The following is a 72,089-nucleotide window of genomic DNA, read 5'->3' as shown; positions in this document are numbered from 1 at the left end:
GTGTAACCTAAAAACAAAGACGGCTACTACTGCGACAATGTATGAACAGCTGAGGTATATGTAGTGGAGTCCAGTCCGCTAAACTGTATGGAACAACCGAACCCTTCAGCGGCATTCAGGGTCGGCACCTTTGGAAACGACGGTGATACATTGTTGCAATATTGCGGCATTGATTGTTGATCTAAATTTAAAGGTCGATAAAGACTGCGATCACAAGAACTAGGCCTATAATTGCGACAAAGAGCTTGTTACCAAGCTGCAATTTATAATAGCAGACAACTTATTTATTGATCAGGTAGTTACGTGTACTCAAATATAATGTTGCTGCTATTTTATCTAAGAACTGTAATGTCGTCCGTGTGTACAGGGGTGTTGTGCTGCCGGAGCACGGAGGAGCTGCGCTCCTAAACCTTTTTCAATTTGACTCGAGAATACATGGAGCTGGTCAAACAATTTCTGGAACAATAATTCCGATACATTCTAAATAAATGATATTTAATTACCACTCCAATTCAATGAAACTATAGAATGACAAACCAAATACATATGTATAGCAGCCTAGAGGGAGGTGGATAAGCGGTGGTTCCTTCTCTCTGGTAGTGGCAGGAATGATGAATGACAGTTAGGCTGGCTGTGTGCACTGCAGAGACCCTTCAGAGGCCTGACCACTGTGGCCAATCACAACGCTAGAGAAACAAACCGTCTGCCTTGAGGATGTTCATAAAACTCCACAGACCCCTTCTTGAGCAGTGGAACCCAGATCTATATGTCACCACTTGGTTAAGGTGACACCGTTTTGCCCAGGACACCCAAAAACAAAGCCCAAGGATCCTGACCCCCTCTGGAAGTTGCTGTAGCCCTGCTTGGGATATTTAGTCAACATTTGGCTGTTGGTTGAGACACAGGGCCCGTTCTAGCTGGGTATGTCAGGGTGGGCAATTGGAAATGTGAATTGGGCCAAGATGGAGGTAATGCATTTAGGTTATAGTTTATTGAGATGCATGAATACACCACACCAAAAACGTGATTTTTATGGCTGTTTTAAAACGAATTTCCTGCAATTCTTCATAGTAATGATTTATGTTCACTACTTGCTCAGTTGATTTAATAGCCTTTTTTATCTATGCAAATAAATTCTATGAATTGATAGTTAACTTCTGTTATTTAATTCTCTAGTAGGATATATTGTAACCATGTGTTCAAGCTAATCAAATCAAAGCTTATTTATGATACAGCATGTAAACTATAGAATGAAATGCCTGCTCGCAATAAAGCTCTCCTCTCAGACAGTGGCATGATATTAAGCTATGTGTATTTACATTAGTCTATAGCCTACAAACAGCTACAGCGCCTTCGGAAAGTATTCAGACCCCTTGACTTTTTCCACATTTTGTTACGTTACAGCTTTATTCTAAAATTGATGAAATTGTTTTTTTCCCTCATCAATCTACACACAATACCCCATAACAGATCCTCTCAAGCTCTGTCAGGTTGGATGGGGAGCGTCGCTGCACAGCTATTTTCAGGTCTCTCCAGAGATGCTTGATCGGGTTAAAGTCCCGGCTCTGGCTGGGCCACTCAAGGACATTTAGAGACTTGTCCCGAAGCCACTCCTGCGTTGTCTTGGCTGTGTGCTTAGGGTCGTTGTCCTGTTGGAAGGTGAACCTTCAGCCCAGTCTGAGGTCCTGAGCACTCTGGAGTAGGTTTTCATCAAGGATTTCTCTGTACTTTGCTCCGTTAAACTTTGCCTCGATCCTGACCAGTCTCCCAGTCCCTGCCACTGAAAAACATCCCCACAGCATGATGCTGCCACCACCATGCTTCACCGTAGGGATGATGCCAGGTTTCCTCCAGACGTGACACTTGGCATTCAGGCCAAAGAGTTCAATCTTGGTTTCATCAGACCAGATAATCTTATTTCTTCTGGTCTGAGAGTCCTTTAGGTGCCTTTTGGCAAACTCCAAGCGGGCTGTCATGTGCCTTTTACTGAGGAGTGGCTTCCATCTGGCCACTCTACCATAAAGGCCTGATTGGTGGAGTGCTGCAGAGATGGTTGTCCTTCTGGAAGGTTCTCCCATCTCCACAGAGGAGCTCTGTCAGAGTGACCATCGGGTGCTTGGTCACCTCCCTGACCAAGGCCCTTCTCCCCAATTCTTCAGTTTGGCCGGACGGACAGCTCTAGGAAGAGTCTTGGTGGTTCCAAACTTCTTCCATTTAAGAATGATGGAGGCCACTGTGTTATTGGGGACCTTCAATGCTGCAGAAATGTTATGGTACCCTTCCCCAGATCTGTGCCTCGACACAATCCTGTCTCGGAGCTCTACGGACAATTCCTTTGACCTCATGGCTTGGTTTTTGCTCTGACATGCACTGTCAACTGTGGGACCTTATATAGACAGGTGTGTGCCTTTCCAAATCATGTCCAATCAATAGAATTTACCACAGGTGGACTTCAATCAAGTTGTAGAAACATCTCAAGGGTGATCAATGGAAACAGGATGCACCTGAGCTCAATTTCGAGTCTCATAGCAAAGGGTCTGAGAATTTCTGTTGATTATTTTGAATACATTTGCAAACATTTCTAAAAAACTGTTTTTGCTTTGTCATTATGGGGTATTGTGTGTAGATTGCTGAGGATAAAAAAAAAAATCAATTTTAGAATAAGGCTGTAACGTGACAAAGTGGAAAAAGTCAAGTGGTCTGAACACTTTCTGAATGCACTTTACACTACGTAGTCACAGGCCTATTAGACTATAGCCTACTGCAAACTATTGTTGTTTGTTCCTGAACAGGCCAAATGGCAGAGCTATCCTTCAGCTATCCTTCAGCTATCCTTCAGCTATCCTTCAGCTATCCTTCAGCACCACAAGTTGGTTGAACTTCTTTCATTAACATCATTGTGTGATTCTGTCCTTCCTCTTAATGTCCTTAAGTCCTTTTGCTTAAAATAACCCTCGTCAAGTTCTGTCTAATAGTCCCCCTCATCAAGTTCTGTCTAATAGTCCCCCTCATCAAGTTCTGTCTAATAGTCCCCCTCGTCAAGTTCTGTCTAATAGTCCCCCTCGTCAAGTTCTGTCTAATAGTCCCCCTCGTCAAGTTCTGTCTAATAGTCCCCCTCATCAAGTTCTGTCTAATAGTCCCCCCTCGTCAAGTTCTGTCTAATAGTCCCCCTCATCAAGTTCTGTCTAATAGTCCCCCTCATCAAGTTCTGTCTAATAGTCCCCCTCATCAAGTTCTGTCTAATAGTCCCCCTTCATCAAGTTCTGTCTAATAGAAGATGATCACTTCTCACAATGGTGCTGGTTTAGTAAAGTTAGATCAAAGCTGAATCAATGTCTTGCAAGATCACAATAATGAATTTGCATTTTACATAACAGAACTGAATATAATATAATATAATGGCATAGCATAGTTAGCATATAACGTTCCTGTTACACCAAAAACACCGAACTTCTAATGCCATTTTAGGGTGGTTAGCTGAAGCTGAATAGTCAGTATAATGGGTCAGGGTTAATGCGCCAAAACCCAACAGCAAAATACAAGGCTAATAGTTTACATTTCAGTCATTTACACTCTCATCCATTTTATTTTCATACTGGCCCCCCGTGGGAAACGAACCCACAACCCTGGCGTTGCGAAAGCCACGCTCTACCAACTGGGCTACAGGGGACTAGCTGCTCTGATTCACCAAACAGTAATTCAAGAAGATCTAAATGCATATTCCCATGAAACTGATTGAGATCACGTGATTGGCCTAGAGCAACACAAGGAGATGCAGTATGGACAGTAAAACATGACAGATTATCATTCACCACTGAAAGTGACGATGGCCCATTTTAAATGAGGGGTGCCTAACTTGGTGTTTGAGGGTAAAAATATACATAGTTCTTTAGACTATGGCCTATGTGTGGGCAAATAGGCAGATGTTGCAATTGGAGGACGCATTTTTCAATGCATATTTCATAATGGTAATAGGTTATTAAATTGGATACGTCTGTCGGTCCAAACTTTGAGGAAATTATGTCATTTACTTTTTGTTGTTGTTGCACTCCCTCACCTAAAAACATGGCGCTCCACCGTTGGCTAGATCAGATGAAACATGGCGCTCCACCGTTGGCTAGATCAGATGAAACATGGCGCTCCACCGCTGGCTAGATCAGATGAAACATGGCGCTCCACCGTTGGCTAGATGAGATGAAACATGGCGCTCCACCGTTGGCTAGATCAGATGAAACATGGCGCTACACCCCTGGCTAGATCAGATGAAACATGGCGCTCCACCCCTGGCTAGATCAGATGAAACATGGCGCTCCACCCTGGCTAGATCAGATGAAACATGGCGCTCCACCCCTGGCTAGATCAGATGAAACATAGCGCTCCACCGCTGGCTAGATCAGATGAAACATAGCGCTCCACCCCTGGCTAGATCAGATGAAACATGGCGCTCCACCCCTGGCTAGATCAGATGAAACATGGCGCTACACCGCTGGCTAGATCAGATGAAACATGGCGCTCCACCCTGGCTAGATCAGATGAAACATGGCGCTCCACCGCTGGCTAGATCAGATGAAACATGGCGCTCCACCCCTGGCTAGATCAGATGAAACATGGCGCTACACCGCTGGCTAGATCAGATGAAACATGGCGCTCCACCCCTGGCTAGATCAGATGAAACATAGCGCTCCACCGCTGGCTAGATCAGATGAAACATGGCGCTCCACCCCTGGCTAGATCAGATGAAACATAGCGCTCCACCCCTGGCTAGATCAGATGAAACATGGCGCTCCACCGCTGGCTAGATCAGATGAAACATAGCGCTCCACCCCTGGCTAGATCAGATGAAATATAGCGCTCCACCGCTGGCTAGATCAGATGAAACATAGCGCTCCACCCCTGGCTAGATCAGATGAAACATGGCGCTCCACCCCTGGCTAGATCAGATGAAACATAGCGCTCCACCGCTGGCTAGATCAGATGAAACATGGCGCTCCACCCCTGGCTAGATCAGATGAAACATGGCGCTACACCGCTGGCTAGATCAGATGAAACATGGCGCTCCACCCCTGGCTAGATCAGATGAAACATAGCGCTCCACCCCTGGCTAGATCAGATGAAACATAGCGCTCCACCCCTGGCTAGATCAGATGAAACATGGCGCTCCACCCCTGGCTAGATCAGATGAAACATGGCGCTCCACCCCTGGCTAGATCAGATGAAACATGGCGCTCCACCCCTGGCTAGATCAGATGAAACATGGCGCTCCACCCCTGGCTAGATCAGATGAAACATGGCGCTCCACCCCTGGCTAGATCAGATGAAACATAGCGCTCCACCCCTGGCTAGATCAGATGAAACATGGCGCTCCACCCCTGGCTAGATCAGATGAAACATGGCGCTCCACCCCTGGCTAGATCAGATGAAACATGGCGCTCCACCGCTGGCTAGATCAGATGAAACATGGCGCTCCACCGCTGGCTAGATCAGATGAAACATGGCGCTCCACCCCTGGCTAGATCAGATGAAACATAGCGCTCCACCCCTGGCTAGATCAGATGAAACATGGCGCTCCACCCCTGGCTAGATCAGATGAAACATGGCGCTCCACCCTGGCTAGATCAGATGAAACATAGCGCTCCACCCCTGGCTAGATCAGATGAAACATGGCGCTCCACCCCTGGCTAGATCAGATGAAACATGGCGCTCCACCCCTGGCTAGATCAGATGAAACATAGCGCTCCACCGCTGGCTAGATCAGATGAAACATGGCGCTCCACCGCTGGCTAGATCAGATGAAACATGGCGCTCCACCGCTGGCTAGATCAGATGAAACATGGCGCTCCACCCCTGGCTAGATCAGATGTCTCAAAGACTGCATACTGATGTACAACTAATGGAATATTCTCAATCTCAAACCAGTGGTAACACAATTTGAAGGTGCATTTGTTTGCTATCTGTATGTCAGATAGGCCTAACATTCTGAAACGTTATCAAATATATTTAAATTGATGTTTTGGTGACTGTATGCTTCAAGATGGGGCGGCAGGTAGCTTAGTGGTTAAGAGCGTTGTGCCAGTAACCGAAAGGTTGCTGGTTCTAATCCCCAAGCCGACTAGGTGAAAAATCTGTCGATGTGCCCTTGAGCAAGGCACTTAACCCTAATTGCTCCTGTAAATCGCTCTGGATAAGAGTGTCTGCTAAATGACTAAAATGTAAAATGTAAGATGAATAAGCTGTGTTCTTCAATTGTTTTCATACAGAACAGCCATAAAGACCCAGACCAGCACCACAGCACAGAGGAGACAGAGGATGAGCCCTTGCTTCGAAACAACCCCAGGCGTTTTGTCATCTTCCCAATCCAGTACCCTGACATCTGGAGGATGTACAAACAGGCCCAGGCCTCCTTCTGGACCGTGGAAGAGGTGGGGGCTTATTAACTTGAATTCCAAATGCCTCCTATGCCCTGGAAAGACTCAGGCAATCCCCAGATTACATGAAATAATACTCCCTCATTTTGAAGGGGAAAAAACTGAATGATGGTGGTTGCTTCCTAGATGTATTTGTGGTTTGTAACAGCCTACTGTCAGGAAATAGGCTACATGCAACACAGTCTCACTCACTTAAAAAAAACAAAGCACCGTTTAATGGAGGTGGTTGATGTGTGGTTTAACTGTTTATAACTGTCTGTGCTGCAGGTGGATCTATCTAAGGATCTGGCACACTGGGACAACCTGAAGCCTGATGAGAAACACTTCATCTCTCACATCTTAGCATTCTTCGCTGCCAGCGACGGCATCGTCAGCGAGAACCTTGTGAGTCCCTCTCTTCCTCCTCTTCTCTCCTCTTCCTCTTCTCTCCTCTTCCTTCTCTCCTCTTCTCTTCTCTCCTCTCCTCTCCTCTCCTCTTCCTCCTCTCCTCTTCCTCTTCTCCTCTTCATCCGCTTCTCTCCTCTTCCTCCTCTCCTCTTCATCATCTTCCTCCTCTTCCTCCTCTCCTCTCCTCTTCCTCCTCTTTCTCCTCTCCTCTTCCTCCTCTTTCTCCTCTCCTCTTCATCCCCTTCATCATCTTCCTCCTTTTCTCTCCTCTCCTCTGAAGCCAAATCAAAAGGGTCTATAGGGTGTTGGAAAGGTGTTGGACACCCTGGTCTATAGGGTGTTGGAAAGGTGTTGGACACCCTGGTCTATAGTAATGGTAGTATTGTATTACACTGTATTTTCACACCAGCCTATTCATCCCTAATATAACCATGTATATGTTCTCCATCCCTCAGGTCCAGAGGTTTAGTCAGGAGGTGCAGCTTCCAGAGGCCCGCTCCTTCTATGGCTTCCAGATCCTCATAGAGAACGTCCACTCTGAGATGTATGGCATGCTTATCAATACTTACATCAGGGACTCTAAGGAGAGGTACGTGACTAGAGTCTAATGAGATGTATGGCATGCTAATCAATACTTACATCAGGGACTCCAAGGAGAGGTACGGGACTAGAGTCTAATGAGATGTATGGCATGCTAATCAATACTTACATCAGGGACTCCAAGGAGAGGTACGGGACTAGAGTCTAATGAGATGTATGGCATGCTAATCAATACTTACATCAGGGACTCCAAGGAGAGGTACGGGACTAGAGTCTAATGAGATGTATGGCATGCTAATCAATACTTACATCAGGGACTCCAAGGAGAGGTACGGGACTAGAGTCTAATGAGATGTATGGCATGCTAATCAATACTTACATCAGGGACTCCAAGGAGAGGTACGGGACTAGAGTCTAATGAGATGTATGGCATGCTAATCAATACTTACATCAGGGACTCCAAGGAGAGGTACGTGACTAGAGTCTAATGAGATGTATGGCATGCTAATCAATACTTACATCAGGGACTCCAAGGAGAGGTACGGGACTAGAGTCTAATGAGATGTATGGCATGCTAATCAATACTTACATCAGGGACTCCAAGGAGAGGTACGGGACTAGAGTCTAATGAGATGTATGGCATGCTAATCAATACTTACATCAGGGACTCCAAGGAGAGGTACGGGACTAGAGTCTAATGAGATGTAGTGGCATGCTAATCAATACTTACATCAGGGACTCCAAGGAGAGGTACGGGACTAGAGTCTAATGAGATGTATGGCATGCTAATCAATACTTACATCAGGGACTCTAAGGAGAGGTACGTGACTAGAGTCTAATGAGATGTATGGCATGCTAATCAATACTTACATCAGGGACTCCAAGGAGAGGTACGGGACTAGAGTCTAATGAGATGTATGGCATGCTAATCAATGCCCACATCAGGGACTCCAAGGAGAGGTACGGGACTAGAGTCTAATGAGATGTATGGCATGCTAATCAATACTTACATCAGGGACTCCAAGGAGAGGTACGGGACTAGAGTCTAATGAGATGTATGGCATGCTAATCAATACTTACATCAGGGACTCTAAGGAGAGGTACGGGACTAGAGTCTAATGAGATGTATGGCATGCTAATCAATACTTACATCAGGGACTCCAAGGAGAGGTACGGGACTAGAGTCTAATGAGATGTATGGCATGCTAATCAATACTTACATCAGGGACTCCAAGGAGAGGTACGGGACTAGAGTCTAATGAGATGTATGGCATGCTAATCAATACTTACATCAGGGACTCCAAGGAGAGGTACGGGACGTGTGGAATGAAGCATCTCAGAGTAGGAGTGGGGATCTAGGATCAGGTCCATATAACCGTATTCATCAGGGACTCCAAGGAGAGGTACGGGACGTGTGGAATGAAGCATCTCAGAGTAGGAGTGGGGATCTAGGATCAGGTCCATATAACCGTATTCATTATGATCCAAAAAGGCAGAACTGATCCTAGATCAGAACACCTACTCTAAGATGCTTTATGAACACAGGCCCTGATCTCCTCACCAGGTGGGATATGAAGCTCATTTTGTCAGTTGAGATCATTGTGGTGAAAAGGACTTTGATGAGGGTTTGGTTGGTGCAGGTTTTGATCAGTAATTAAACCCAGTTCTGCCTGTGTCTTGTCTGTACAGGGAACATTTGTTCAATGCCATTCAGACTATGCCGTGTGTGAGAAGGAAAGCAGACTGGGCGATCCAGTGGATCACTGACACCAAATCCACTTTTGGTGAGTTGATTTAAAAAAAGAAGAATATCACAGCGGTAACGTCAACATTACTGTAGTGGTAGTGTTGACCCTGTGTAATGCATGGCCAGGAAATAGATCCTCAGGCGGAAATGGAAAATGTTTGATATGTGTTGTTGGATTATTATTGTGTGTGTTTATGAAATTGTAAATAATTCCGCCTTCGCTGCTATTGATACCAAATGTTGCCTTTTTATTTTTTTAAATAAACCGTTCTGTTCATGTTTGTATTCATCCACAGGGGAACGGATCGTAGCATTCGCTGCAGTGGAGGGCATCTTCTTCTCAGGGTCGTTTGCTGCTATTTACTGGTTGAAGAAGAGAGGCCTGATGCCGGGGCTCACCTACTCCAATGAGCTCATCAGCAGAGACGAGGTTAGATGTTCTATATCCCTCAAACTCACTCTGGACCCCGGGGAGTGTCATGAATTAACTAGCAGGTAGAAACATCAACCAGAAGTGTTGGGGCCCTCCAGGACCGGGATTGAACAATCCTTTTATTAAGTCTCTTTTCAAAGGACAATATACTTGTTTACACGTCTGAGCTACATCTTGATGCATCATGAACATTTTCTAGTGAAGTCTCTTCAACGTTTTGGTGTTATTTGATTAGAAATGTAGCAACCGCTAAAACGTATTGACCTCTCTGCCAATGCAACTGTCACCATAGTGTTGATCTTTAACTTCTGTCTGTATCTTCAGGGCCTGCACTGTAACTTGGCCTGTCTGTTTGTATCTTCAGGGCCTGCACTGTAACTTGGCCTGTCTGTTTGTATCTTCAGGGCCTGCACTGTAACTCCGCCTGTCTGTTTGTATCTTCAGGGCCTGCACTGTAACTTGGCCTGTCTGTCTGTATCTTCAGGGCCTGCACTGTAACTTCGCCTGTCTGTCTGTATCTTCAGGGCCTGCACTGTAACTTGGCCTGTCTGTCTGTATCTTCAGGGCCTGCACTGTAACTCCGCCTGTCTGTTTGTATCTTCAGGGCCTGCACTGTAACTCCGCCTGTCTGTTTGTATCTTCAGGGCCTGCACTGTAACTTGGCCTGTCTGTTTGTATCTTCAGGGCCTGCACTGTAACTTGGCCTGTCTGTCTGTATCTTCAGGGCCTGCACTGTAACTTGGCCTGTCTGTCTGTATCTTCAGGGCCTGCACTGTAACTCCGCCTGTCTGTCTGTATCTTCAGGGCCTGCACTGTAACTTGGCCTGTCTGTTTGTATCTTCAGGGCCTGCACTGTAACTTGGCCTGTCTGTTTGTATCTTCAGGGCCTGCACTGTAACTTGGCCTGTCTGTTTGTATCTTCAGGGCCTGCACTGTAACTTGGCCTGTCTGTTTGTATCTTCAGGGCCTGCACTGTAACTTCGCCTGTCTGTTTGTATCTTCAGGGCCTGCACTGTAACTTGGCCTGTCTGTTTGTATCTTCAGGGCCTGCACTGTAACTTGGCCTGTCTGTTTGTATCTTCAGGGCCTGCACTGTAACTCCGCCTGTCTGTTTGTATCTTCAGGGCCTGCACTGTAACTCCGCCTGTCTGTCTGTATCTTCAGGGCCTGCACTGTAACTTGGCCTGTCTGTCTGTATCTTCAGGGCCTGCACTGTAACTTGGCCTGTCTGTCTGTATCTTCAGGGCCTGCACTGTAACTCCGCCTGTCTGTTTGTATCTTCAGGGCCTGCACTGTAACTCCGCCTGTCTGTTTGTATCTTCAGGGCCTGCACTGTAACTTGGCCTGTCTGTTTGTATCTTCAGGGCCTGCACTGTAACTTGGCCTGTCTGTTTGTATCTTCAGGGCCTGCACTGTAACTTGGCCTGTCTGTTTGTATCTTCAGGGCCTGCACTGTAACTTGGCCTGTCTGTTTGTATCTTCAGGGCCTGCACTGTAACTTGGCCTGTCTGTTTGTATCTTCAGGGCCTGCACTGTAACTTGGCCTGTCTGTCTGTATCTTCAGGGCCTGCACTGTAACTTGGCCTGTCTGTTTGTATCTTCAGGGCCTGCACTGTAACTTGGCCTGTCTGTTTGTATCTTCAGGGCCTGCACTGTAACTTGGCCTGTCTGTCTGTATCTTCAGGGCCTGCACTGTAACTTCGGCCTGTCTGTCTGTATCTTCAGGGCCTGCACTGTAACTTGGCCTGTCTGTTTGTATCTTCAGGGCCTGCACTGTAACTTGGCCTGTCTGTCTGTATCTTCAGGGCCTGCACTGTAACTTGGCCTGTCTGTTTGTATCTTCAGGGCCTGCACTGTAACTTGGCCTGTCTGTCTGTATCTTCAGGGCCTGCACTGTAACTTGGCCTGTCTGTCTGTATCTTCAGGGCCTGCACTGTAACTTGGCCTGTCTGTCTGTAACTTCGCCTGTCTGTTTGTATCTTCAGGGCCTGCACTGTAACTTGGCCTGTCTGTTTGTATCTTCAGGGCCTGCACTGTAACTTGGCCTGTCTGTTTGTATCTTCATGGCCTGCACTGTAACTTGGCCTGTCTGTCTGTATCTTCGCCTGTCTGTTTGTATCTTCAGGGCCTGCACTGTAACTTGGCCTGTCTGTTTGTATCTTCAGGGCCTGCACTGTAACTTGGCCTGTCTGTCTGTATCTTCAGGGCCTGCACTGTAACTTGGCCTGTCTGTTTGTATCTTCAGGGCCTGCACTGTAACTTGGCCTGTCTGTCTGTATCTTCAGGGCCTGCACTGTAACTTGGCCTGTCTGTCTGTATCTTCAGGGCCTGCACTGTAACTTGGCCTGTCTGTCTGTATCTTCAGGGCCTGCACTGTAACTTGGCCTGTCTGTTTGTATCTTCAGGGCCTGCACTGTAACTCCGCCTGTCTGTCTGTATCTTCAGGGCCTGCACTGTAACTTGGCCTGTCTGTCTGTATCTTCAGGGCCTGCACTGTAACTTGGCCTGTCTGTTTGTATCTTCAGGGCCTGCACTGTAACTCCGCCTGTCTGTTTGTATCTTCAGGGCCTGCACTGTAACTTGGCCTGTCTGTTTGTATCTTCAGGGCCTGCACTGTAACTCCGCCTGTCTGTCTGTATCTTCAGGGCCTGCACTGTAACTTGGCCTGTCTGTTTGTATCTTCAGGGCCTGCACTGTAACTTGGCCTGTCTGTCTGTATCTTCAGGGCCTGCACTGTAACTCCGCCTGTCTGTCTGTATCTTCAGGGCCTGCACTGTAACTTGGCCTGTCTGTCTGTATCTTCAGGGCCTGCACTGTAACTCCGCCTGTCTGTTTGTATCTTCAGGGCCTGCACTGTAACTTGGCCTGTCTGTCTGTATCTTCAGGGCCTGCACTGTAACCTGGGCCTGTCTGTCTGTATCTTCAGGGCCTGCACTGTAACTTGGCCTGTCTGTCTGTATCTTCAGGGCCTGCACTGTAACTCCGCCTGTCTGTTTGTATCTTCAGGGCCTGCACTGTAACTTGGCCTGTCTGTCTGTATCTTCAGGGCCTGCACTGTAACTTGGCCTGTCTGTTTGTATCTTCAGGGCCTGCACTGTAACTCCGCCTGTCTGTTTGTATCTTCAGGGCCTGCACTGTAACTTGGCCTGTCTGTCTGTATCTTCAGGGCCTGCACTGTAACTTGGCCTGTCTGTCTGTATCTTCAGGGCCTGCACTGTAACTTGGCCTGTCTGTTTGTATCTTCAGGGCCTGCACTGTAACTTGGCCTGTCTGTTTGTATCTTCAGGGCCTGCACTGTAACTCCGCCTGTCTGTTTGTATCTTCAGGGCCTGCACTGTAACTTGGCCTGTCTGTCTGTATCTTCAGGGCCTGCACTGTAACTTGGCCTGTCTGTCTGTATCTTCAGGGCCTGCACTGTAACTTGGCCTGTCTGTCTGTATCTTCAGGGCCTGCACTGTAACTCCGCCTGTCTGTTTGTATCTTCAGGGCCTGCACTGTAACTTGGCCTGTCTGTCTGTATCTTCAGGGCCTGCACTGTAACTTGGCCTGTCTGTTTGTATCTTCAGGGCCTGCACTGTAACTCCGCCTGTCTGTCTGTATCTTCAGGGCCTGCACTGTAACTTGGCCTGTCTGTCTGTATCTTCAGGGCCTGCACTGTAACTTGGCCTGTCTGTCTGTATCTTCAGGGCCTGCACTGTAACTCCGCCTGTCTGTTTGTATCTTCAGGGCCTGCACTGTAACTTGGCCTGTCTGTCTGTATCTTCAGGGCCTGCACTGTAACTTGGCCTGTCTGTTTGTATCTTCAGGGCCTGCACTGTAACTTGGCCTGTCTGTTTGTATCTTCAGGGCCTGCACTGTAACTTCGCCTGTCTGTCTGTATCTTCAGGGCCTGCACTGTAACTTGGCCTGTCTGTCTGTATCTTCAGGGCCTGCACTGTAACTTGGCCTGTCTGTCTGTATCTTCAGGGCCTGCACTGTAACTTGGCCTGTCTGTTTGTATCTTCAGGGCCTGCACTGTAACTTGGCCTGTCTGTCTGTATCTTCAGGGCCTGCACTGTAACTTGGCCTGTCTGTTTGTATCTTCAGGGCCTGCACTGTAACTTCGCCTGTCTGTTTGTATCTTCAGGGCCTGCACTGTAACTTGGCCTGTCTGTTTGTATCTTCAGGGCCTGCACTGTAACTTGGCCTGTCTGTTTGTATCTTCAGGGCCTGCACTGTAACTTGGCCTGTCTGTTTGTATCTTCAGGGCCTGCACTGTAACTTGGCCTGTCTGTTTGTATCTTCAGGGCCTGCACTGTAACTTGGCCTGTCTGTTTGTATCTTCAGGGCCTGCACTGTAACTTGGCCTGTCTGTTTGTATCTTCAGGGCCTGCACTGTAACTTGGCCTGTCTGTCTGTATCTTCAGGGCCTGCACTGTAACTTGGCCTGTCTGTCTGTATCTTCAGGGCCTGCACTGTAACTTGGCCTGTCTGTCTGTATCTTCAGGGCCTGCACCTGTAACTTGGCCTGTCTGTTTGTATCTTCAGGGCCTGCACTGTAACTTGGCCTGTCTGTTTGTATCTTCAGGGCCTGCACTGTAACTTCGCCTGTCTGTTTGTATCTTCAGGGCCTGCACTGTAACTTGGCCTGTCTGTTTGTATCTTCAGGGCCTGCACTGTAACTTGGCCTGTCTGTCTGTATCTTCAGGGCCTGCACTGTAACTTGGCCTGTCTGTTTGTATCTTCAGGGCCTGCACTGTAACTTGGCCTGTCTGTTTGTATCTTCAGGGCCTGCACTGTAACTTGGCCTGTCTGTCTGTATCTTCAGGGCCTGCACTGTAACTTGGCCTGTCTGTCTGTATCTTCAGGGCCTGCACTGTAACTTGGCCTGTCTGTTTGTATCTTCAGGGCCTGCACTGTAACTTGGCCTGTCTGTTTGTATCTTCAGGGCCTGCACTGTAACTTGGCCTGTCTGTTTGTATCTTCAGGGCCTGCACTGTAACTTGGCCTGTCTGTTTGTATCTTCAGGGCCTGCACTGTAACTTGGCCTGTCTGTCTGTATCTTCAGGGCCTGCACTGTAACTTGGCCTGTCTGTCTGTATCTTCAGGGCCTGCACTGTAACTCTGGCCTGTCTGTCTGTATCTTCAGGGCCTGCACTGTAACTTGGCCTGTCTGTCTGTATCTTCAGGGCCTGCACTGTAACTTGGCCTGTCTGTTTGTATCTTCAGGGCCTGCACTGTAACTTGGCCTGTCTGTCTGTATCTTCAGGGCCTGCACTGTAACTTGGCCTGTCTGTCTGTATCTTCAGGGCCTGCACTGTAACTTGGCCTGTCTGTCTGTATCTTCAGGGCCTGCACTGTAACTTGGCCTGTCTGTCTGTATCTTCAGGGGCCTGCACTGTAACTTGGCCTGTCTGTCTGTATCTTCAGGGCCTGCACTGTAACTTGGCCTGTCTGTATCTTCAGGGCCTGCACTGTAACTTGGCCTGTCTGTTTGTATCTTCAGGGCCTGCACTGTAACTTGGCCTGTCTGTCTGTATCTTCAGGGCCTGCACTGTAACTTGGCCTGTCTGTTTGTATCTTCAGGGCCTGCACTGTAACTTGGCCTGTCTGTCTGTATCTTCAGGGCCTGCACTGTAACTCCGCCTGTCTGTCTGTATCTTCAGGGCCTGCACTGTAACTTGGCCTGTCTGTTTGTATCTTCAGGGCCTGCACTGTAACTTGGCCTGTCTGTTTGTATCTTCAGGGCCTGCACTGTAACTTGGCCTGTCTGTCTGTATCTTCAGGGCCTGCACTGTAACTTGGCCTGTCTGTCTGTATCTTCAGGGCCTGCACTGTAACTCCGCCTGTCTGTTTGTATCTTCAGGGCCTGCACTGTAACTTGGCCTGTCTGTTTGTATCTTCAGGGCCTGCACTGTAACTTGGCCTGTCTGTTTGTATCTTCAGGGCCTGCACTGTAACTTGGCCTGTCTGTCTGTATCTTCAGGGCCTGCACTGTAACTTGGCCTGTCTGTTTGTATCTTCAGGGCCTGCACTGTAACTTGGCCTGTCTGTTTGTATCTTCAGGGCCTGCACTGTAACTTGGCCTGTCTGTTTGTATCTTCAGGGCCTGCACTGTAACTTGGCCTGTCTGTCTGTATCTTCAGGGCCTGCACTGTAACTTGGCCTGTCTGTCTGTAACTTCGCCTGTCTGTTTGTATCTTCAGGGCCTGCACTGTAACTTCGCCTGTCTGTTTGTATCTTCAGGGCCTGCACTGTAACTTGGCCTGTCTGTTTGTATCTTCAGGGCCTGCACTGTAACTTGGCCTGTCTGTTTGTATCTTCAGGGCCTGCACTGTAACTTGGCCTGTCTGTCTGTATCTTCAGGGCCTGCACTGTAACTTGGCCTGTCTGTCTGTATCTTCAGGGCCTGCACTGTAACTTGGCCTGTCTGTCTGTAACTTCGCCTGTCTGTTTGTATCTTCAGGGCCTGCACTGTAACTTGGCCTGTCTGTTTGTATCTTCAGGGCCTGCACTGTAACTTGGCCTGTCTGTCTGTATCTTCAGGGCCTGCACTGTAACTTGGCCTGTCTGTTTGTATCTTCAGGGCCTGCACTGTAACTTGGCCTGTCTGTCTGTATCTTCAGGGCCTGCACTGTAACTTGGCCTGTCTGTCTGTATCTTCAGGGCCTGCACTGTAACTTGGCCTGTCTGTTTGTATCTTCAGGGCCTGCACTGTAACTTGGCCTGTCTGTCTGTATCTTCAGGGCCTGCACTGTAACTTCGCCTGTCTGTTGTACAGCTACATAGTGAAGAGACCGTCAGAGGACCGGGTAAAGGACATTATCACCAAAGCTGTCAGCATTGAGCAGGTGAGTCAGTCAAATTAATACTGTCTAACATCCGAGGTAGATGCATGACTCTCGCCCAGGGCTGTTGCGGTGACCGTATTACTGTCGCACCGGCGGTCACAAGTCATAAAGGCAGCTAAATTCCACGTGAACATTTAGTCACGGTAATTAGGCTTCTCCAAGCTCTGATGCTGCTGCTGGTCATTAGTAGCCTACCAAACTTGCTAACTGCCTGGTACTCAGCACTCTATTGTCCCTCTAATCACTCTGACATCAATGCAAATGTCATCAAAAATCTAATCAAACACTTCATGAGAGCCCATGAGCTCATGTTGAGCAACATTTCTACAGGCTATGGAGTAGCGGGAGAAAACAGAGTGATGGCCTCTACTAAAAAGAGGAGGATCCCATCAGCTTTCTATAGGCTAGGCCTACTATATTTATTTCTCTACTTTCCTAATATTAAGCACATTGCTTCTCTTTACAACAGGAGTATAGCCTACCTGGCTGGCATGAAAATGAACCACGGGAAAGCGTCCTCCATTCGCTATTTACAAGCATTTCACTACACCCACAATAACATCTGCTAAATATGGGGATGTGACCAATACAATTGATTTGAAGAGCATAGATGACATGTCTTTTTCCCCGCTGCCCCTGTTTAGAGACAGGTGCCTGATAATGGTCCATTCTAAATCAAAACTAATTTCACATATATATTATTTAGTGAATGTAAAGACAAGATTAAATCAAGAATAGTCTGATGGGTAACAATATTAGCCTAAATTATATATTATCACTTGTGAATGATTTATCACTTGTGAATTATATATTATCACTTGTGAATGATGTATTATCACTTGTGAATGATTTATCACTTGTGAATTATATATTATCACTTGTGAATGATGTATTATCACTTGTGAATTATAAATTATCACTTGTGAATGATGTATTGTCACTTGGGAATGACGTATTGTCACTTGGGAATGACGTATTGTCACTTGGGAATGATGTATTGTCACTTGGGAATGACGTATTGTCACTTGGGAATGACGCCCAGCATAAGAAACAGCCTTTCTTTCTCTACTTTTTCTAATCATAGTCCACACCCCATGTAGCCCTATACATTTTAATAAGGTTTGTATCACAACTAGTGGCCAAATAACTTCTTAAAAAGAAGCACATTAATCTGCTTTACAAGGGGTGTAGAGACTAACTGGCAGACATAGACAGCGTGTGAGTTTCATGTTTGGGGAAGATCATTTTCAGGATAAAAATGCACCTTTATAATAAAAAGCATTACATGCATAATTGCATTTGCGGTCACTTTTTGATTGCTGCGCTTATAATGTGAAGAAATAGAAGAATAGTTTATCAACATTTTAAGATAAACGTTCTCATCTGTTGCATCAGCCTCATTGCTTTTAGAAGGTCTTTTGATGCTAGTGGTTGTATTAATTTGGGATCTATCACATCCCACAACTGTCCCAGACTATGTTTGGAATATTTATCTCTCTCACAGAATAGAACAGGTCAACTGTTGTACTATGGGGGATAGTAGATTGACATGGGCTAGTGCTTTTGCTGTTCGTTAGGCCGACTCATCTTGTTGGCTGACGAAAAGTACATGTGGACAGTTCTTCCAACGTCTTCAATATACACCTTGGAATTGGATAAGGACACATGCAGTTGCGTCCCCGATGTGTCTGTCTTAACTTGTAGCCTGTAAGAAGGACCCGATCACATGACGGAGAGCCCTGTGAGTGGGAGGTGATTCAGCGCAACGCACCACTCAGGGAGAAGGGCACAACGCACCACTCAGGGAGAAGGACACAACGCAGCACTCAGGGAGAAGGACACAACGCACCACTCAGGGAGAAGGACACAACGCAGCACTCAGGGAGAAGGACACAACGCACCACTCAGGGAGAAGGACACAACGCACCACTCAGGGAGAAGAACACAACGCAGCACTCAGGGAGAAGGGCACAACGCACCACTCAGGGAGAAGGACACAACGCAGCACTCAGGGAGAAGGACACAACGCACCACTCAGGGAGAAGGACACAACGCAGCACTCAGGGAGAAGGACACAACGCAGCACTCAGGGAGAAGGACACAACGCACCACTCAGGGAGAAGAACACAACGCAGCACTCAGGGAGAAGGGCACAACGCAGCACTCAGGGAGAAGAACACAACGCAGCACTCGGGGAGAAGGGCACAACGCATCACTCAGGGAGAAGGACACAACGCACCACTCAGGGAGAAGGACACAACGCACCACTCAGGGAGAAGGACACAACGCACCACTCAGGGAGAAGGACACAACGCACCACTCAGGGAGAAGGACACAACGCACCACTCAGGGAGAAGGACACAACGCAGCACTCAGGGAGAAGGGCACAACGCAGCACTCAGGGAGAAGGGCACAACGCACCACTCAGGGAGAAGGGCACAACGCACCACTCAGGGAGAAGGGCACAACGCACCACTCAGGGAGAAGAACACAACGCACCACTCAGGGAGAAGGACACAACGCACCACTCAGGGAGAAGGACACAACGCACCACTCAGGGAGAAGGGCACAACGCACCACTCAGGGAGAAGGGCACGACGCACCACTCAGGGAGAAGGGCACAACGCACCACTCAGGGAGAAGGGCACAACGCACCACTCGGGGAGAAGGACACAACGCACCACTCGGGGAGAAGGACACAACGCACCACTCAGGGAGAAGGACACAACGCACCACTCAGGGAGAAGGGCACAACGCACCACTCAGGGAGAAGGGCACAACGCACCACTCAGGGAGAAGGGCACAACGCACCACTCAGGGAGAAGGGCACAACGCACCACTCAGGGAGAAGGGCACAACGCACCACTCAGGGAGAAGGGCACAACGCAGCACTCAGGGAGAAGGGCACAACGCACCACTCAGGGAGAAGGGCAAGGGAGAAGGACACAACGCACCACTCAGGGAGAAGGACACAACGCACCACTCAGGGAGAAGGACACAACGCACCACTCAGGGAGAAGGGCACAACGCACCACTCAGGGAGAAGGGCACAACGCACCACTCAGGGAGAAGGGCAAGGGAGAAGGACACAACGCACCACTCAGGGAGAAGGACACAGCACCACTCAGGGAGAAGGACACAACGCACCACTCAGGGAGAAGGGCACAACGCAGCACTCAGGGAGAAGGACACAACGCACCACTCAGGGAGAAGGACACAACCCACCACTCAGGGAGAAGGACACAACGCAGCACTCAGGGAGAAGGACACAAGGCACCACTCAGGGAGAAGGACACAACGCACCACTCAGGGAGAAGGACACAACGCACCACTCAGGGAGAAGGACACAACGCACCACTCAGGGAGAAGGACACAACGCACCACTCAGGGAGAAGGACACAAGGCACCACTCAGGGAGAAGGACACAACGCACCACTCAGGGAGAAGGACACAACGCACCACTCAGGGAGAAGGACACAACGCAGCACTCAGGGAGAAGGACACAACGCAGCACTCAGGGAGAAGGGCACAACGCACCACTCAGGGAGAAGGGCACAAGGCAGCACTCAGGGAGAAGGGCACAAGGCACCACTCAGGGAGAAGGACACAACGCAGCACTCAGGGAGAAGGACACAACGCAGCACTCAGGGAGAAGGACACAACGCAGCACTCAGGGAGAAGGGCACAACGCACCACTCAGGGAGAAGGGCACAACGCACCACTCAGGGAGAAGGGCAAGGGAGAAGAACACAACGCACCACTCAGGGAGAAGGACACAACGCACCACTCAGGGAGAAGGACACAACGCACCACTCAGGGAGAAGGGCACAACGCACCACTCAGGGAGAAGGACACAACGCACCACTCAGGGAGAAGGACACAACCCACCACTCAGGGAGAAGGACACAACGCAGCACTCAGGGAGAAGGACACAAGGCACCACTCAGGGAGAAGGACACAACGCACCACTCAGGGAGAAGGACACAACGCACCACTCAGGGAGAAGGACACAACGCAGCACTCAGGGAGAAGGACACAAGGCACCACTCAGGAGAAGGACACAAGGCACCACTCAGGGAGAAGGACACAAGGCACCACTCAGGGAGAAGGACACAACGCACCACTCAGGGAGAAGGACACAACGCACCACTCAGGGAGAAGGACACAACGCACCACTCAGGGAGAAGGGCAAGGGAGAAGGACACAACGCACCACTCAGGGAGAAGGACACAACGCACCACTCAGGGAGAAGGACACAACGCACCACTCAGGGAGAAGGGCACAACGCAGCACTCAGGGAGAAGGACACAACGCACCACTCAGGGAGAAGGACACAACCCACCACTCAGGGAGAAGGACACAACGCAGCACTCAGGGAGAAGGACACAAGGCACCACTCAGGGAGAAGGACACAACGCACCACTCAGGGAGAAGGACACAACGCACCACTCAGGGAGAAGGACACAACGCAGCACTCAGGGAGAAGGACACAAGGCACCACTCAGGGAGAAGGACACAACGCACCACTCAGGGAGAAGGACACAACGCACCACTCAGGGAGAAGGACACAACGCAGCACTCAGGGAGAAGGACACAACGCAGCACTCAGGGAAAAGGGCACAACGCACCACTCAGGGAGAAGGGCACAAGGCAGCACTCAGGGAGAAGGGCACAAGGCACCACTCAGGGAGAAGGACACAACGCAGCACTCAGGGAGAAGGACACAACGCAGCACTCAGGGAGAAGGACACAACGCACCACTCAGGGAGAAGGACACAACGCACCACTCAGGGAGAAGGGCACAACGCACCACTCAGGGAGAAGGACACAACGCACCACTCAGGGAGAAGGGCACAACGCACCACTCAGGGAGAAGGGCACAACGCACCACTCAGGGAGAAGGGCACAACGCACCACTCAGGGAGAAGGACACAACGCACCACTCAGGGAGAAGGACACAACGCAGCACTCAGGGAGAAGGGCACAACGCAGCACTCAGGGAGAAGGGCACAACGCACCACTCAGGGAGAAGGACACAACGCACCACTCAGGGAGAAGGACACAACGCACCACTCAGGGAGAAGGGCACAACGCACCACTCAGGGAGAAGGGCACAAGGCAGCACTCAGGGAGAAGGACACAACGCACCACTCAGGGAGAAGGGCACAACGCACCACTCAGGGAGAAGGGCACAACGCACCACTCAGGGAGAAGGGCACAACGCACCACTCAGGGAGAAGGGCACAACGCACCACTCAGGGAGAAGGGCACAAGGCACCACTCAGGGAGAAGGACACAACGCACCACTCAGGGAGAAGGACACAACACACCACTCAGGGAGAAGGACACAACACACCACTCAGGGAGAAGGGCACAAGGCAGCACTCAGGGAGAAGGACACAACGCACCACTCAGGGAAAAGGGCACAACGCACCACTCAGGGAGAAGGGCACAACACACCACTCAGGGAGAAGGGCACAAGGCAGCACTCAGGGAGAAGGACACAACGCACCACTCAGGGAAAAGGGCACAACGCACCACTCAGGGAGAAGGGCACAATGGCCACTGGCCGCAAAAGGCATGGATTTTTTTTAGGGTGCATTAGGGCCACACAAAGGGGATGCAGCGGTGAAATCCAAGGCATTATCAAGTGCTTGTCAAATTGTGAATGAGTGGCTGATGAAGTGTGTACATCCTCCGCAACAAACAAAGCAGAGCTCCTGCCTTTCAAGATACTTTTTTCAAATCATCATTAGAGTCGCATCATGCAGCCTTAGAATGTATTAAAAATCAAAACGTAGAGCCCAACGTTTGTAGAACAACTAAAGTTTCATAAATAACTCTAAATTAAGCATAATAGGAGGGTCTGATTCTTTGTTAACCTCTCAACACAGAATAGCCGCATGTGGCCACTCCCTCAAATCAGTTTGGAGAAAATATCCTTTCTATTTTATTCAGCTTTGTTCAATTGTATTCTTCATACTATAAAATAATGGCATGGAATTCTAAGCTAATCTAGTCTGCTAAATGAACTAGTGTAGCCCACAGCCATATGGCATAGCCAGATCAGGACCTAACAGAAGGACAACTCAGAGGATGCTATTCTGTTCTTCTGAAATAGACTACATTTTCTTCATATTATGTTTCTTTAGACCTGTCTAAAATAAATAATGGATGTATTGTGAAGGTGTAGGCTATATTACATGGATTTATTAGACTTTTTAAATGTAGATTTTCCAAAGGTCTGCATCAGTGGCTTGTAGGCTATGAGTGGAAGCCAGGAGATGCTAAATGGGTTTATGTTAATTACCGGTCAATTACTGCTAGACCGACAGTTATTTGCTTGACAATCACCGGTTGAAATTGACCACCACAGCCCTACTCTCGCCATTATAAAAATAGACTTTATTGTAAATCCTTTAACAACAGTGTGAGGTTTGGTTCATAGACCTTTATCACACAGATACTATTACTATCTAACATGAATCTAGAACATGTCCATAACTACACATGTTAACATGAATCTAGAACATGACCATAACCACACATGTTAACATGAATCTAGAACATGTCCATAACTACACATGTTAACATGAATCTAGAACATGTCCATAACCACACATGTTAACATGAATCTAGAACATGTCCATAACTACACATGTTAACATGAATCTAGAACATGTCCATAACTACACATGTTAACATGAATCTAGAACATGTCCATAACCACACATGTTAACATGAATCTAGAACATGTCCATAACCACACATGTTAACATGAATCTAGAACATGTCCATAACCACACATGTTAACATGAATCTAGAACATGTCCATAACTACACATGTTAACATGAATCTAGAACATGTCCATAACCACACATGTTGACGTTTCAGGAGTTTCTGACGGAGGCCTTACCTGTGGATCTCATTGGGATGAACGGTGTACTGATGAAGCGGTACATTGAGTTTGTGGCAGATCGTTTGCTCCTAGACCTGGGATTGGCCAAGGTGAAGCTTTCATCATTTAGTTGATTGTACAACCTAGTATGTTGTGTTGTTTTACCTGTGTAGGTAGCGTATGCAGCCTGAGTGCCAGACGGTTTGTCCTGTCAATCCAACTCTCTGTCACTCATTGGCAAGACAAACATTTTCAATGACAAAATGGAGTTGGCAAGAGCAAAACAGATGCTTTGTATTCCAGGTTTATCTGGCAGAAAACCCCTTCGACTTCATGGAGTCCATCTCACTGGAAGGGAAAACCAACTTCTTTGAGAAGCGTGTGGCTGAGTACCAGAGGTCTGGAGTGATGTCGAACACCTTGGACCGTGGCTTCACCCTGGATGCAGACTTCTAGTTGGAACACACAGAAGAAAAGGAGGAGGTACTCCACAACAACAACAGATGCTATTGGAGGGAATCCGGATTGAAAAGCCAAAGGAAAAATGATATAACCACATAGGTGCTGAGTAGCATAAAGAAATCCAAGTTCAGGTACTTGTGTGGGTCTGAAAGTTAAAAAGCCCAAACATTGTCACATTATTACACTATTGAGCTGTATATTTCATTTATATTTGTTGTATTTTATCTTGATAAAACAAGGACCTCACACTGACAATGGCAGTAATACCAGTGACCGCAATGCAAAGATTTTAATAAGGAATAATTTATAAATACCTTTTTGTTTGTTTTTAATAAAATTAATACTGCTCATAGTCTCTCTCTCTCTCTCTCTGATAATCATTTGCTCTAGATGCATAGCTAGACCTATTAGGAAGAATGTATATTTTGTGTGTGTGTTTGCAAAACTTTCACACGGCGAAACACTGTCATATTTTCCTTTTTATCACACCCGCTTCTGCATATTTCCAGCGCTACTTCTTCTTCTTTTTCCTCTGTGGGTTTTATGGCGGACTACAACCCAAAAAGGTGTATTGCCACCACCAACTGGACGGGTTGAAACCAAAACAAGGTAAAAAGAATATCCATACGTGATGGGGAAAACTAACTTAATTTTTTAGAAAGTTCTGAGAACTTCTCTGTTCTACTCAGGACACGGTAAGAGGAGTTTTTTAAGTTGCCTGCCTGTCACACAGCTGCAGCTGAAAACAGGCAAAACTCAAAGGATGTTGAGTCACTCACATTTACGTCATTTAGCAGAAAGCTCTTATCCAGAGCCACTTACACATTGGTGCGTTCAATTTAGGATAGCCAGTGGGACAACCACTTTATTTTAATTTAAATTTTTTATGGGGGGGGTAGAAGGATTACTGTTATACTATCCCAGGTATTCCTTAAAGAGGTAGGGTTTCAAGTGTCTCCGGAAGGTGGTCAGTGACTCCGCTGTCCTGGCGTCGTGAGGGAGCTTGTTCCACGATTGGGGTGCCAGAGCAGCGAACAGTTTTGACTGGGCTGAGCGGGAACTGTGCTTCCGTAGAGGAAGGGGAGCCAGCAGGCCAGAGGTGGATGAACGCAATGCCCTCGTTTGGGTGTAGGGACTGATCAGAGCCCGAAGGTACGGAGGTGCCGTTCCCCTCACAGCTCCGTAGGCAAGCACCATGGTCTTGTAGCAGAAGCCAGTGGAGTGTGCGGAGGAGCGGGGTGACGTGAGAGAACTTGGGAAGGTTGAACACCAGACGGGCTGCGGCATTCTGGATGAGTTATAGGGGTTTAATGGCACAGGCAGGGAGCCCAGCCAACAGCGAGTTGCAGTAATCCAGACGGGAGATGACAAGTGCCTGGATTAGGACCTGTGCCGCTTCCTGTGTAAGGCAGGGTCGTACTCTGCGAATGTTGTAGAGCATGAACCTACAGGATCGGGTCACCGCTACTCACACTTGTAGAAGTCTTGTGTTCAGGGTCAGGCTGTAGTTGAAATACAATATATGAGGCTGAAGAAGGCCTTGTAGATTTCGGAACAGTGTGACTGTTGTCTTTACGTGTATTGGTGAAGAAAGCCGAGATGAAACCAGCCAAGAGGATTTCTGTTGCCGATGGCAAAGAGCCTGATGACGATACGACCCTTAACCCCTGTTTGAACCCTTCACCGTGGGTGACTTCTTTATACCCTCGTTGCTAAATGTATCCTGCAGAATTCCAGTATTTTCATTGACTGTGCCGTTTAAGACCCTTTTATAAGGCCACAATGGCATTGTTAGGGGATTAGGCAGTGACTCAGGTTTAGGCCCAAATGGCACCCTATTCCCTCCCCATAGGGCTCTGGTCGTAGTACACTAAAGTAGTGCACTATATAGGGAATAGGGTGTCATTCTCTGGTCTAAAGTAGTGCACTATATAGGGAATAGGGTGCCATTCTCTGGTCTAAAGTAGTGCACTATATAGGGAATAGGGTGTCATTCTCTGGTCTAAAGTAGTGCACTATATAGGGAATAGGGTGTAATTCTCTGGTCTAAAGTAGTGCACTATATAGGGAATAGGGTGCCATTCTCTGGTCTAAAGTAGTGCACTATATAGGGAATAGGGTGCCATTCTCTGGTCTAAAGTAGTGCACTATATAGGGAATAGGGTGTCATTCTCTGGTCTAAAGTAGTGCACTATATAGGGAATAGGGTGCCGAACCTGTGTTTGCTTTGTCATTATGGGGTATTGTGTGTAGATTGATGAGGGGAAAAAATAATTTAATCAATTTTAGAATAAGGCTGTAACCTAACAATGTGGAAAAAATCAAGGGGTCTGAATACTTTCCGAAGGCACTGATCAGTATAAAGATTTGGAGTGGATTGATAGATTAGCGTAAGTAGAGTAATGATGTGTATCATTATGTGTATTATGTATGTGTAATTGGAGCATTTCAGTTGAGCTTATGCAGTAGCACTTGGAAATGAAACATCATTACTATTCACATCGGAGTTACAATGTTACAAATCACCAGGCAGCCACCTGCCTTACAGTCGGAAACAGTTGTTATCAATAAAATGCTCATCCAGAAGCGGCGCTCCGAGTGGCCAGGGACTTTAATGCAGGCAAATGTAAATTTGTTTTACCTCATTTCTACCAGCATGTCATATGTGCAACCAGAGAGAAAAAAACTCTAGACCAACTCCACACACAGAGACGCCCCAAAGCTCTCAGAGACGCCCCAAAGCTCTCGGAGACGCCCCAAAGCTCTCGGAGACGCCCCAAAGCTCCCAGAGACGCGTCCAAAGCTCTCCCTCCTTTTGGCTAATCTGACCATAACTCTATCCTCCTGATTTCACCTGAAACGCCTACAGTACCAGTCAAAAGTTTGGACACACTTCCTCATTCAATGGTTTTTCTTTATTTTTACTATTTTCTACATTGTAGAATAATAGTGAAGACATCAACTATGAAATAACACATATTGAATCATGTAGTAACCAAAAAAGTGTTAAACAAATCAAAATAAATTTGAGATTCTTCAAATAGCCACCCTTGGCCTTGATGACAGCTCTGCACACTCTTGGAGTGGCAATATCGTCCGCTATTATCCTCAGTAATTTTCCATTCAAGTTGTCAGACCCCGGTGGCTTGTCATTATTGATAGACAACAACAATTTTATGGAATTCAAAATTACAATTCTTGTCTTTCATAGTTTGGTCAGATATACTTGGATGTGTAGTGTCAGCGTTTGTTGCTGGCATGTCATGCCTAAGTTTGCTAATCCTGCTAAAGAAAAAATCATTAAAGTAGTTAGCAATATCAGTGGGTTTTGTGATGAATGAGCCACCTGATTCAATGAATGATGGAGCTGAGTTTGCCCTTTTCCCCAAAATGTCATTTAAGGTGCTCCAAAGCTTTTTACTATCATTCTTTATGTCATTTATCTTTGTTTCATAGTGTAGTTTCTTCTTCTTTTTATTCAGTTTAGTCACATGATTTCTCAATCTGCAGTACGTTTGCCAATCGGTTGTGCAGCCAGACTTACTTGCCATTCCTTTTGCCTCATCCCTCTCAACCATACCATTTTTAAATTCCTCATCAATCCACGGGGATGTATGTTTTTACAGTCATTTTCTTAATGGGTGCATGTTTATTAACTATTTCATACATGTGTCAAGTAGTAGCCTAGTATATAACTGTGTCAAGTAGTTTTATCCTGGACTGTCCTTTCCTCTGAAGAACTCAGGTTGTTGCATCCAGATGAGTGTGTTGATGAAATAATAACATTTCCACTAAGCCAAAGTAACACTGACAGATCCATGTCTCTAGTGTCTACCAGCTGGGGAGAGGAGCCATCAATGAGTGGTGGAGGGTGGACTGATATCTCCATGAAGCTGCCCATCCAGATAAGCTCTACAGACGGGGAGAAGTGGCCGGCCATCCCTAAAGGACCCCGACACAGGAACCCAGAACTCACCTGGGGACCCTTAACCCCCCTGGGGACCCCTAACCCACCTGGGGACCCCTAACCCACCTGGGGCCCCCTAACCCATCTGGGGCCCCCTAACCCACCTGGGGCCCCCTAACCCACCTGGGGCCCCCTAACCCACCTGGGGCCCCCTAACCCATCTGGGGCCCCCTAACCCACCTGGGGCCCCCTAACCCACCTGGGGACCCCTAACCCCTAATCCTCTGGGAACCCCTAACCCCTAATCCTCTGGGAACCCCTAACCCCTAATCCTCTGGGAACCCCTAACCCCTAATCCTCTGGGAACCCCTAACCCCTAATCCTCTGGGGACCCATAACCCCCCTGGGGACCCCTAACCCCCCTGGGGACCCCTAACCCCCCTGGGGACCCCTAACCCCCCTGGGGACCCTTAACCCCTAATCCTCTTGGGGACCCCTAGCCCACCCTGGGTTAGCAGTTAGGTTAGGGGTCGGTTAGGGGTCCCCAGGTGGGTTAGTGTTAAGGTGGACCTGTGTTTCTCGGCACTGTAAAAGTGAATTTCTTGTGTCCAGTAGTAGTATGTATTTTGGTGAAGTTAGGGCTTGAACCCAGGACCTTGCAACTGTCAACCCAACACCATAGCAGCTACACCAAGAGATCAGTTTATCTTGTGACACGACTTTCGTTAATGTGATGACTGTTATTTATCAAATAATTACCTATGTTTAATTGTTACTAGATTAAATTAATCATGTAACAATTAACTCATTAGGAATTGGGGCACCACGGGAGAAGTTGTTTAACGAGTTACCATCTCCCGAATTAAACTCAATAATATATAGATATCGATAACAGTCACTTATTAGTCATTTACCTCATTTCAGTCTTATTCTGAATGTCGCAGACTTCTTGAATCTGCACAAACCCGAGTCTTACTGATCATTCCGAACCACACAAATTGATTTGTTTATTTTCAATTTACAATCTGTAGAAACAATGAGAATTGAAAGGTTCAGAACTTTTGTGAAACATCACAGTACAGTTGAAAAATATGGCAAATAGAAATCCAATATGGAAGGTGTTAAGAGATAGATGGGAGGTGTTGAATGGAGCTGAAGGATGGGACTAATAACAACAACTAATACCAACAAGATAACTAATGTAAGCATACTGTGTCCATAATAAGTAATAGGTTATAGGTTGAGAGCTTTTGTGAAAGAGCACAGTTAGAAAGATATGGCATATAGAAGCAAACCGGATGGACATCATGAAACTGATCGGAGAGGTTGAGAGTAGAGGAAGTTCAGGAGTAAAAACAAACAAAATATAATTATTGTAAAATTGATTGTCTATAAAATGTATATAGTATGTATAAGCTGGAAGTAGAGGCCTAAGCGTTGTTCCAATTAGGGAAGGGGTGGTGGGGTTGGAAAGTAATAAAGGGAAATATATATATATATATATATACAGTGGGGCAAAAAAGTATTTAGTCAGCCACCAATTGTGCAAGTTCTCCCACTTAAAAAGATGAGAGAGGCCTGTAATTTTCATCATAGGTACACGTCAACTATGACAGACAAATTGAGAAAAAAAAATCCAGAAAATCCCATTGTAGGATTTTTTAATGAATTTATTTGCAAATTATGGTGGAAAATAAGTATTTGGTCACCTACAAACAAGCAAGATTTCTGGCTCTCACAGACCTGTAACTTCTTCTTTAAGAGGCTCCTCTGTCCTCCACTCGTTACCTGTATTAATGGCACCTGTTTGAACTTGTTATCAGTATAAAGACACCTGTCCACAACCTCAAACAGTCACACTCCAAACTTCACAATGGCCAAGACCAAAGAGCTGTCAAAGGACACCAAAAACAAAATTGTAGACCTGCACCAGGCTGGGAAGACTGAATCTGCAACAGGTAAGCAGCTTGGTTTGAAGAAATCAACTGTGGGAGCAATTATTAGGAAATGGAAGACATACAAGACCACTGATAATCTCCCTCGATCTGGGGCTCCATGCAAGATCTCACCCCGTGGGGTCAAAATGATCACAAGAACGGTGAGCAAAATCCCAGAACCACACGGGGGGACCTAGTGAATGACCTGCTGAGAGCTGGGACCAAAGTAACAAAGCCAACCATCAGTAACACACTACGCCGCCAGGGACTCAAATCCTGCAGTGCGAGACGTGTCCCCCTGCTTAAGCCAGTACATGTCCAGGCCCGTCTGAAGTGCATTTGGATGATCCAGAAGAGGATTGGGAGAATGTCATATGGTCAGATGAAACCAAAATATAACTTTTTTGGTAAAAACTCAACTCGTCATGTTTGGAGGACAAAGAATGCTGAGTTGCAGCCAAAGAACACCATACCTACTGTGAAGCATGGGGTTGGAAACATGCTTTGGGGCTGTTTTTCTGCAAAGGGACCAGGACGACTGATCCGTGTAAAGGGAAAGAATGAATGGGGCCATGTATCGTGAGATTTTGAGTGAAACCCTCCTTCCATCAGCAAGGGCATTGAAGATGAAACGTGGCTGGGTCTTTCAGCATGACAATGATCCCAAACACACCACCCGGGCAACAAGGAGTGGCTCGTAAGAAGCATTTCAAGGTCCTGGAGTGGCCTAGCCAGTCTCCAGATCTCAACCCCATAGAAAATCTTTGGAGGAGTTGAAAGTCTGTGTTGCCCAGCGACAGCCCCAAAACATCACTGCTCTAGAGGAGATCTGCATGGAGGAATGGGCCAAAATACCAGCAACAGTGTGTGAAAACCTTGTGAAGACTTACAGAAAACGTTTGACCTGTGTCATTGCCAACAAAGGGTATATAACAAAGTATTGAGAAACTTTTTGTTATTGACCAAATACTTATTTTCCACCATCATATGCCAATAAATTCATTAAAAATCCTACAATGTGATTTTCTGGAATTTTTTTTCTAATTTTGTCTGTCATAGTTGACGTGTACCTGTGATGAAAATTACAGGCCTCTCTCATCTTTTTAAGTGGGAGAACTTGCACAATTGGTGGCTGACTAAATACTTTTTTTCCCCACTGTATATGTATTTATATGTATGTACAGTTGAAGTCGGAAGTTTACATACACTTAGGTTGGAGTCATTAAAACTTGTTTTTCAACCACTCCACAAATGTATTGTTAGCAAGTTGGTTAGGACATCTACTTTGTGCATGACACAAGTAATTTTTCCAACAATTGTTTACAGACAGATTATTTCACTTATAATTCACTGTATCACAATTCCAGTGGGTCAGAAGTTTACATACACTAAGTTGACTGTGCCTTTAAACAGCTTGGAAAATTCCAGAAAATGATGTCATGGCTTTAGAAGCTTCTGATATGCTAATTGACATCATTTGAGTCAATTGGAGGTGTACCTGTGGATGTATTTCAAGGCCTACCTTCAAACTCATTGCCTCTTTGCTTGACATCATGGGACAATCAAAAGAAATCAGCCAAGACCTCAGAAAAAACATTGTACACCTCCACAAGTCTGGTTCATCCTTGGGAGCAATTTCCAAACGCCTGAAGGTACCACGTTCATCTGTACAAACAATAGTACGCAAGTATAAACACCATGGGACCACGCAGCCGTCATACCGCTCAGGAAGGAGACGCGTTCTCTCCTAGAGATGAACGTACTTTGGTGCGAAAAGTGCAAATCAATCCCAGAACAACAGCAAAGGACCTTGTGAAGATGCTGGAGGAAACAGGTACAAAAGTATCTATATTCACAGTAAAATAAGTCCTATATCGACATAACCTGAAAGGCCGCTCAGCAAGGAAGAAGCCACTGCTCCAAAACCGCCATAAAAAATCCAGACTACGGTTTGCAACTGCACATGGGGACAAAATCGTACTTTTTGGAGAAATGTCCTCTGGTCTGATGGAACGAAAATGGAACTGTTTGGCCATAATGACCATTGTTATGTTTGGAGGAAAAAGGGGGTCTTGCAAGCCGAAGAACACCATCCCAACCGTGAAGCACGGGGGTGGCAGCATCATGCTGTGGGGGTGCTTTGTTGCAGGAGGGACTGGTGCACTTCACAAAATAGATGGCATCATGAGAAAGGAAAATTATGTGGATATATTGAAGCAACATCTCAAGACATCAGTCAGGAAGTTAAAGCTTGGTCGCAAATGGGTCTTCCAAATGGACAATGACCCCAAGCATACTTCCAAAGTTGTGGCAAAATGGCTTAAGGACAACAAAGTCAAGGTATTGGAGTGGCCATCACAAAGCCCTGACCTCAATCCTGTAGAACATTTGTGGGCAGAACTGAAAAAGCGTGTGCGAGCAAGGAGGCCTACAAACCTGACTCAGTTACACCAGCTCTGTCAGGAGGAATGGGCCAAAATTCACCCAACTTATTATGGGAAGCTTGTGGAAGGCTACCCGAAACGTTTGACCCAAGTTAAACAATTTAAAGGCAATGCTACCAAATACTAATTGAGTGTATGTAAACTTCTGACCCACTGGGAATGTAATGAAAGAAATAAAAGCTGAAATAAATCATTCTCTCTACTATTATTCTGACATTTCACATTCTTAAAATAAAGTGGTGATCCTAACTGACCTAAAACAGGGAATCTTTACTAGGATTAAATGTCAGGAATTGTGAAAAACTGAGTTTAAATGTATTTGGTTAAGGTGAATGTAAACGTCCAACTTCAACTGTATGTATGTATGTGTATATATATATATATATATATATATATATATATATATATATATATATATACAGTGAGGGAAAAAAGTATTTGATCCCCTGCTGATTTTGTACATTTGCCCACTGACAAAGACATGATCAGTCTATAATTTTTAATGGTAGGTTTATTTGAACAGTGAGAGTCAGAATAAAAAATCAAGAAAAACGCATGTCAAAAATGTTATAAATTGATTTGCATTTTAATGAGGGAAATACGTATTTGACCCCTCTGCAAAACATGAGTTAGTACTTGGTGGCAAAAGCCTTGTTGGCAATCACAGAGGTCAGACGTTTCTTGTAGTTGGCCACCAGGTTTGCACACATCTCAGGAGGGATTTTGTCCCACTCCTCTTTGCAGATCTTCTCCAAGTCATTAAGGTTTCGAAGCTGACGTTTGGCAACTCGAACCTTCAGCTCCCTCCACAGATGTTCTCTGGGATTAAGGTCTGGATACTGGCTAGGCCACTCCAGGACCTTAATGTGCTTCTTCTTGAGTCACTCCTTTGTTGCCTTGGCCGTGTGTTTTGGGTCTTTGTCATGCTGGATTACCCATCCACGACCCATTTTCAATGCCCTGGCTGAGGGAAGGAGGTTCTCACCCAAGATTTGACGGTACATGGCCCCGTCCATCGTCCCTTTGATGCGGTGAAGTTGTCCTGTCCCCTTAGCAGAAAAACACCCCCAAAATATAATGTTTCCACCTCCATGTTTGACAGTGGGGATGGTGTTCTTGGGGTCATAGGCAGCATTCCTCCTCCTCCAAACACGGCGAGTTGAGTTGATGCCAAAGAGCTCGATTTTGGTCTCATCTGACCACAACACTTTCACCCAGTTCTCCTCTGAATCATTCAGATGTTCATTGGCAAACTTCAGACGGCCCTGTATATGTGCTTTCTTGAGCAGGGGGACCTTGCGGGCGCTGCAGAATTTCAGTCCTTCACGGCGTAGTGTGTTACCAATTGTTTTCTTGGTGACTATGGTCCCAGCTGCCTTGAGATCATTGACAAGATCCTCCCGTGTAGTTCTGGGCTGATTCCTCACCGTTCTCATGATCATTGCAACTCCACGAGGTGAGATCTTACATGGAGCCCCAGGCCGAGGGAGATTGACAGTTATTTTGTGTTTCTTCCATTTGCGAATAATTGCACCAACTGTTGTCACCTTCTCACCAAGCTGCTTGGCGATGGTCTTATAGCCCATTCCAGCTTTGTGTAGGTCTACAATCTTGTCCCTGACATCCTTGGAGAGCTCTTTGGTCTTGGCCATGGTGGAGAGTTTGGAATCTGATTGATTGATTGCTTCTGTGGACAGGTGTCTTTTATACAGGTAACAAGCTGAGATTAGGAGCATTCCCTTTAAGAGTGTGCTCCTAATCTCAGCTCGTTACCTGTATAAAATACACCTGGGAGCAAGAAATCTTTCTGATTGAGAGGTGGTCAAATACTTATTTCCCTCATTAAAATGCAAATAAATGTATAACATTTTTGAAATGCGTTTTTCTGGATTATTTTATTGTTATTCTGTCTCTCACTGTTCAAATAAACCTACCATTAAAATTATAGACTGATCATTTCTTTGTCAGTGGGCAAACGTACAAAATCAGTAGGGGATCAAATACTTTTTTACCTCACTGTATATATGTACAGTACCAGTCAAAAGTTTGGACATGTCTACTCATTCAAGGGTTTTTCTTTATTTTTACTATTTTCTACATTGAAGAATAATAGTGAAGACATCAAAACTATAAAATAACACATATGGAATCATGTAGTAACCAAAAAAGTGTTAAACATATCAAAATATATTTTATATTTGAGACTCTTCAAATAGCCACCCTTTGCCTTGATGACAGCTTTGCACACTCTTGGCATTCTCTCAACCAGCTTCACCTGGAATGCTTTTCCAACAGTCTTGAAGGAATTCCCACATATGCTGAGCACTTGTTGGCTGCTTTTCCTTCCCTCTGCGGTCCGACTCATCCCAAACCATCTCAATTGGGTTGAGTTCGGGGGATTGTGGAGGCCAGGTCATCTGATGCAGCACTCCATCACTCTCCTTCTTGGTCAAATAGCCCTTACACAGCCTGGAGGTGTGTTGGATCATTGTCCTGTTGAAAAACTAATGATAGTCCCACTAAACCCAAACAAATGGGATGGCGTATCGCTGCAGAATGCTGTGGTAGCCATGCTGGTTAAGTGTGCCTTGAATTCTAAATTTTTTTGGGCTGCAATTTCTGAGGCTGATAACTCTAATGAACTTATCCTCTGGGTCTTCCATTCCTGTGGCGGTCCTCATGAGAGCCAGTTTCATCATAGTGCTTGATGGTTTTTGCAACTGTACTTTAAGAAACTTTCAAAGTTCTTGAAATGTTCCGTATTGACTGACCTTCATGTCTTAAAGTAATGATGGACTGTTGTTTGTCTTTGATTTTTTGAGCTGTTTTTTACATAATATGGACTTTGTCTTTTACCAAATAGGGCTATCTTCTGTATACCCCCCTACCTTGTCACAACACAACTGATTGGCTCAAACGCATTAAGAAGGAAAGAAATTCCACAAATTAACTTTTAAGAAGGCACACCTGTTGACTGTAAGTCGCTTTGGATAAAAGCGTCTGCTAAATGGCATATTATTATTATTATTAATTGAAATGCATTCCAGGTGACTACCTCATGAAGCTGGTTGAGAGAATGCCAAGGGTGTGCAAAGCTGTTATCAAGGCAAAGGGTGGCTATTTGAAGAATCTCAAATATATTTAGATTTTGTAAACATTTTTTTGGTCACTACATGATTCCATATGTGTTATTTCATAGTTTTGATGTCTTCACTATTATTCTACAATGTAGAACATAGTAAAAATAAAGAAAAACCCTTGAATGAGCAGGTGTTCTAAAAATGTTGACCGGTAGTGTATAGTGTCCCGGTGTTCATTGTTGGATGTTGAAGTTTCTGGGCGGCAAAATTTTTAGTAACAAAGGGAGAGTTATTTCCCAGGACTGAGGAGCAAAGGGAGACCCTCCTGTTAAATCATAAAACCAGCCCAATCCCCCTTCTCCTGGCTATCTGTCAGCCATTTGCCAAGCTGATCTGGCACCTTTGATCCTCACCAAGGAGAGTCATGACACTTGCAAGATCGTTAGGTAATGGGTTGCTACACGATTTTGTTTTACAATAAGTTTCGCCTGGCCATACATAGAGAAATAGACCTGTCAAATGGCATTCCAGCCTGCTCATAATCTGTTTGACGATCTGAGTACGTTATAGTAACTAAAGTTCTGAATGGACTCACTGCCCCACTAAAACACATTCAGACTCACTATTCCACTAAAACACATTGACTCACTGCCCTACAAAAAGAAAACACATGGCTGGTCTACCCAGTCCTCCCTGGCTCACTAGCAGCTAGCTAAGGTGATTATTGATAATGGCTGGTCTACCCAGTCCTCCCTGGCTCACTAGCAGCTAGCTAAGGTGATTATTGATAATGGCTGGTCTACCCAGTCCTCCCTGGCTCACTAGCAGCTAGTTAAGGTGATTATTGATAATGGCTGGTCTACCCAGTCCTCCCTGGCTCACTAGCAGCTAGCTAAGGTGATTATTGATAATGGCTGGTCTACCCAGTCCTCCCTGGCTCACTAGCAGCTAGCTAAGGTGATTATTGATAATGGCTGGTCTACCCAGTCCTCCCTGGCTCACTAGCAGCTAGTTACAGTGATTATTGATAATGGCTGGTCTACCCAGTCCTCCCTGGCTCACTAGCAGCTAGCTAAGGTGATTATTGATAATGGCTGGTCTACCCAGTCCTCCCTGGCTCACTAGCAGCTAGCTAAGGTGATTATTGATAATGGCTGGTCTACCCAGTCCTCCCTGGCTCACTAGCAGCTAGTTACAGTGATTATTGATAATGGCTGGTCTACCCAGTCCTCCCTGGCTCACTAGCAGCTAGCTAAGGTGATTATTGATAATGGCTGGTCTACCCAGTCCTCCCTGGCTCACTAGCAGCTAGCTAAGGTGATTATTGATAATGGCTGGTCTACCCAGTCCTCCCTGGCTCACTAGCAGCTAGTTACAGTGATTATTGATAATGGCTGGTCTACCCAGTCCTCCCTGGCTCACTAGCAGCTAGTTACAGTGATTATTGATAATGGCTGGTCTACCCAGTCCTCCCTGGCTCACTAGCAGCTAGCTAAGGTGATTATTGATAATGGCTGGTCTACCCAGTCCTCCCTGGCTCACTAGCAGCTAGTTACAGTGATTATTGATAATGGCTGGTCTACCCAGTCCTCCCTGGCTCACTAGCAGCTAGTTACAGTGATTATTGATAATGGCTGGTCTACCCAGTCCTCCCTGGCTCACTAGCAGCTAGCTAAGGTGATTATTGATAATGGCTGGTCTACCCAGTCCTCCCTGGCTCACTAGCAGCTAGCTAAGGTGATTATTGATAATGGCTGGTCTACCCAGTCCTCCCTGGCTCACTAGCAGCTAGCTAAGGTGATTATTGATAATGGCTGGTCTACCCAGTCCTCCCTGGCTCACTAGCAGCTAGTTACAGTGATTATTGATAATGGCTGGTCTACCCAGTCCTCCCTGGCTCACTAGCAGCTAGTTACAGTGATTATTGATAATGGCTGGTCTACCCAGTCCTCCCTGGCTCACTAGCAGCTAGCTAAGGTGATTATTGATAATGGCTGGTCTACCCAGTCCTCCCTGGCTCACTAGCAGCTAGCTAAGGTGATTATTGATAATGGCTGGTCTACCCAGTCCTCCCTGGCTCACTAGCAGCTAGTTACAGTGATTATTGATAATGGCTGGTCTACCCAGTCCTCCCTGGCTCACTAGCAGCTAGTTACAGTGATTATTGATAATGGCTGGTCTACCCAGTCCTCCCTGGCTCACTAGCAGCTAGCTAAGGTGATTATTGATAATGGCTGGTCTACCCAGTCCTCCCTGGCTCACTAGCAGCTGGTTACAGTGATTATTGATAATGGCTGGTCTACCCAGTCCTCCCTGGCTCACTAGCAGCTAGTTACAGTGATTATTGATAATGGCTGGTCTACCCAGTCCTCCCTGGCTCACTAGCAGCTAGTTACAGTGATTATTGATAATGGCTGGTCTACCCAGTCCTCCCTGGCTCACTAGCAGCTAGTTACAGTGATTATTGATAATGGCTGGTCTACCCAGTCCTCCCTGGCTCACTAGCAGCTAGCTAAGGTGATTATTGATAATGGCTGGTCTACCCAGTCCTCCCTGGCTCACTAGCAGCTAGCTAAGGTGATTATTGATAATGGCTGGTCTACCCAGTCCTCCCTGGCTCACTAGCAGCTAGTTACAGTGATTATTGATAATGGCTGGTCTACCCAGTCCTCCCTGGCTCACTAGCAGCTAGTTACAGTGATTATTGATAATGGCTGGTCTACCCAGTCCTCCCTGGCTCACTAGCAGCTAGTTACAGTGATTATTTATAATGGCTGGTCTACCCAGTCCTCCCTGGCTCACTAGCAGCTAGTTACAGTGATTATTGATAATGGCTGGTCTACCCAGTCCTCCCTGGCTCACTAGCAGCGAGCTAAGGTGATTATTGATAATGGCTGGTCTACCCAGTCCTCCCTGGCTCACTAGCAGCGAGCTAAGGTGATTATTGATAATGGCTGGTCTACCCAGTCCTCCCTGGCTCACTAGCAGCTAGTTACAGTGATTATTGATAATGGCTGGTCTACCCAGTCCTCCCTGGCTCACTAGCAGCTAGTTACAGTGATTATTGATAATGGCTGGTCTACCCAGTCCTCCCTGGCTCACTAGCAGCTAGCTAAGGTGATTATTGATAATGGCTGGTCTACCCAGTCCTCCCTGGCTCACTAGCAGCTAGCTAAGGTGATTATTGATAATGGATGGTCTACCCAGTCCTCCCTGGCTCACTAGCAGCTAGTTACAGTGATTATTGATAATGGCTGGTCTACCCAGTCCTCCCTGGCTCACTAGCAGCGAGCTAAGGTGATTATTGATAATGGCTGGTCTACCCAGTCCTCCCTGGCTCACTAGCAGCGAGCTAAGGTGATTATTGATAATGGCTGGTCTACCCAGTCCTCCCTGGCTCACTAGCAGCTAGTTACAGTGATTATTGATAATGGCTGGTCTACCCAGTCCTCCCTGGCTCACTAGCAGCTAGCTAAGGTGATTATTGATAATGGATGGTCTACCCAGTCCTCCCTGGCTCACTAGCAGCTAGTTACAGTGATTATTGATAATGGCTGGTCTACCCAGTCCTCCCTGGCTCACTAGCAGCGAGCTAAGGTGATTATTGATAATGGCTGGTCTACCCAGTCCTCCCTGGCTCACTAGCAGCGAGCTAAGGTGATTATTGATAATGGCTGGTCTACCCAGTCCTCCCTGGCTCACTAGCAGCTAGTTACAGTGATTATTGATAATGGCTGGTCTACCCAGTCCTCCCTGGCTCACTAGCAGCTAGCTAAGGTGATTATTGATAATGGCTGGTCTACCCAGTCCTCCCTGGCTCACTAGCAGCTAGCTAAGGTGATTATTGATAATGGCTGGTCTACCCAGTCCTCCCTGGCTCACTAGCAGCTAGTTACAGTGATTATTGATAATGGCTGGTCTACCCAGTCCTCCCTGGCTCACTAGCAGCTAGTTACAGTGATTATTGATAATGGCTGGTCTACCCAGTCCTCCCTGGCTCACTAGCAGCTAGTTACAGTGATTATTGATAATGGCTGGTCTACCCAGTCCTCCCTGGCTCACTAGCAGCTAGTTACAGTGATTATTGATAATGGCTGGTCTACCCAGTCCTCCCTGGCTCACTAGCAGCTAGCTAAGGTGATTATTGATAATGGCTGGTCTACCCAGTCCTCCCTGGCTCACTAGCAGCTAGTTACAGTGATTATTGATAATGGCTGGTCTACCCAGTCCTCCCTGGCTCACTAGCAGCGAGCTAAGGTGATTATTGATAATGGCTGGTCTACCCAGTCCTCCCTGGCTCACTAGCAGCTAGTTACAGTGATTATTGATAATGGCTGGTCTACCCAGTCCTCCCTGGCTCACTAGCAGCTAGCTAAGGTGATTATTGATAATGGCTGGTCTACCCAGTCCTCCCTGGCTCACTAGCAGCTAGCTAAGGTGATTATTGATAATGGCTGGTCTACCCAGTCCTCCCTGGCTCACTAGCAGCTAGTTACAGTGATTATTGATAATGGCTGGTCTACCCAGTCCTCCCTGGCTCACTAGCAGCTAGTTACAGTGATTATTGATAATGGCTGGTCTACCCAGTCCTCCCTGGCTCACTAGCAGCTAGCTAAGGTGATTATTGATAATGGCTGGTCTACCCAGTCCTCCCTGGCTCACTAGCAGCTAGTTACAGTGATTATTGATAATGGCTGGTCTACCCAGTCCTCCCTGGCTCACTAGCAGCTAGCTAAGGTGATTATTGATAATGGCTGGTCTACCCAGTCCTCTCTGGCTCACTAGCAGCTAGCTAAGGTGATTATTGATAATGGCTGGTCTACCCAGTCCTCCCTGGCTCACTAGCAGCTAGTTACAGTGATTATTGATAATGGCTGGTCTACCCAGTCCTCCCTGGCTCACTAGCAGCTAGTTACAGTGATTATTGATAATGGCTGGTCTACCCAGTCCTCCCTGGCTCACTAGCAGCTAGCTAAGGTGATTATTGATAATGGCTGGTCTACCCAGTCCTCCCTGGCTCACTAGCAGCTAGCTAAGGTGATTATTGATAATGGCTGGTCTACCCAGTCCTCCCTGGCTCACTAGCAGCTAGTTACAGTGATTATTGATAATGGCTGGTCTACCCAGTCCTCCCTGGCTCACTAGCAGCTAGTTACAGTGATTATTGATAATGGCTGGTCTACCCAGTCCTCCCTGGCTCACTAGCAGCGAGCTAAGGTGATTATTGATAATGGCTGGTCTACCCAGTCCTCCCTGGCTCACTAGCAGCTAGTTACAGTGATTATTGATAATGGCTGGTCTACCCAGTCCTCCCCTGGCTCACTAGCAGCTAGTTACAGTGATTATTGATAATGGCTGGTCTACCCAGTCCTCCCTGGCTCACTAGCAGCTAGCTAAGGTGATTATTGATAATGGCTGGTCTACCCAGTCCTCCCTGGCTCACTAGCAGCTAGCTAAGGTGATTATTGATAATGGCTGGTCTACCCAGTCCTCCCTGGCTCACTAGCAGCTAGTTACAGTGATTATTGATAATGGCTGGTCTACCCAGTCCTCCCTGGCTCACTAGCAGCTAGTTACAGTGATTATTGATAATGGCTGGTCTACCCAGTCCTCCCTGGCTCACTAGCAGCTAGCTAAGGTGATTATTGATAATGGCTGGTCTACCCAGTCCTCCCTGGCTCACTAGCAGCTAGCTAAGGTGATTATTGATAATGGCTGGTCTACCCAGTCCTCCCTGGCTCACTAGCAGCTAGCTAAGGTGATTATTGATAATGGCTGGTCTACCCAGTCCTCCCTGGCTCACTAGCAGCTAGCTACAGTGATTATTGATAATGGCTGGTCTACCCAGTCCACTCTGACCTATGCTAATGGTCTTAAGTCAATAAGTCCAGTCCACTCTACCAAGAGTAAACCATCCGTACTATTCACTAAAAGTGTCCATCCGTTAGATGGATTTGAGAATGTCAACTGAATTTCAAAGCCTTTGTGTTTTTCTGGATGTTCTGTGGTAACGTCTCTATTGGTTTATTGATGGGAGGAAGAAGACTGAATTCAACACAGTACTGGGACTGAACACTACAGGTGAATAACACTGATCACTGACGATATGAAAACTGATGTCAGGTAGAATGGACTATTCTGTATGGTTTGAGGAAAGCTAAGCTGCCTCTCCACTCCTGCAGAGCCCATCTCCGATCCTGCCCCTGAACTGCAGTGGGAATGCCCCCCTCCTGTCAATGAGTGGTTTGATTTCAGTAAGAACCAATTAATCATTTTTATTTCTTTAGGAAATTAGTTTATTAGTTTAGAGTAAATGTAGCCACGGTGTGCTAGGTTTTCTGCCTTCACTGGGTGGTTTAGATGATATGTAACATGGAACATTGTGTCTGCTCTGTTTCCAGACGGTATTGCAGCAGCAGTCCAAGACTGAACGACCCTACAAACTATGAGGGAATCCCCGGTGGTATAGCCCCCCCCCCCCACCCCAGGACCCTGCACCCAACCACCGCTCTGCAGCAGAGGTAACTCTGGGTCTTCCTTTCCTGTGTTGGTCCTCATGAGAGCCAGTTTCATCATAGCGCTTGATGGTTTTTGTGACTGCACTTGAAGAAACTTTCAAAGTTCTTAAAAATATTCCGGATTGACTGACCTTCATGTCTTAAAGTAATGATGGACTGTCATTTCTCTTTGCTTTTCTTGCCATAATATGGACTTGGTCTTTTACCGAATAGGGCTTTCTTCTGTATACCACCCCTACCTTGTCACAACCCAACTGATTGGCTCAAACGCATTAAGAAGGAAAGAAATTCCACAAATTAACTTTTAAGAAGGCACACCTGTTAATTGAAATGCATTCCAGGTGACTACCTCATGAAGCTAGTTGAGAGAATGCCAGGAGTGTGCATAGCTGTCATCAAGGCAAAGGGTGGCTACTTTGAAGAATCTCAAATATAAAATATATTTTGATTTGTTTAACACTTTCTTTTGGTTACTACATGATTCCATATGTGTTATTTTATAGTTTTGATGTCTTCACTATTATTCTACAATGTAGAAAATAGTAAAAATAAAGAAAAACCCTTGAATGAGTAGGTGTGTCCAAACTTTTCACTGGTACTGTATATCAACGTGGGATATTTGTAACACTTTTCTGGGATGCTTGATTGTTTTTCTTGCTTTACTGAGAACCTTAGCAGAGGTTGACATGCCCAGGTTATTTATGTTAGTGCAGGGTGAGCTGCACACAGTGGACTTCCTCCTCGGGCACACCGCCTCAGTGCTAACAGTATAAATCTGGTTCATAGGCACATGGTTGCTGCATCCAATAGCTGTAGGATCAGCAGAGGCATTCAGGGCAGTTAGAGGGACATACATTAGGTTACTTACATTGTGTCTTCCAACGCCCCTGGGATAACGTACATTTGCTTAAGCATTATGACAACTAATTGACTCAAAGATAGGGATTAAATGAGCTGGGCTTGGGTCATTGATAAGTCATTGTCTCAACTCAGCCTTATAATGCTGTGAAAGGATCCAGGAACCCAAATGATTTGGGTGGATCCCATCCTCCTTATAATACGAGCTTTGTTTCCAGAAGGAATCAAAATTGTCAATAAATGTTACACCCACAGAGCTGCAATAGTCTCGTAGCCAGTTATGGAGGGCTAAAAGTCTGATGAACCGTTCAATGCCACGATTTAGGGAGGGCAGAGGGACAGATATTATGGGGCGTTTGTTGGTGTCAGGTAGAGACCCAATCAGTTTAATCAGACCAGAGAATCTTATTTCTCATGGTCTGAGAGTCCTTTAGGTGCCTTTTGGCAAACTCCAAGCGGGCTGTCATGTGCCTTTTACTGAGGAGTGGCTTCAGTCTGGCCACTCTACCATAAAGGCCTGATTGGTGGAGAGCTGCAGAGGAGATGGTTGTCCTTCTGGAAGGTTCTCCCATCTCCACAGAGGAACTCTGGAGCTCTGTCAGAGTGACCATCGGGTTCTTGGTCACCTCCCTGACCAAGTCCCTTCTCCCCTGATTGCTCAGTTTGGCCGGGCGGCCAGCTCTAGGAAGAGTCTTGGTGGTTCCAAACTTCTTCCATTTAAGGATGATGGAGGCCACTGTGTTCTTGGGGACCTTCAATGCTGCAGAAATGTTTTGGTACCCGAGCTCAATTTCGAGTCTCATATCAAAGGGTCTGAATACTTATGTAAATAAGGTATTTCTGTTGTTAAAAAAAAATATTTTGCAAAAATTTCTAAAAACATGTTTTCAATTTGTCATTATGGGGTATTGTGTGTAGATTGATGAGGATTTTCTTTCAATTTAATCCATTTTAGAATCATGCTGTAACGTAACAAAATGTGGAAAAAGTCAAGGGGTCTGAATACTTTCCGAAAGCACTGTATATCCACAAAATGAGCCTGAGGGGGGAGGTGAGGCGTGAATAGGGATCGGTCTCATTTACTAAGGGGGGAGAGGGGACAGTTAGGACAAATAATGCTGATTTTATTTGTTCTCTATTGTTTTTAGTTTCTTTACATATGTACTTTTTAACATTATCGCCTGTCTGTGATCTGAACCCGTCACAATTTTTAAAAATAAGTTGCTAAAAATGTTTAATAACAAATAAGATATGAGCCCTATAGTAAATTCTATTCAATTCAGATGAAAAAGTTAGATGAAAAAGTGAAGGTAAGATGTACGCATTCCAAAATGTTTGACCCCACATATCTAATCAAAATGTAAATTCCTGAAGCCTTCTGATCTCACATTTAGGGCGTTCCTGTATGTGGCCATTCCTGCATCGGCAGAAACCCCTCTTTATACTTATTTATATTGGTCCATTTTTAAACTATGAGTCGGGCGGGAGGCGGGGGCGCTCCAGTACAGTAGGGGGTGGTAATGCACCATAACATTGGATGCCAACCACCAATAAACCCCACAGAAGAAGAGGCGAGGTGGCCAGCTAGCTAGCTAGCACACCGGTAGACCGTGTACTTCGACCCCACCTGTCGGAGACTGTTTTCCCAGAGTTTTGTTAACGACGACTAGGGCAGGCATTAGCGAAGGACACTGGGTGCTAGCTAGGACGTCAGGCGGGATAGGTAGTTATCTAGCTAATGATAGCTATGACACTGGTAGTCAGTGTCCTTCGCCCCAGCCCGTCGGCACTGCTTTCCCGCAGTTCTGTTAACGACGGTGAGGGAAAGTGTTCGGCAGGCGGGAGCGAAGGACACTGTGCCAACATGTTGTCTAGCTATCAGGACTCCAGTACACGGGAGGCGGGGGTGACACTGGTAGCTAGCTAGCTAGGACACCGGTAGACAGTGTCCTTCGCCCCCCCAAACATTCTGATAATACTTTTATTTCCCTTTTGACCCACAATTTAATCGCATAGACAATCAGGGGAAATCCAGAATATCAAAAGTGAAGCATGAAGATGGCATGCTCGAGGGGGGCGTTCCTGCAGGAACCAATAGGATGCTTGAGAGGGGGGGCGTCCATGCAGGAACCAATAGGATGCTTGAGAGGGGGCGTCCATGCAGGAACCAATAGGATGCTTGAGGGGGGGCGTCCATGCAGGAACCAATAGGATGCTTGAGGGGGGGCGTTCATGCAGGATCCAATGGGATGCTGGAGTGGAGTGGAGTTCCCACATGCAGGAACGCCCCGAATTGCGGGCCGCAATCTCACACTATTGGATCTCACAGCCTGCTGAAATCCTCCTCGCTGGTCATGTGTTCCCGGGATGACCGATTACTCCGGACGGTGCATTCAAACTGTGGACAACAGTCATCGAAAGTAGCTGCTCTGAGGACGAGGAAGTCTCCACCGTTTTACTTAATAGGTTAACGGGGGAAACCTATATTATTTACCTATAGAAACATACATGAAATAGTTGAACCTCTCCAACCAGAACAATGATTTCCCCGTGGGACCGCTGGTATACCACTAGCTGCTGCCTCTGCTGCCATGTTCGGACGGGCACCGTTATCCTGGGGATATGGTATATGGTAGGAGAAATCATTTTATTACTATAATATAAGCTATAAAAGTAGGCTACTGTGAAATGCGCCTATGGCCGGGCCGATTGTGAATCATGTCACGGAATGTGTTGTGTTGTCATTCAACAAAGGAAAGAATAAATGATACATATTGAAAGACTTCTCTCGTCGTTCAGCGGTTGGCAGTGGCACGGTTCTTCAGTCTTCATTGCAATATCATTGGCCATTTGTCATGTCCTTCACAAAGCCACAGCGTATTGGGTTACGTTGTCATGTATCAATTTACTTTCACCAAGTAGCCGCTAGAATGTTCCAGTCCAGATCTGATACATTTTATCAACCGATATCATTTTGGATTTATTGAGCAGCGTCCATGACGTCGACATTTTATTTGTAATTTCTCCAACATGTCAATAATCGTTTGAGCTATTGTCGGAGTTGACTTCTGTTTTTAGAAAGAGGATTGTTCATACGTCTTAAAATAGCTCTGGTGGAGATCAACATTAAAGCAGTCTCCGTGCACAGTTTGCTATGTTGTTGATGTAACGTTGTACTATGGACGAAAAAAATATCCAAACAAATCCACTGACACAGATCCGATAAAGACATGGAGACATCTTCTAGATTATCTTTAATTCACTGTACTGTTCCATTGCCACCACAACGTACTGCAGTCCCACTGGGTAAATGATGGCTGAACGAACGTTGTTTCCATGTCATTTCAACAACAACAACAAATCAATGTGATGACGTTAATCAACGTGGAAAACTGATTGGATTTACAAAAAGTCATCAACATAAAGACATTTCGTCTTTTTTTCCACCTAACTTTTACCTAAAATCCAATAACATGGTGCAATTTTTTGTTGATTTCACGTTAGTTTACAACTCAAACACATTTTTATAAAAACTAGATGTTGAGCTGACCTCTGTGCCCGGTGGGGTGATGTTGAGCTGACCTCTGTGCCCGGTGGGGTGATGTTGAGCTGACCTCTGCCCGGTGGGGTGATGTTGAGCTGACCTCTGCCCGGTGGGGTGATGTTGAGCTGACCTCTGTGCCCGGTGGGGTGATGTTGAGCTGACCTCTGCCAGGTGGGGTGATGTTGAGCTGACCTCTGTGCCCGGTGGGGTGATGTTGAGCTGACCTCTGTGCCCGGTGGGGTGATGTTGAGCTGACCTCTGTGCCCGGTGGGGTGATGTTGAGCTGACCTCTGCCCGGTGGGGTGATGTTGAGCTGACCTCTGTGCCCGGTGGGGTGATGTTGAGCTGACCTCTGTGCCCGGTGGGGTGATGTTGAGCTGACCTCTGTGCCCGGTGGGGTGATGTTGAGCTGACCTCTGCCCGGTGGGGTGATGTTGAACTGACCTCTGTGCCCGGTGGGGTGATGTTGAGCTGACCTCTGTGCCCGGTGGGGTGATGTTGAGCTGACCTCTGTGCCCGGTGGGGTGATGTTGAGCTGACCTCTGCCCGGTGGGGTGATGTTGAGCTGACCTCTGCCCGGTGGGGTGATGTTGAACTGACCTCTGCCCGGTGGGGTGATGTTGAGCTGACCTCTGCCCGGTGGGGTGATGTTGAGCTGACCTCTGTGCCCGGTGGGGTGATGTTGAACTGACCTCTGTGCCCGGTGGGGTGATGTTGAGCTGACCTCTGCCCGGTGGGGTGATGTTGAGCTGACCTCTGCCCGGTGGGGTGATGTTGAGCTGACCTCTGTGCCCGGTGGGGTGATGTTGTGAAATAGGGTGCAGGCCAGGCAGCAGGCTGTTAGCCAACCTGCCAGCTTAGTGGAGTCTGCCAATAGCATAGTCAGTGTAGTCAGCTCAGCCATACCCATTGAGACTGTGTCTGTGCCTCGACCTAGGTTGGGCAAAACTAAACATGGTGGTGTTCACCCTAGCAATCTTATTAGGATAAAGACCTCCTCCATTCCTGCCATTATTGAAAGAGATCGTGATACCTCACATCTCAAAATAGGGTTACTTAATGTTAGATCCCTCACCTCAAAGGCAGTCATAGTCAATGAACTAATCACTGATCATAATCTTGATGTGATTGGCCTGACTGAAACATGGCTTAAGCCTGATGAATTTGCTGTGTTAAATGAGGCCTCACCTCCTGGTTACACTAGTGACCATATTCCCCGTGCATCCCGCAAAGGCGGAGGTGTTGCTAACATTTACGATAGCAAATTTCAATTTACAAAAAAAAATGACGTTTTCATCTTTCGAGCTTCTAGTCATGAAATCTATGCAGCCTACTCAATCACTTTTATAGCTACTGTTTACAGGCCTCCTGGGCCATATACAGCGTTCCTCTCTGAGTTTCCTGAATTCCTATCAGACCTTGTAGTCATAGCAGATCATATTCTAATTTTTGGTGATTTTAATATTCACATGGAGAAGTCCACAGACCCACTCCAAAAGTCTTTCGGAGCCATTATCGACTCAGTGGGTTTTGTCCAACATGTCTCTGGACCTACTCACTGCCACAGTCATACTCTGGACCTAGTTTTGTCCCATGGAATAAATGTTGTAGATCTTAATGTTTTTCCACAAAATCCTGGACTATCGGACCACCATTTTATTACGTTTGCAATCGCAACAAATAATCTGCTCAGACCCCAACCAAGGAGCATCAAAAGTCGTGCTATAAATTCTCAGACAACACAAAAATTCATTGATGCCCTTCCAGACTCCTTCTGCCTACCCAAGGACGTCAGAGGACAAAAATCAGTTAACCACTTAACTGAGGAACTCAATTTAACCTTGCGCAATACCCTAGATGCAGTTGCACCCCTAAAAACGAAAAACATTTGTCATAAGAAACTAGCTCCCTGGTATACAGAAAATACCCGAGCTTTGAAGCAAGCTTCCAGGAAATTGGAACGGAAATGGCGCCACACCAAACTGGAAGTCTTCCGACTAGCTTGGAAAGACAGTACCGTGCAGTACCCGAAGAGCCCTCACTGCTGCTCGATCATCCTACTTTTCCAAATTAATCGAGGAAAATAAGAACAATCCAAAATTTCTTTTTGATACTGTTGCAAAGCTAACTAAAAGCAGCATTCCCCAAGAGAGGATGGTTTTCACTTCAGCAGTGATAAATTCATGAACTTCTTTGAGGAAAAGATCATGACCATTAGAAAGCAAATTACGGACTCCTCTTTGAATCTGCGTATTCCTCCAGGGCTTAGCTGTCCTGGATCTGCACAGACTCTGCGAGGGCCTGGGATCGGGAGAGACACTTAAGTGTTTTAGTACTATATCTCTTGACACAATGATGAAAATAATCATGGCCTCTAAACCTTCAAGCTGCATACTGGATCCTATTCCTACTAAACTGCTGAAGGAGCTGCTTCCTGTGCTTGGCCCTCCTATGTTGAACATAATAAACAGCTCTCTATCCACCGGATGTGTACCAAACTCACTAAAAGTGGCAGTGATAAAGCCTCTCTTGAAAAAGCCAAACCTTGACCCGGAAAATATAAAAAACTATCGGCCTATATCGAATCTTCCATTCCTCTCAAAAATTTTAGAAAAAGCTGTTGCGCAGCAACTTACTGCCTTTCTGAAGACAAACAATGTATACGAAATGCTTCAGTCTGGTTTTAGACCCCATCATAGCACTGAGACTGCACTTGTGAAGGTGGTAAATGACCTTTTAATGGCGTCAGACCGAGGCTCTGCATCTGTCCTCGTGCTACTAGACCTTAGTGCTGCCTTTGACACCATCGATCACCACATTCTTTTGGAGAGACTGGAAACCCAAATTGGTCTACACGGACAAGTTCTGGCCTGGTTTAGATCCTACCTGTCGGAAAGATATCAGTTTGTCTCTGTGAATGGTCTGTCCTCCGACAAATCAACTGTACATTTCGGTGTTCCTCAAGGTTCCGTTTTAGGACCACTATTGTTTTCACTATATATTTTACCTCTTGGGGATGTTATTCGAAAACATAATGTTAACTTTCACTGCTATGCGGATGACACACAGCTGTACATTTCAATGAAGCATGGTGAAGCCCCAAAATTGCCTTCGCTAGAAGCCTGTGTTTCAGACATAAGGAAGTGGATGGCTGAAAACTTTTTACTTTTAAACTCGGACAAAACAGAGATGCTTGTTCTAGGTCCCAAGAAACAAAGAGATCTTCTGTTAAATCTGACAATTCATCTTGATGGTTGTAAAGTCGTCTCAAATAAAACTGTGAAGGACCTAGGCGTTACTCTTGACCCTGATCTCTCTTTTGACGAACATATCAAGACTGTTTCAAGGACAGCTTTTTTCCATCTACGTAACATTGCAAAAATCAGAAATTTTCTGTCCAAAAATGATGCAGAAAAATTAATCCATGCATTTGTTACTTCTAGATTAGACTACTGCAATGCTCTATTTTCCGGCTACCCGGATAAAGCACTAAATAAACTTCAGTTAGTGCTAAATACGGCTGCTAGAATCCTGACTAGAACCAAGAAATTTGATCATATTACTCCAGTGCTAGCTTCCCTACACTGGCTTCCTGTTAAGGCAAGGGCTGATTTCAAGGTTTTACTGTTAACCTATAAAGCGTTACATGGGCTTGCTCCTACCTATCTTTCCGAGTTGGTCCTGCCGTACATACCAATACGTACGCTACGGTCACAAGACGCAGGCCTCCTAATTGTCCCTAGAATTTCTAAGCAAACAGCGGGAGGCAGGGCTTTCTCCTATAGATCTCCATTTTTATGGAACAGTCTGCCTACCCATGTGAGAGACGCAGACTCGGTCTCAACCTTTAAGTCTTTACTGAAGACTTATCTCTTCAGTAGGTCATATGATTGAGTGTAGTCTGGCCCAGGAGTGTGAAGGTGAACGGAAAGGCTGGAGCAACGAACAGCCCTTGCTGTCTCTGCCGGGCCGGTTCCCCTCTCCACTGGGGTTCTCTGCCTCTAACCCTGTTGCAGGGGCTGAGTCACTGGCTTGCTGGTGCTCTTTCATGCCGTCCCTGGGAGGGGTGCGTCACTTGAGTGGGTTGAGTTACTGACGTGATCTTCCTGTCTGGGTTGGCGCCCCCCCTTGGTTTGTGCTGTGGTGGAGACCTCTGTGGGCTATACTCGGCCTTGTCTCAGGATTGTAAGTTGGTGGTTGGGGATATCCCTCTAGTGGTGCGGGGGCTGTGCTTTGGCGGAGTGGGTGGGGTTATATCCTTCCTGTTTGGCCCTGTCCGGGGGTTTCTTCGGATGGGGCCACAGTGTCTCCGGACCGCTCCTGTCTCAGCCTCCAGTATTTATGCTGCAGTAGTTTATGTGTCGGGGGGCTGGGGTTAGTTGGTTATACCTGGAGTACTTCTCCTGTCTTATCCAGTGTCCTGTGTGAATTTAAGTATGCCTCTCTAATTCTCTCGTTCTCTCTTTCTCTCTGAGAACCTGAGCCCTAGGACCATACGTCAGGACTACCGGGCATGATGACACCTTGCTGTCCCCAGTCCGCCTGGCCTTGCTGCTATTCCAGTTTCAACTGTTCTGCCTGCGGCTACGAAACCCCTACCTGTCCCAGACCTGCTGTTTTCAACTCTAAATGATCGGCTATGAAAAGCCAACTGAGAGACCTGAGCCCTAGGACCATACGTCGGGACTACCGGCCGTGGTGACTCCTTGCTGTCCCCAGTCCGCCTGGCCTTGCTGCTATTCCAGTTTAAACTGTTCTGCCTGCGGTTATGGAACCCCTACCTGTCCCAGACCTGCTGTTTTAAACTCTAATGATCGGCTATGAAAAGCCAACTGAGATTTATTCCTGATTATTATTTGACCATGCTTGTCACTTATGAACATTTTTGAACATCTTGGCATGGTTCTGTTATAATCTCCACCCGGCACAGCCAGAAGAGGACTGGCCACCCCTCATAGCCTGGTTCCTCTCTAGGTTTCTTCCTAGGTTTTGCCTTTCTAGGGAGTTTTTCCTAGCCACCGTGCTTCTACACCTGCATTATTAGCTGTTTGGGGTTTTAGGCTGGGTTTCTGTACAGCACTTCGAGATATTAGCTGATGTAAGAAGGGCTATATAAAATAAAATTGATTGATTGATTGATGTTGAGCTGACCTCTGTGCCCGGTGGGGTGATGTTGAACTGACCTCTGTGCCCGGTGGGGTGATGTTGAGCTGACCTCTGTGCCCGGTGGGGTGATGTTGAGCTGACTTCTGTGCCCGGTGGGGTGATGTTGAGCTGACCTCTGCCCGGTGGGGTGATGTTGAGCTGACCTCTGCCCGGTGGGGTGATGTTGAGCTGACCTCTGCCCGGTGGGGTGATGTTGAGCTGACCTCTGTGCCCGGTGGGGTGATGTTGAGCTGACCTCTGCCTGGTGGGGTGATGTTGAGCTGACCTCTGTGCCCGGTGGGGTGATGTTGAGCTGACCTCTGCCCGGTGGGGTGATGTTGAGCTGACCTCTGCCCGGTGGGGTGATGTTGAGCTGACCTCTGCCCGGTGGGGTGATGTTGAGCTGACCTCTGCCCGGTGGGGTGATGTTGAGCTGACCTCTGCCCGGTGGGGTGAGCCTACTGGAGCTGTTCAGCAGTGTCAGTCTACAGAGCTGCCAACTCTCATTGGCCTTGAGACACACATTTTACCCTCTTCTCAAGCTCTCAGGGCACACATTTTATATCTCACAAGGGGCACAACTTTCACTGGGGACGGGGACATGCCCCCCCCCACACACATTCTGAAATTGCATCCCTCCCCGTTTTATCATTGGAATGTAATACAAAACGAGGCAACGGTGTGCGTTAGGACCATGCGGAAGCCTCCCAGCGGTCGGGTAGGCTGTTTGGAGGGTTTATCCGACTGGAGAAAAATATAAATAATTATTATCCCCCCCCCACTTCTAATACCAAAGTTGCGCCCCTGTATCTCACGCATTGAAAAGTACTGCTTTTATTTTTCTAATTAGTCCGTTAGTCAGCTCGTTAACTTTTCAACTACGCTCCAAATCGTTTTGAAATTGGACCATCTGCGCCTGCAATTTAACGTCACAATCTGAACCTATATTATTGTCCTGTCTTGCCACAGCTCTGGGAACAGTGGCACGTTGAAGCATATGATAGGTCTAGTTATGTAAGGGATCAAGGGGATTGGATGCATGTTTTAAAGAACCGCTCCTCAAGATTAGAGTGGTGCTGAATGGAGAGACAACGGGGTGTTTCTCAAAATGCATACTACCGTGCTCCGAGCAAGGGAGGGTCGGAGTATGAGTCCAAATCAAAGTGTGCGAAACGTAGCACGGAGGGCACTTCTCGAATGCGTACTCCGTTTGTACTTATGTTGACTCATGCATTGATACAAGCTTCAACGGAAAGTATAGGTCATAAGCCCATAGTAAGTCAATATAGCTAACTGGCTAGCTACTATTGTTAGCTAGCCAGATGGCCACGAATAATTGTTAGGGAGCTACCCATTAAGAATTGACATCTACCTTGGACAACATTGGTTTTAGGTCATTTTAGCCTGTTATACTATCAGTTTAGCTACATTTATTACGATTCACATATAGCTAGCTGGTAGTTATGAAGTAAAACATTTGCTTTGTGTATATCTTGTTTCGTCTCTATTGCCATTGTCCTGGCTAGAAGAAGGAAGGTTCAGTGAATGGGTAAATCCATAGATAATAATAATATGCCATTTATCCAAAGCGACTTACAGTCATGCGTGCATACATTTTTTTTGTGTATGGGTGGTCCCCGGGATCGAACCCACTACCTTGGCGTTACAAGCGCCGTGCTCTACCAGGTGAGCTATAGAGGACCACAGCCAATCAGTCTGTCCGTTTGTGTATCTGATTCTTGAGATCTGAGTTTTAATGAACCTGATCCTGTCCATTGAAGCAAAACACTTTTGATGTGAAGGTGGATGCTGTATATAACAACTATAATTTTATTTCAACTATTTTACGAACTTTGCTTGTACAAAGATTTCTGATTGAGGCCTTTTTCTCCTCGGGCCGCTCGTGAACTGTAGCCTAGACCTTTTTGGAGTTGGAGCGCGCCGAGTCAGGAGCGTCTGTCTGCGGCAAGGCCTGCTACGTGAGCACAGGTGTGCACTGAAGGCTAGGAGCGGAGAAGCGGTTGCTAGATTTATGGTCTCAAACTGGTCTTGAATGTACAAAAAACAAAATGCATGACCTTTACCAGAGCTAGCATTGTCACATCTGGTGGCTTATCCACTGAAAAAGTGTCATCCTACACATACCCAGGTATATAGTTGGATGACAAGTTGTCCTTTAAAGTTCATATGGATAATCTTGTGAGGAAGCTTAAATTAAAATTGGGTTTTTATTTTTGTAATAAGGCCTGCTTCCCGTTTATGGCTATTAAGAAGCTTGATCAGGCTTTTCTCTCTGTAATTGATTATGGTGATGTCACATTGTATAATGATTAGAAGACAGGAACAGGAATACGTATTAGGGGTTTGATTTACTCCACCCAACACAAACACATGTGCGTATATATACAAAAGGGATGTAACCCAAACAAAGAGCGAGGTGTAACCTCTACACAATACACGGGACGAGACCCGTAACCAACCAGAGCACAGTACACGAGACCAACAGACATGGGACAATAATCGACAAGGAGGAACAGAGGGCACATATATACAGTGGGGAGAACAAGTATTTGATACACTGCCGATTTAGCAGGTTTTCCTACTTACAAAGCATGTAGAGGTCTGTAATTTTTATCATAGGTACACTTCAACTGTGAGAGACGGAATCTAAAACAAAAATCCAGAAAATCACATTGTATGATTTTTTATGAATTAATTTGCCTTTTATTGCATGACATAAGTATTTGATCACCTACCAACCAGTAAGAATTCCGGCTCTCACAGACCTGTTAGTTTTTCTTTAAGAAGTCCTCCTGTTCTCCACTCATTACCTGTATTAACTGCACCTGTTTGAACTTGTTACCTGTATAAAAGACACCTGTCCACATACTCAATCAAACAGACTCCAACCTCTCCACAATGGCCAAGACCAGAGAGCTGTGTAAGGACATCAGGGATAAAATTGTAGACCTGCACAAGGCTGGGATGGGCTACAGGACAATAGGCAAGCAGCTTGGTGAGAAGGCAACAACTGTTGGCGCAATTATTAGAAAATGGAAGAAGTTCAAGATGACGGTCAATCACCCTCGGTTTGCCAATCACCATCTGGATGATCCAGAGGAGGAATGGGAGAAGGTCATGTGGTCTGATGAAACCAAAATATAACTTTTTGGTAAAAACTCAACTCGTCGGTGTTTGGAGGACAAAGAATGCTGAGTTGCATCCAAAGAACACCATACCTACTGTGAAACATGGGGGTGGAAACATCATGCTTTGGGGCTGTTTTTCTGCAAAGGGACCAGGACGACTGATCCGTGTAAAGGAAAGAATGAATGGGGCCATGTATCGTGAGATTTTGAGTGAAAACCTCCTTCCATCAGCAAGGGCATTGAAGATGAAACGTGGCTGGGTCTTTCAGCATGACAATGATCCCAAACACACCACCCGGGCAACGAAGGAGTGGCTTCGTAAGAAGCATTTCAAGGTCCTGGAGTGGCCTAGCCAATCTCCAGATCTCAACCCCATAGAAAATCTTTGGAGGGAGTTGAAAGTCTGTGTTGCCCAGCGACAGCCCCAAAACATCACTGCTCTAGAGGAGATATGCATGGAGGAATGGGCCAAAATACCAGCAACAGTGTGTGAAAACCTTGTGAAGACTTACAGAAAACGTTTGACCTGTGTCATTGCCAACAAAGGGTATATAACAAAGTATTGAGAAACTTTTGTTATTGACCAAATACTTATTTTCCACCATAATTTGCAAATAATTTCATTAAAAATCCTACAATGTGATTTTCTGGATTTGTTTTTCTCATTTTGTCTGTCATAGTTGACGTGTACCTATGATGAAAATGACAGGCCTCTCATCTTGTTAAGTGGGAGAACTTGGACCATTGGTGGCTGACTAAATACTTTCCCCCACTGTAACTGGTGAACTGTTAATCTACTAAAGGTAATCATTCTCAGGCTTCCATTCGGTAAAGTATTGGGTCCTAAAATAGTAATCCAGCTATTCTAAATGATGTTCCTCTCCTCCAGCTCATCAATGCAGTGGTTCTCCTCATCCTACTATCGGCCCTGAACAACCCGATCCAGTACGGCTACCTCCTTACCAACGCTGAGCTGGGATCAGACTTGGATGTCATGGATGATGCTAGTAAGTCTTATTATTACTAGGATGATGTCATGGATGATGTTAGTAAGTCTTATTATTACTGGGATGATGTCATGGATGATGTTAGTAAGTCTTATTATTACTGGGATGATGTCATGGATGATGTTAGTAAGTCTTATTATTACTGGGATGATGTCATGGATGATGTTAGTAAGTCTTATTATTACTGGGATGATGTCATGGATGATGTTAGTAAGTCTTATTATTACTAGGATGATGTCATGGATGATGTTAGTAAGTCTTATTATTACTGGGATGATGTCATGGATGATGTTAGTAAGTCTTATTATTACTGGGATGATGTCATGGATGATGTTAGTAAGTCTTATTATTACTGGGATGATGTCATGGATGATGTTAGTAAGTCTTATTATTACTAGGATGATGTCATGGATGATGTTAGTAAGTCTTATTATTACTGGGATGATGTCATGGATGATGTTAGTAAGTCTTATTATTACTGGGATGATGTCATGGATGATGTTAGTAAGTCTTATTATTACTGGGATGATGTCATGGATGATGTTAGTAAGTCTTATTATTACTGGGATGATGTCATGGATGATGCTAGTAAGTCTTATTATTACTGGGATGATGTCATGGATGATGTTAGTAAGTCTTATTATTACTAGGATGATGTCATGGATGATGTTAGTAAGTCTTATTATTACTGGGATGATGTCATGGATGATGTTAGTAAGTCTTATTATTACTGGGATGATGTCATGGATGATGCTAGTAAGTCTTATTATTACTGGGATGATGTCATGGATGATGCTAGTAAGTCTTATTATTACTGGGATGATGTCATGGATGATGTTAGTAAATCTTGCTATTACTGGGATGATGTCATGGATGATGTTAGTAAGTCTTATTACTGGGATGATGTCATGGATGATGCTAGTAAGTCTTATTATTACTGGGATGATGTCATGGATGATGTTAGTAAGTCTTATTATTACTGGGATGATGTCATGGATGATGTTAGTAAGTCTTATTATTACTGGGATGATGTCATGGATGATGTTAGTAAGTCTTATTATTACTGGGATGATGTCATGGATGATGTTAGTAAGTCTTATTATTACTGGGATGATGTCATGGATGATGCTAGTAAGTCTTATTATTACTGGGATGATGTCATGGATGATGTTAGTAAGTCTTATTATTACTAGGATGATGTCATGGATGATGTTAGTAAGTCTTATTATTACTGGGATGATGTCATGGATGATGTTAGTAAGTCTTATTATTACTGGGATGATGTCATGGATGATGCTAGTAAGTCTTATTATTACTGGGATGATGTCATGGATGATGCTAGTAAGTCTTATTATTACTGGGATGATGTCATGGATGATGTTAGTAAATCTTGCTATTACTGGGATGATGTCATGGATGATGTTAGTAAGTCTTATTACTGGGATGATGTCATGGATGATGCTAGTAAGTCTTATTATTACTGGGTGATGTCATGGATGATGTTAGTAAGTCTTATTATTACTGGGATGATGTCATGGATGATGTTAGTAAGTCTTATTACTGGGATGATGTCATGGATGATGTTAGTAAGTCTTATTATTACTGGGATGATGTCATGGATGACGTTAGTAAGTCTTACTATTACTGGGATGATGTCATGGATGATGTTAGTAAGTCTTATTATTACTGGGATGATGTCATGGATGATGTTAGTAAATCTTGCTATTACTGGGATGATGTCATGGATGATGTTAGTAAGTCTTATTATTACTGGGATGATGTCATGGATGATGTTAGTAAGTCTTATTATTACTGGGATGATGTCATGGATGATGTTAGTAAGTCTTACTATTACTGGGATGATGTCATGGATGATATTAAATCTTGCTATTACTGGGATGATGTCATGGATGATGTTAGTAAGTCTTATTACTGGGATGATGTCATGGATGATGTTAGTAAGTCTTATTATTACTGGGATGATGTCATGGATGATGTTAGTAAGTCTTATTATTACTGGGATGATGTCATGGATGACATTAGTAAGTCTTACTATTACTGGGATGATGTCATGGATGATGTTAGTAAGTCTTATTATTACTGGGATGATGTCATGGATGATGCTAGTAAGTCTTATTATTACTGGGATGATGTCATGGATGATGTTAGTAAGTCTTATTATTACTGGGATGATGTCATGGATGATGTTAGTAAGTCTTATTATTACTGGGATGATGTCATGGATGATGTTAGTAAGTCTTATTATTACTAGGATGATGTCATGGATGATGTTAGTAAGTCTTATTATTACTGGGATGATGTCATGGATGATGTTAGTAAGTCTTATTATTACTGGGATGATGTCATGGATGATGTTAGTAAGTCTTATTATTACTGGGATGATGTCATGGATGATGTTAGTAAGTCTTATTATTACTGGGATGATGTCATGGATGATGCTAGTAAGTCTTATTATTACTGGGATGATGTCATGGATGATGTTAGTAAGTCTTATTATTACTAGGATGATGTCATGGATGATGTTAGTAAGTCTTATTATTACTGGGATGATGTCATGGATGATGTTAGTAAGTCTTATTATTACTGGGTGATGTCATGGATGATGCTAGTAAGTCTTATTATTACTGGGATGATGTCATGGATGATGCTAGTAAGTCTTATTATTACTGGGATGATGTCATGGATGATGTTAGTAAATCTTGCTATTACTGGGATGATGTCATGGATGATGTTAGTAAGTCTTATTACTGGGATGATGTCATGGATGATGCTAATAAGTCTTATTATTACTGGGATGATGTCATGGATGATGTTAGTAAGTCTTATTATTACTGGGATGATGTCATGGATGATGTTAGTAAGTCTTATTACTGGGATGATGTCATGGATGATGTTAGTAAGTCTTATTATTACTGGGATGATGTCATGGATGACGTTAGTAAGTCTTACTATTACTGGGATGATGTCATGGATGATGTTAGTAAGTCTTATTATTACTGGGATGATGTCATGGATGATGTTAGTAAATCTTGCTATTACTGGGATGATGTCATGGATGATGTTAGTAAGTCTTATTATTACTGGGATGATGTCATGGATGATGTTAGTAAGTCTTATTATTACTGGGATGATGTCATGGATGATGTTAGTAAGTCTTACTATTACTGGGATGATGTCATGGATGATGTTATTAAATCTTGCTATTACTGGGATGATGTCATGGATGATGTTAGTAAGTCTTATTACTGGGATGATGTCATGGATGATGTTAGTAAGTCTTACTATTACTGGGATGATGTCATGGATGATGCTAGTAAGTCTTGCTATTACTGGGATGATGTCATGGATGATGCTAGTAAGTCTTATTATTACTGGGATGATGTCATGGATGATGTTAGTAAGTCTTATTATTACTGGGATGATGTCATGGATGATGTTAGTAAGTCTTATTATTACTGGGATGATGTCATGGATGACATTAGTAAGTCTTACTATTACTGGGATGATGTCATGGATGATGTTAGTAAGTCTTATTATTACTGGGATGATGTCATGGATGATGCTAGTAAGTCTTATTATTACTGGGATGATGTCATGGATGATGTTAGTAAATCTTGCTATTACTGGGATGATGTCATGGATGATGTTAGTAAGTCTTATTACTGGGATGATGTCATGGATGATGCTAATAAGTCTTATTATTACTGGGATGATGTCATGGATGATGTTAGTAAGTCTTATTATTACTGGGATGATGTCATGGATGATGTTAGTAAGTCTTATTACTGGGATGATGTCATGGATGATGTTAGTAAGTCTTATTATTACTGGGATGATGTCATGGATGACGTTAGTAAGTCTTACTATTACTGGGATGATGTCATGGATGATGTTAGTAAGTCTTATTATTACTGGGATGATGTCATGGATGATGTTAGTAAATCTTGCTATTACTGGGATGATGTCATGGATGATGTTAGTAAGTCTTATTATTACTGGGATGATGTCATGGATGATGTTAGTAAGTCTTATTATTACTGGGATGATGTCATGGATGATGTTAGTAAGTCTTACTATTACTGGGATGATGTCATGGATGATGTTATTAAATCTTGCTATTACTGGGATGATGTCATGGATGATGTTAGTAAGTCTTATTACTGGGATGATGTCATGGATGATGTTAGTAAGTCTTATTATTACTGGGATGATGTCATGGATGATGTTATTAAGTCTTGCTATTACTGGGATGATGTCATGGATGATGCTAGTAAGTCTTATTATTACTGGGATGATGTCATGGATGATGTTAGTAAGTCTTATTATTACTGGGATGATGTCATGGATGATGTTAGTAAGTCTTATTATTACTGGGATGATGTCATGGATGACATTAGTAAGTCTTACTATTACTGGGATGATGTCATGGATGATGTTAGTAAGTCTTATTATTACTGGGATGATGTCATGGATGATGCTAGTAAGTCTTATTATTACTGGGATGATGTCATGGATGATGTTAGTAAGTCTTATTATTACTGGGATGATGTCATGGATGATGTTAGTAAATCTTGCTATTACTGGGATGATGTCATGGATGATGTTAGTAAGTCTTATTACTGGGATGATGTCATGGATGATGTTAGTAAGTCTTATTATTACTGGGATGATGTCATGGATGATGTTAGTAAGTCTTGCTATTACTGGGATGATGTCATGGATGATGTTAGTAAGTCTTATTATTACTGGGATGATGTTAGTAAGTCTTATTATTACTGGGATGATGTCATGGATGATGTTAGTAAATCTTGCTATTACTGGGATGATGTCATGGATGATGTTAGTAAGTCTTATTACTGGGATGATGTCATGGATGATGTTAGTAAGTCTTATTATTACTGGGATGATGTCATGGATGATGTTAGTAAGTCTTGCTATTACTGGGATGATGTCATGGATGATGTTAGTAAGTCTTATTATTACTGGGATGATGTCATGGATGATGTTAGTAAGTCTTATTATTACTGGGATGATGTCATGGATGACGTTAGTAAGTCTTACTATTACTGGGATGATGTCATGGATGATGTTAGTAAGTCTTATTATTACTGGGATGATGTTAGTAAGTCTTATTATTACTGGGATGATGTCATGGATGATGTTAGTAAATCTTGCTATTACTGGGATGATGTCATGGATGATGTTAGTAAGTCTTATTACTGGGATGATGTCATGGATGATGTTAGTAAGTCTTATTATTACTGGGATGATGTCATGGATGATGTTATTAAATCTTGCTATTACTGGGATGATGTCATGGATGACGTTAGTAAGTCTTATTACTGGGATGATGTCATGGATGATGTTAGTAAGTCTTATTATTACTGGGATGATGTCATGGATGATGTTAGTAAGTCTTATTATTACTGGGATGATGTCATGGATGATGTTAGTAAGTCTTATTATTACTGGGATGATGTTATTAAATCTTGCTATTACTGGGATGATGTCATGGATGATGTTAGTAAGTCTTATTATTACTGGGATGATGTCATGGATGATGTTATTAAATCTTGCTATTACTGGGATGATGTCATGGATGATGTTAGTAAGTCTTATTATTACTGGGATGATGTCATGGATGATGTTAGTAAGTCTTATTATTACTGGGATGATGTCATGGATGATGTTAGTAAGTCTTATTATTACTGGGATGATGTCATGGATGATGTTAGTAAGTGCAGGACATTGTTTGTGAGGCATGATGTCTTGTTATGAGAACCAACTAGAAGCACAGACAGAGATTGTTTGGTCCTACATGTTATGACACACTAATAACTGATGATAGCAACAGAGGTTTTCTGGTCCTACATGTCTTTAAAATACAATTGTCTGATATGGTCATTTCTTATCAAGTTCAAGGGGTAACAAATCCCTGGACAGTCCATATTTGAAATGTGTAACTAAATCAAGTAAATCATTATATATTATTTAACTAGGCAAGTCAGTTAAGAACAAATTCTTATTTACAATGACGGCCTACTTGTAAAGCCCCCCTGGCCAAACCCTCCCCTAACCCGGACGACGCTGGGCCCAACCCTCCCCTAACCTGGACCCAACCCTCCCCTAACCCGGACGACGCTGGGCCAAACTCTCCCCTAACCCGGACGACGCTGGGCCAAACCCTCCCCTAACCCCGGACGACGCTGGGCCAAACCCTCCCCTAACCCGGACGACGCTGGGCCCAACCCTCCCCTAACCCGGACGACGCTGGGCCAAACCCTACCCTAACCTGGACCACACTGGGCCCAACCCTCCCCTAACCCGGACGACGCTGGGCCAAACCCTCCCCTAACCTGGACCACACTGGGCCAAACCCTCCCCTAACCCGGACGACGCTGGGCCAAACCCTCCCCTAACCCGGCCAAACCCTCCCCTAACCCGGACGACGCTGGGCCAAACCCTCCCCTAACCCGGACGACGCTGTGCCGCCCTATGGGAATCCCGATCATTTCCGGTTGTGATACAGCCCGGGATCGAACCCGGGTCTGTAGTGACACCTCTAGCACTGCGATGCAGTGCCTTAGACCGCTGCGCCACTCGGCATATATTATATTATTTTGCCATTTTAGTGAAACGTTTGAATTAAATATAGGCCTACTACTTCTCATACTCAAATATTTAAAAAAACACATTAATCAGCCTTGAGGTTTCCGATGCTCCTGATAGGTTGATATTTAATTGGGGCGGTAGTAGAGAATTTAGATCAGCTGTCTGTCATAATCTCTTGACAATGAGAGATCAACTGATCTGCTGGTTTATCCTCAAGTTTTTTTGTTGCAATCAAGCTTAGATGAACCCACAGGTGCATGTAATCTCCCGTTAGTAGCGTTTTAAGAAATCCAGCGGTAAATTCTGCTTGTTCGTTTCAATCGAGCCATGGACTTTTATTACTGAATCTCTTTCTGTATAATAGAACAAGTCGCGACTATGTTCATGTTTAGCTTTTCTTTCAACAGATATGTGTATCGCCACGGCAATCTCCCTGCTCATGATTCTGATATGTGGCATGGCAACCTATGGCGCTTACAAGGTAATCACACAAATAACTAATGAACAATACATCATTGTTGTAGGCATAGATATACATATATAACTGTTAATCTCTGTGGTTGTAGGCTATAGTACCGTTTTACCAGTCAACAGTAGAATACCATACAGACTACCCCCCAAAAAAAAAAACAGAATACTGTCTCTCCTGATGAGTGGTCTAAGGCTCTCGTATTCACACTGTTGTAGAGCATGGCGTTTGCAATGCCATTTTTCTTCCCGTTAAAAATTATCACTAACTGTAAGTCGCTGTAGTCTGCTAAATACTGTTTTCAAGTGAAGTGAAATTCTCACTAAATCTCCTATACTTTTTAAATGAAAACGTATTTTCTCCTTACAGCAACATGCAGCGTGGCTCATCCCATTCTTCTGCTACCAAATCTTTGACTTTGTCCTTAACACCCTGGTGGCCATCAGTGTTGTGGTGTACCCCAACAGTATCCAGGACTACTTACACCAGCTGGTAATATATAAATATATTATAACTCATATACAGTCTTATATAACCCCAACACCATCCAGAGGAAGGAGCTCATAAAGCCCATCAATATCATACAGCAGAATGTTTTGTCTTTCATGTCTGTCCTTCCTCCATATTCTTGTATTTGCTTTATGTAGTAAAATGTAATCTCTTTGATTACATTCCTTCAGACATTTTTATTTTGTAACTTTTTATTTTTCATTTCCAAAAATTCGACATAAAACCGATGGAAATATACTGTATATTATGTCTAGCTACAAAAACATTCCTTCTTCCATTTTGGATCACGTAGGTCTCTGGAGTTGTTCATCTTGTATCTTCTCTCTCAGCCAGGGACGTTACCGTACAAAGAGGACATCATGTCCACCAACAACTTGTGCCTGGCCTTCTTAGTGCTGCTCTTCGTGGGCTGCATCCTCTCCTTTAAGGTAAGAATCTATATTATATATAGTATAGACTTTGTGTCTATCTCAGCCCAACCGACCAGGATCCCTATATAGTCCTGCTACATAGGACCCTTGTCACTTTGCTCTTGAACTTGGATTGTTGCTCCAGAAAATTAAATGTATTTTATAAACCCCTTTTTATATCAGCAGATGTCACAAAGTGCCATACAGAAACCCATCCTAAAACCCCAAACAGCAAGCAATGCAGATGTAGAAGCACGGTGGCTAGGAAAAACTCCCTAGAAAGGCAGGAACCTAGGAAGAAACCTAGAGAGGAACCAGGCTCTGAGGGGTGGCCAGTCCCCTTCTGGCTGTGCCGGGTGGAGAGGAACCAGGCTCTGAGGGGTGGCCAGTCCCCTTCTGGCTGTACTGGGTAGAGAGGAACCAGGCTCTGAGGGGTGGCCAGTCCTCTACTGGCTGTACTGGGTAGACCAGAGGAACCAGGCTCTGAGGGGTGACCAGTCCTCTACTGGCTGTACTGGGTAGAGGGGAACCAGGCTCTGGGGGGTGGCCTGTCCTCTACTGGCTGTACTGGGTAGAGGGGAACCAGGCTCTGAGGGGTGGCCAGTCCTCTTCTGGCTGGAGATTATCAACAATTATTTATTCATTTCTTTAGGATGTTGAAAGTAAAAGATTTTTAAAAAATGACACTTTGCAATTTAGCCAAACAGGTTAGAATAATTGTTAATCTATTTCAATGGGCATAGTTAGCAGCTTGTCTTCGTAGGGAGGGAGTGACACGATCAAGTGACAGAAAATTGCTAAAAAGCAACAAATGTGATGTTTTGGAATGGCCTAGTCAAAGTCCAGACCTAATCCCAATTGAGATGTTGTAGCAGGACTTGAAACGAGCAGTTCATGCTTGAAAACCCACACGTCACTGAGTTAAAGCAGTTCTGCATGGAAGAGTGGGCCAAAATTCCTCCACAGCGACGTGAGAGACTGATCAACAACTACAGGAAGCATTTGGTTGGAGTCATTGCAGCTAAAGGTGGCACAATCAGTTATTGAGTGTAAGGGGGCAATTATATTTTCACACAGGGGAATTGGGTGTTGCATAACTTTGTTTATGAAATAAATATGTAAATGTTGTGTTATTTGTTCACTTATGTTCCCTTTATCTAATATTAGGTTTTGGTTGAAGATCTGATAACATTCAGTATCACAAATATGCAAAAGTAGAGAAAATTAGAAAGGGAGCAAATACTTTTGCACAGCACTGTACGTGACTTAAAAGTGGTCCCAGATCTGTTTGTGCATGACGATGACCATAGGAGTTGGCAAGACGGCAACAAACAGACGTGAAACAGCACAGACAGGAATGTGTATAGGACTACGTAACTAAGCAGGATTATTATAAATGTTCTGTGAAGATCCATAACTGTTGTTCTTCCTCTCTGCAGGCCTACCTGATTGGCTGCGTGTGGAACTGCTACAGATACTTGACTATAAGAGGAGAAGTGCTTTTATACGTCACCACTAACGACACCTCTGTAAGTCACTGCTATAGAGATGCATTATAGAATACTAAACTCAGGACCCTGTCTTTCAAAGATAATTCGTAAAAATCCAAATAACTTCACAGATCTTCATTGTAAAGGGTTTAAACACTGTTTCCCATGCTTGTTCAATGAACCATAAACAATTAAGAGCGTCTGCTAAATGACTAAAATGTAAAATGTTAAGACACTGACAGCTTACAGACGGTAGGCAATTATGGTCACAGTTAACTTAGGACACTAAAGAGGCCTTTCTACTGACTCTGAAAAAACACCAAAAGAAAGATGCCCAGGGTCCCTGCTCATCTGCGTGAACGTGCCTTAGGCATGCTGCAAGGAGGCAGGAGGACTGCAGATGTGGCCAGGGCAATAAATTGCAATGTCCTTACTGTGAGACGCCTAAGACAGCGCTACAGGGAGACAGGATGGACAGCTGATCATCCTCGCAGTGGCAGACCACGTGTAACAACACCTGCACAGGATCGGTACATCTGAACATCACACCTGCGGGACAGGTACAGGATGGCAACAACAACTGCCCGAGTTACACCAGGAAAGCACAATCCCTCCATCAGTGCTCAGACTGTCCGCAATAGGCTGAGAGAGGCTGGACTGAGTGCTTGTAGGCCTGTTGTAAGGCAGGTCCTCACCAGACATCACCGGCAACAACGTTGCCTATAAACACAAACCCACCGTCGCTGGACCAGACAGGACTGTCATAAAGTGCTCTTCACTGACAAGTCACGGTTTTGTCTCACCAGGGGTGATGGTCGGATTCGCATTGATCGTCAAAGGAATGAGCGTTACATCGAGGCCTGTACTCTGGAGCGGGATCGATGTGGAGGGTCCGTCATGGTCTGGGGCGGTGTGTCACAGCATCATCGGACTGAGCTTGTTGTCATTGCAGGCAATCTCAACGCTGTGCATTACAGGGAAGACATCCTCCTCCCTCATGTGGTACCCTTCCTGCAGGCTCATCCTCACATGACCCACCAGCATGATAATGCCACCAGCCATACTGCTCGTTCTGTGCGTGATTTCCTGCAAGACAGGAATGTCAGTGTTCTGCCATGGCCAGCGAAGAGCCCGGATCTCAATTCCATTGATCACGTCTGGGACCTGTTGGATCCCCCCCAGAAATGTCTTGGAACTTGCAGGTGCCTTGGTGGAAGAGTGGGGTAACATCTCACAGCAAGAACTGGCAAATCTGGTGCAGTCCATGAGGAGGAGATGCACTGCAGTACTTAATGCAGCTGGTGGCCACACCAGATACTGACTGTTACTTGTGATTTTGACCCCCCCCCTTTGTTAAGGGACACATTATTACATTTCTGTTAGTCACATGTCTGTGGAACTTGTTCAGTTTATGTCTCAGTTCTTGAATCTTATGTTCATACAAATATTTACACATGTTCAGTTTGCTGAAAATAAACGCAGTTGACAGTGAGAGGATGTTTCTTTTTTTGCTGAGTTTAAATAGTGTTAATAGCGCCTTCAGAAAGTATTCATAACCCTTGACTTATTCCACATTTTGTTGCGTTACTGAATTCAACATTTATTAAATTGTTTTTTTTACACACAATTCCCCATAATGACAAAGTGGAAACATGTTTTTTGAAAGTTTTGCACATTTATTGAAAATGAAATACAAAAATACACTACATGACTAAAAGTATGTGGACACCTGGTTGTCGAACATCTCATTCCAAAATCATGGGCATTAATATTTGACTTGCTTCCATTCAGCCACAAGAGCATTAGTGAGGTCGGGCACTGATGTTGGCCGATTAGGCCTGGCTCGCAGTCGGCGTTCCAATTCATCCCAAAGGTGTTCGATGGGGTTGAGGTCAGGGCTCTGTGCAGGCCAGTCAAGTTCTTCCACACCGATCTCGACAAAACATTTCTGTATGGACCTCGCTTTGTGCACGGGGGCATTGTCATGCTGAAACAGGAAAGGGCCTTCCCCAAACTGTTGACACAAAGTTGGTTTCCCTTCACTGGAACTAAGGGGCCAAGCCAGAACCATGAAAAACAGCCCCAGACCATTATTCCTCCTAATCCAAACTTTACAGTTGGCACTATGCATTCGGGCAGGTAGCGTTCTCCTGGCATCCGCCAAAACCAGATTAGTCCGTCGGACTGCCAGATGGTGAAACGTGATTCATCACTCCAGAGAACGCATTCATGTGCTGACGTTGCTTCCAGAGGCAGTTTGGAACTCGGTAGTGAGTGTTGCAACTGAAGACAGACGGTTTTTACACGCTACGCGCTTCAGCACTCGGCGGTCCCGTTCTGTGATCTTGTGTGGCCTACCACTTCGTGGCTGAGCCGTTGTTGCTCCTAGACGTTTCCACTTCACAATAAAATATCTTACAGTTGACCAGGGCAGTTCTAGTAGGGCAGAAATTTGAAGAACTGACTTGTTGGAAATGTGGCATCCTATGACGGTGCCATGTTGAAAGTCACTGAGCTCTTCAGTAAGGCAATTCTATTGCCAATGTTTGTCTATGGAGATTGCATGGCTGTGTGCTCGATTTTATACACCTGTCAGCAACAGGTATGGCTGAAATAGCCAAATCCACTAATTTGAAGGGGTGTCCACATACTTTTGTATATCTAGTGTATCTAATTTACATAAGTATTCATACCCCTAAATTAATACATGTTAGAATCACCTTTGGCAGTGATTTACAGCTGTCAGTCTTTCTGGGTAAGTCTCTAAGAGCTTTCTCTGCTCCCTCTGCTGTCTCCTGAAGTCCACGATCAGCTCCTTTCTTTTGTTGACGTTGAGTGAGAGGTTATTTTCCTGGCACCACACTCTGAGAGCCCTCACCTCCTCCCTGTAGGCGGTCTCGTCATTGTTGGTAATCAGGCCTACCACTGTTGTGTCTTCTGCAAACTTGATGGAGGCGTGCATGGTTGGAGGCGTGCATGGCCATGCAGTCATGGGTGAACAGGGAGGACAGGAGGGGGCTGAGAACGCACCCTTGTGGGGCCCCTGTGTTGAGGATCAGCGAAGTGGATATGTTGTTTCCTACCTTCACCACCTGGGGGGTGGCCCGTCAGGAAGTCCAGGATCCAATTGCACAGGGCGGGATTCAGACCCAGGGCCCTGAGCTTAATGATGAGCTTGGAGGGTACTATGGTGTTGAAGGCTGAGCTGCAGTCAATGAACAGCATTCTTACATAGGTATTCCTCTTGTCCAGATGGGATAGGGCAGTGTGCAGTGCGATGTCGATTGCATCATCCGTGGATGTATTGGGGCGGTATGCAGTGGGTCTAGGGTGTTGGGTAAGGTGGAGGTGATATGATCCTTAACTAGCCTCTCAAAGCACTTCATGATGACTGAAGTGAGTGCTACGGGGCGATAGTCATTTAGTTCAGTTACCTTCGCTTTCTTGGGTACAGGAACAATGGTGGACATCTTGTAGCAAGTGGGGACAGAAGACTGGGATAGGGAGAGATTGAATATGTCCGTCAACACTCCAGCCAGCTTGTCTGCGCATGCTCTGAGGACGCGGCTAGGGATGCGTTCTGGGCTGGCAGCATTGCGAGGGTTAGCACGCTTAAATATCTTACATCGGCCTCGGGAATGGGACGTGTCGGCGGCACTATGTTATCCTCAAAGCGGGCGAAGAAGGTGTTTAGGGCGCGAGACGTCGGTGTCCGCAACGTGGCTGGTTTTCCCTTTGTAATCCGTGATTGTCTGGAGTCCCAGCAACATATGTCTCGTGTGTGAGCAGTTGAATTGACACTCCACTTTGTCTCTGTACTGATAGTTTGCCTGTTTGATTGTCTTACGGAGGGCGTAACTGGACTGTTTTTATTCAACCATATTCCCAGTCACCTTGACGTGGTTAATGCGGTGGTTCGCGCTTTCAGCTTTGCACGAATGCTGCCATCTATCCACGGTTTTTGGTTTGGAAAGGTTTTAATTGTCACAGTGGGAACAACATCACCTATACTGTTCCTGATGAACTCAAGTCACCGTGTCAGTGTATACGTCAATGTTATTCTCAGACGCAACCCGGAACATGTCCCAGTCCGTGTGATCAAAACAGTCTTGAAGCATGGATTCCGATTGGTTCCTTCCTAGAGTTTCTGCGTCTAGAAAGGAAGGAGCAAAATGGAGTCGTGATCTGATTTGTCAAAGGCAGGTCGGGGGAGGGACTTGTAGCCATCCCGGAAGGGAGAGTAACAATGGTTGAGAGTTTTTGAAGCACGAGTACTGCAGGCAATGTGTTGATAGAACTTTGGTAGCGTTTTCTTCAGATTTGCTTTATTAAAGTCCCCAGCTATAATAAATGCGGCCTCATGATATACAGTTTCCAGTTTGCAAAAGGTCTGTCGTGGTATCGGCTTGAGGGGGGAATATATACGGCTGTGACGATGACCGAAGAGAATTCTCTAGGGAGGTAATGCGGTTGACATTTGATTGTGAGGTATTCTAGTTCGGGTGAACAAAAGGACTTGAGTTCCTGTACGTTACCACAATCACACCATGAGTAGTTAATCATGAAACATACACCACGCCTTTCTTCTTCCAGGAGAGTTCTTTATTCCTGTCCATACGATGTATTGAAAACCCAGATGGCTGTATGAACAGGGACAGTATATCCGGAGAGAGCCATGATTCCGTGAAACAGAGTATGTTACAGTCCCTGATGTCTCTCTGGAAGGAGATCCTCGCCATGAGCTCATCTACTTTATTGCCCAGGGACTGAACATTTGCAAGTAATATACTCTGAAGCAGTGGATGGTGTGCACGCCTCCTAAGTCGCACTAAAAGTCCACTCAGAGGTTATTAGGTACACCCATCTAGTACCGGGTCGGACCCCCCTTTGTCTCCAGAACAGCCGGAATCCTTCAGGGCATGGAAATGTTGCTCAATTGGTATCAAGGGATCTAACGTGTGCCAGGAAAGCATTCCCCACACCATTCCACCACCGCCTGTACCGTTGCCAGGAAAGCATTCCCCACACCATTCCACCACCGCCTGTACCGTTGCCAGGAAAGCATTCCCCACACCATTCCACCACCGCCTGTAACGTTGCCAGGAAAGCATTCCCCACACCATTCCACCACCGCCTGTACCGTTGCCAGGAAAGCATTCCCCACACCATCACACCACCGCCTGTACCGTTGCCAGGAAAGCATTCCCCACACCATTCCACCACCGCCTGTACCGTTGCCAGGAAAGCATTCCCCACACCATTCCACCACCGCCTGTACCGTTGCCAGGAAAGCATTCCCCACACCATTACACCACCGCCTGTACCGTTGCCAGGAAAGCATTCCCCACACCATTCCACCACCGCCTGTACCGTTGCCAGGAAAGCATTCCCCTCACCATTCCACCACCGCCTGTACCGTTGCCAGGAAAGCATTCCCCACACCATTCCACCACCGCCTGTACCGTTGCCAGGAAAGCATTCCCCACACCATTCCACCACCGCCTGTACCGTTGCCAGGAAAGCATTCCCCTCACCATTCCACCACCGCCTGTACCGTTGCCAGGAAAGCATTCCCCACACCATTCCACCACCGCCTGTACCGTTGCCAGGAGAGCATTCCCCACACCATTCCACCACCGCCTGTACCGTTGCCAGGAAAGCATTCCCCACACCATTCCACCACCGCCTGTACCGTTGCCAGGAAAGCATTCCCCACACCATTCCACCACCGCCTGTACCGTTGCCAGGAAAGCATTCCCCACACCATTCCACCACCGCCTGTACCGTTGCCAGGAAAGCATTCCCCACACCATTCCACCACCGCCTGTACCGTTGCCAGGAAAGCATTCCCCACACCATTACACCACCGCCTGTACCGTTGCCAGGAAAGCATTCCCCACACCATTCCACCACCGCCTGTACCGTTGACACCAGGCAGGATGGGGCCACGGACTCATGCTGCTTACGCCAGATCCTGACTCAACAGGATTCGTCGGACAAGGCAATGTTTTTCCACTCCTCAGTTGTCCAGTGTTGGTGATCGCGTGCCCACTGGAGCCGCTTCTTCTTGTTTTTACCTGATAGGAGTGGAACCCGGTGTGCTCGTCTGCTGCAATAGCCCATCCGTGACAAGGACCGACGAGTTGTGCGTATCGAGATGCCGTTCTGCGAAGTTGTCCGCCTGTTTGTGGTCCGCCTGTTAGCTTGCACCATTTTTGCCATTCTCTTTCGACCTCACTTATTTACATTTACATTTTAGTCATTTAGCAGATGCTCTTATCCAGAGCGACTTACAGACTTGATGTTTTTTTGTTTGTCGCACCATTCTCAGTAAACCCTAGACCCTGTCCTGGAAAGCTCAGGAGGCTGCCTCTGGCTGACTGGGACTGGTGCGCCTGATGTTCACCACGCTCAAAGTCGCTTAGGTCACTAGTTTTGCCCATTCTAACGCTCAATTGAACAGTAACTGAATGCCTGGATGCCTGTCTGCCTGCTTTATATTGCAAGCCATGGCCATGTGACTCACTGTCTGTAGGAGCGATCCAGTTTAAACTGGCCACTGAGTGCATATTCGTTTAGAATAGTGTGGCTACAGCAGTACACCACCGTGTATCTAACCAGGCTGTGTCTCTTCGTTGTAGGTTCTGCTGCCGCCCTATGAAGAGGTTGTTGCCATCCGTCCCAAGGAGCCCCCCCCTCAGTATGTGGAAGCATGAGGAGAGGGAGAGAGATTCTGCCCTGGACCTCATCCCCTCCCTCCCTCCCCTCCTCTTCCCTCATCCTCCTCTCTCCCTCTCCTCTCTCCTCTCTCCTCTCTCCTCTCTCCCCTCTCCTCTCTCCCCTCTCCTCTCTCCCCTCTCCTCTCTCCCCTCTCCCTCTCCTCTCTCCCCTCCTTCTCCTCTCTCTTCGTAAACAAAAGACTGGTCCTCATTGAATGTAATATCGGGAGTATTTTTATATAACTTTTTATATAATTCTAATTGACTGAATAATCCAGTGAGATGATTAAGGGACATCATTGTTGTGATACAACACATACAGTTGAAGTCAGAAGTTAACATACACCTTAGCCAAATACATTTAAACTCAGTTTTTCACAATTCCTGACATTTAATCCTAGTAAAAATTCGCTCTCTTAGGTCAGTTAGGATCACCACTTTATTTTAAGAATGTGAAATGTCAGAATAATAGTAGAGAGAATTATATATTGCCTTTAAATTGTTTAACTTGGGTCAAACGTTTCGGGTAGCCTTCCACAAGCTTCC

At 45.6% G+C, this 72,089-nt stretch overlaps 2 protein-coding genes and 1 long non-coding RNA gene across 4 annotated transcripts in view; all 3 read left to right on the top strand.

Annotated features, from left to right (window-relative positions):
* Positions 1-24,075, top strand: part of rrm2b (ribonucleotide reductase M2 b) — a 25,225-nt gene extending 1,150 nt beyond the window's left edge. The window contains exons 2-9 of one of the 2 annotated variants that reach the window (XM_041869320.2): positions 6,258-6,419; positions 6,693-6,809; positions 7,268-7,356; positions 9,042-9,136; positions 9,396-9,529; positions 16,258-16,362; positions 23,258-23,371; positions 23,565-24,075. In XM_041869320.2, the coding sequence (XP_041725254.1) occupies positions 6,258-6,419; positions 6,693-6,809; positions 7,268-7,356; positions 9,042-9,136; positions 9,396-9,529; positions 16,258-16,362; positions 23,258-23,371; positions 23,565-23,717 (969 nt within the window). In that variant the 3' untranslated portion in view covers positions 23,718-24,075. Of the gene's footprint in view, positions 1-6,257; positions 6,420-6,692; positions 6,810-7,267; positions 7,402-9,041; positions 9,137-9,395; positions 9,530-16,257; positions 16,363-23,257; positions 23,372-23,564 lie in introns of both variants that reach the window. The other variant, XM_041869319.2, reaches the window with a different exon arrangement.
* Positions 24,076-41,053: 16,978 nt separating this feature from the next.
* Positions 41,054-41,567, top strand: LOC121555496. The gene is made up of 3 exons (XR_005997926.1): positions 41,054-41,172; positions 41,274-41,345; positions 41,493-41,567. It is a non-coding gene; the product is annotated as an uncharacterized LOC121555496 (long non-coding RNA).
* Positions 41,568-44,791: 3,224 nt separating this feature from the next.
* On the top strand, positions 44,792-71,611 carry laptm4b (lysosomal protein transmembrane 4 beta). Its single transcript, XM_041869342.2, has 7 exons — positions 44,792-45,099; positions 55,195-55,312; positions 62,353-62,426; positions 62,784-62,906; positions 63,254-63,352; positions 64,774-64,863; positions 71,466-71,611. Exons 1-7 carry the CDS (start codon positions 45,007-45,009, stop codon positions 71,538-71,540), a joined length of 672 nt encoding a protein of 223 aa, XP_041725276.1. The 5' UTR covers positions 44,792-45,006; the 3' UTR covers positions 71,541-71,611.
* Positions 71,612-72,089: the final 478 nt, after the last annotated feature.

Source organism: Coregonus clupeaformis, unplaced genomic scaffold, assembly GCF_020615455.1.
Source record: "Coregonus clupeaformis isolate EN_2021a unplaced genomic scaffold, ASM2061545v1 scaf0085, whole genome shotgun sequence".
In the NCBI taxonomy this organism is placed as follows: Eukaryota; Metazoa; Chordata; class Actinopteri; order Salmoniformes; family Salmonidae; genus Coregonus; species Coregonus clupeaformis.
This window is presented reverse-complemented; position numbering and strand designations above follow the sequence as displayed.

Coding starts and splice junctions, on each gene's coding strand:
- laptm4b (XM_041869342.2), top strand. CDS start 45,007: ATGATTTCCCCGTGGGACCGCTGGTATACCACTAGCTGCTGCCTCTGC. Junction 45,100..55,194: donor TCCTGGGGATATGGTATATG/GTAGGAGAAATC, acceptor CCTCTCCTCCAG/CTCATCAATGCAGTGGTTCT. Junction 64,864..71,465: donor TCACCACTAACGACACCTCT/GTAAGTCACTGC, acceptor TCTTCGTTGTAG/GTTCTGCTGCCGCCCTATGA.